Source organism: Lygodium microphyllum, chromosome 7 (genome assembly GCF_053477565.2).
Source record: "Lygodium microphyllum isolate KBCC chromosome 7, Lygodium_microphyllum_v1.1.10, whole genome shotgun sequence".
Lineage (NCBI taxonomy): Eukaryota > Viridiplantae > Streptophyta > Polypodiopsida > Schizaeales > Lygodiaceae > Lygodium > Lygodium microphyllum.
In genome coordinates, this window is record NC_141141.1 from 99,766,626 (window position 1) to 99,838,714 (window position 72,089).

A 72,089-nucleotide genomic window follows, 5' to 3' on the forward strand; every position below is an offset into this window, starting at 1 on the left:
TCCAATGCCTTTGTGAAAATGGCAGCTATCTGATCCTCTGTGTTGACATATACTAAGTTAGTCTCTCTTGAAAGTGCCTTCTCTCTCACAAAATGGTAATGCACCTCAATGTATTTTGTCTTAGCATGGAACATTGGGTTTCTAGCTAGCTGTATGATGCTTATGTTGTCATAATGAATGACAACTAGACCATCTCCCTGCACATCCAAATCACCCAATAACTTCTACAGCCATACCATCTCACATTCTGCCATAGCAGTTGTTAACCCCAGTGCAAAGAAATCAAAAGAAAATCAAAAATATGTAGGAAAAAGCAAAAAAAGGTGGCCCAATGGAAAAGCAAGCGAAAAAGGGCCAAAAGCACAAGAAGCAAACTTAAAAGTCCAAGAGAAGTGCAAAAGGAAAAATGTGCATTTTAAATATAGAAGCGCACCCTAAATCCTTGCAAAAGGGCATTAGGCTCCCTCCTATGTAATTTGTAAATGTAGATGGCCATGGGTGAAGGAACAATGTAAATAGGAAGGGAATAGGGAAAGAGGACCTAGGCTAAAATGGCCAGTTGTGTAAAAACAAGATCGGTGCCCAAGTAGAGTAAGGCATGTATAAAAAGCAAAAAGTAAATGAAAAAGCTCATTCTTGTATTGGCCAAAAATATCTCTTTTCTTCTTCTTCTTCTTCTTCTTGCTCTTGCTTGTGCTTATGCTTGTGCTTGAGAGACAGAGTGTGAGGGAGTGAGGGAGTGAGAAAGTGAGGGAGTGAGAGAGTGAGGGAGTATGTGTGTGATAGTGAGGAACCGCGGTGGAGAATTTCTCTATCTTCTCCTATCTTCTTCTTCTCTTCCCTTCTCTTCTCTTACCTCAAGCATGGAAATGGATCTTGGAGCTTGGTGCTTGATGATCAAGCTTGCTTGAGCTTGCACCTTGGATCATGGAGCTACCGGAGAGCTCATGGGAGGAGGCAACTCGATCGGACATGAAGGTAAGCTCACTACACTCATAAGTGTGAGAGTGTATGTAGCTATGTGAGAGGCAGCCATTGCACTTGGCTTAAAACGCTTGAAATAATAAGTGCTCCATGGGTCTTGGTAGTTGAGCGAGAGCTCCTACATTTTGATTCCATTTTCAAGACCAATGGATTCAAGCTTTGAGTGCTTGCATGCTCCAAATCAAGCATTGAAGTAGGGTTTTTCCCAAATCGGTGCTTGAGATAGGTAGGAAACAAGGGAGTCAAAGGGCATTCGATCTCTTTTGCAAGTAAGTTTTTTGGTTTTTAAGGTTTACGCATGTAGGTTGGATTAGCTTAAGTGTTTTGTTGTGATTTGGATGTATTTAGGTAGGGAAAACTCAGGAAAAACAAGGAAACAAAAAGTAGGATTATTGCTATTAAACAAGGTAAAACATGGAGAAAAAGGGACTTCAAGGCATTAAGAGAGGAAAAAGAGAGAAGTGGAGTGGTAGACTAAAGGACAAGGGGTTTAAGAGGTAGAGAGAGCAAGGGGGAGCTTATTTCTGCACTCAGGGTTTCGCGAGTTGTTTTGATTGCTAACCCCTTGTTGTTTGATTCTGGAGGTTGCCAAAGACTAGGAGGAAGCATCATAACTATTGCACCAAAATTCATTAAGCATGTGCCCATCTTCGCTATCACAATCGAGATTGTCCAATTCCTAGAATCAAATTTTTCAACTATCCAAAAGTTGTCCAATTTTCATCATCAAACACATCAGATTAACTGATTGGACAACACTTGGCCAATCAAAAATCAGACAGCTTTGACCATCCAATTTAGACAAATCAAACTCAGAACAAAATCAAACATATGATTCTAGGAATCAGACCAAACTTGCAAATTGGATAAGAAAACAAAACATCAGTTTTTGGTAGTTTCTAACCTTTGGAGACCCTAAAGGGACCAAAACCCTAGCTGTAGGACACCCTAGTAAATCCCCAGGTGAGTGAATAGGAAAATAGAGCTAACTGACTCAAGGGTTGAGACCTAACAGTCCAAGAGTGACTACAACCACCTACCATACCTCCGCAAAGGTCTGAACTAACAACCTGAGCCCGCTACCCTACAAGACCATGCTTCAAACATGTAGCAGGGGCCTAGAGTGGACCACTACAAGTGGCCACCACTTGTACATGTGAGCTACAACTAGCCGCAATTAATTGAAGGGAGTGTGATCTCCGTGGATAATGATTAAACTCTCACACTTCATCACATAAACACTTTAAGTGCACAAGGAAAGATAGAAAGACCTATTTGGCACAAGTCGACTCCGCCACTTGTATGTCGAGTTCATGTAACATTGCAAATTGATTTGTATAATAAGGAACACACTAACAGGGTCTAAGCAAGGAACAAACCCACTAATAGGAGCAAACCCTAAGAAGTAGAATACAACTCAAGAACTAGAAATTGAAGCAAAAAACTGAGGATCAACATTATTAGGGATGCATCTTTGTCCAATGTGATCAATCTAATCAACACCCTAGTTGCTCAGGAGACCATTGACATGTCAGGAGCTAGCACCACCCTTGTAGTAGAGGATGAGCTTGACTTGGGAAATTTTCTAGTCAAAATTTAGCAAATGGTAAACTAGTACAACCTACAAACCAAAATGGTGCATCATGGTAGACCAATCAAGGAGATTGTAGCCGATCTCTAGGGAGAGAAGGTTGGCATGAAAAGCACTACAAAGCATCACCGCCTACAACCAAGAGCAATGAGCTCAGAAATTGAGACAAGACATAGAAATGTGCAAGGTCTAATGCGTCTTAGATCTCGCTAACAAAACTAGGGCAAGAACAAATGCTAAGAGGAAGAGAGCGCTAGAGGCCAAGCAAGCTTCTCACGAATCGACTCCTAGACAATACAACTGCAAAACAAATCAGAGCTGCCATGGTGACTACATTGCTAGCAAGACTAGGAATAATACCAAACTCCAAGAGCTAGACCAACATACCTGCAGTTATAAGTAACTTGACAAGTATCAATTGGCAATGACCCATACAACTTTGTTGAGCAAGTATGCAAGGTGTGAAAGGTGAGAAGGATTGAAGCTTGCACGCGAGCTATGGCGGGAGAGCAAGAGCAAGAAAGAGAGAGACAAGAAATGGGAACTCCAACAGTCACAATGTGTGACCGAGCCTTCCTTTATTTACTAGTCATCACTAAAAAAATGAATGTAAAGAATAAAGTGACGTGACGGGCACCCGCCACCTACAGTGTGCAGTGGCGGGTACTGTCAGTGTAGTAATACACAGGGCGGCACGGCGGAGGCGCCTTTACCCCAACAACCTCCCACTTAAAGGAGAATCTGCCCCAGTGAGAGAGAAAAGAAAAGAAAAAGACAGTACAACTGTACATAGGTACAAGGGATGAGGAAAGGCAGCATCTCATCCAACGCCCATCAATCTCCTGAGGAAGGCAAAGCACTCAGTAGTGAGGCTTTTCATGAGCAGATCTGCAGGATTCTCATCAGTGGAGATCTTAACAAGGTCAACAGACTTTTCCTCCACAACACCACGTATGAAGTGATACCTCACCTCAATGTGTTTCGCCTTCGCATGGAAGACCGGATTCTTAGCCAACTGAATGGCACTCATAGAATCCGAATGCAGTGTAGGTATAGCATCAATCCCAAGGTCAGCAACTAGACGGCCTAGCCATATGGCCTCCTTGCAAGCCTCAGTGGCTGCAACATACTCGGCCTCAGTGGTAGATAAAGCCGTACACTTTTGAACCCTGGACATCCAAGAGACAGCACCTCCAGCATAGGTGAATACATAGCCAGAAGTGGACTTCCTACTATCTGCATATCCTGCATAATCGGAGTCAGTGTACCCCACGACCCCTGTATCCTGGCTGCCATAGCAAATACACATATATGTTGTGCCCTTCAGGTACCTCATGATACCCTTCACGGCATCCCAATGTTTCCTACCAGATGTAGCCATATAGCGTGCCACAACACCAACTGCAAAGGCAATATCTGGATGAGTGGCTATCATGGCATACATCAAACTGCCCACGGCTGAAGCATAAGGGATCTGGGCCATCTCGGCCCTCTGCTCATCTGTCTGCGGACAATTGGCCTGTGATACCTTCACATAAGAAGGCAATGGACAGCCAATAGGCTTTACGTCCTGCATGCGGAAGCGCTCAAGGACTTTATGAATATACTCCCTCTGTGACAAGTAGAGGAGTCCATGATGCCTGTCGCGTCTAATGCGCATACCAAGTATGTGAGAGGCCTGTCCCAAATCCTTCATCTCAAAGCTCTTCTTCAGCTGAGATTTAAGAGCATCTAGCTCATCATGAGCTTTCCCTGCTATCAGCATATCATCCACATAAAGTACCAAAATAAGCAATGAACCATCACAGGCTTTCTTCGTGTAAAGACATGGATCCATAGCACTCCCGCTGTAGCCTTGTGACTGCATAAATGCATCAAACTTATGATACCATTCCCTAGGTGCCTGCTTCAAGCCATAAAGACTTTTCTTCAACTTGCACACTAGGTGCTCCCTGCCAGGTTCTGCAAAGCCCTTAGGCTGCTCCATATAGATCTCATCATGCAAGTCCCCATGTAAGAAAGTCGTCTTGACATCCATCTGATATAGATCTAAGTCAAGCTGAGCAACCAAAGCCAAGACCAAGCGCAGGGTGGTCATCTTAACCACAGGAGAAAAGACCTCATCAAATTCTACACCATGCTCCTGCTTAAGACCCTTTGCTACCAATCTAGCCTTGTATGCCGGCTTGGGTGTCCAGGGGTACTTTTTAGCTTGTACACCCACTTGCATGGCAAAGCCTTCTTGCCCTTAGGCAAGGCAACCAAATCCCAAGTCTCATTCTTATGCAAGGAGTCGATCTCAGACTGCATAGCCCTCTCCCAAGAGTGACTGCCACCCCTGCGCATAGCCTCATCATAAGTGAAAGGCTCTCCTGCATCTGTAACCAAAATATAATGCATAGAGGGCTGAAATCTATCAGGTGGACGTCTGTCTCTAGCAGACCGTCTCACTGTAGGCTTTGCTGCCTGCCCAACTGCCTGTCCAACACCCTGACCATGAGCATCTGCTGCAGCTGTAGGCTGTCCAACTGGCTGTGCAGGAGCTCTAGGCTCCTCCTGAAAGATCACTCTGCGGATCTCAACCACTTTCTCAAGCTGCATGTGCATCTTGTCTTCATGGAAGACTACATCATGGCTGCGTACTATTTTCTGTGCCTGCGGATCCCATAGGCGATAGCCCATCTCTCCTAAATCACCATAACCAAGAAAGATGCATTTAATGCTCTTTGGATCCAACTTACTCCTCTTGTCCTTGGGCACATGGCAGAATGCCTCACATCCAAAGACACGGAGATGCGCATAAGAGGGTGGCTTACCAACCCAAACTTCCTCTGCAACCTGGAAATCCAATCCACTAGAAGGCGATCGGTTTATGACATGCACTGCCGTACTAACTGCCTCATCCCAAAAGCTCTGTGGTAGGCCTGCATGGCTAAGCATAGAGTAGACACGGTCCTGAATAGTCCTGTTCATGCGCTCAGCCAAACCATTCTGGGCGGGGGTGTAAGGGGCGGTCAACTGACACTTAATACCCCTGTCATCACAAAACTGCTCAAAAGCACGTGAGACGTATTCTCCCCCATTGTCAGTCCTAAGGCATTTCAGCCTGTACCCAGTCTGGTTCTCAACAAGAGCAAGCCAACACTGAAAGACTGCCAAGACATCGGACTTTTGCTTTATGGGATAAGCCCACACTTTCCTAGAAAAATCATCAATGAAGGTAACAAAGTACTTCGCGCCACCCATAGACATACACGGCATGGGCCCACAAACATCTAAATGCACCAAAGCCAAGGGCTCACTCATGCATGGCCTACCCAATTTCTTATGCGTAGACCTATTCTGCTTACCATAAAGACAATGATCACACGAGTCAAAACGTGTATAGTCCAAAGGCGGAAGATATTGCAAACCAGATAACATTTTCATTCCCTTCAAAGACAGCCCCAAACAGGCATGCCAAAGTGATACATGTGGGATAGAACCCACTGCCAAAACATGGTCTACAGAAGACCCAGATACAATAAGAGGATAGAGGCTGCCAGCCTTGGTGCCTCTAGCAAGCACAAGTCTGCCTGTGGTAATCTTCCAGGCAGAATCTCCAAAACAGACATGAAACCCTGCATCATCCAACTGTCCTACAGACATATGAATGCGCGTAAGCACAGGTACATGACGTAAATCCCTGAGCAAAAAGGAACTGCCAGTGGAAAACTACAACTAAATATCTCCATAGCCCACAATATCAAGAGACCTGTCATCTCCAAGTCTGACTAATCCAGATACAGTACGGTAAGAGTGAAACCACTCACGGTAAGGCGTCACATGGAAGGACGCACCTGAATCCAATAACCAGCACTGTGCATACATACTAGGTGTCTCAGTCAAGTGTGAGGCATCAAAAGAACTAGCTGCAAGTATGAACTCATCACTACCATCGAAATCCTCGGTCTGCGTGACATTAATTTCTTCAATCTTGACGCTGGACTTCGCAGGTACTATGCTGCGATCAGAGGACTTCTCCTGTACTTTCTCTTTATCCTTACGCTTCTCATTGCGCAACTCATGACACTGTGGTCTGATATGGCCCTTTTTTCCACAATGATGACAAGTGACATTAGCGTTGCGCCCACGCGACTTTCCACGAGATTTAGACCGACCCTTCTGAGAGTCACGGCCACTGTCATTCCCACGTTCATTCCTGTCATTCCTGCCTCTAACTGTCAAAGCATGTGAAACACGAGAGGCATCCAAGTTTTTGCGATTAATCTCTTCCTGCAGAAGAGCACTCTCAACATCATTCAGTTTCAGAGTAGCACTGGAGGCACATAGGGCAGTGCGGAATACATCCCATGACTCATTCAGAGTCCCAAGCAAGAAAAGAGGAGTTACTTCCTCTCCAAAGGTGATATCCTGCGAAGTCAGGTTCTTCAGTATAGCATGAAACTGGCTCAAGTGAGTAGACATAGTCGCATTATCCTTCATGCGCAGATCCATAAGCTGCTTCAACCAGTACATCTGACTCGCCGGACTTTTCTTATCATAAAGATTCTTGATCTTATTCCATAGATCCCATGCACTCTGTGCTTCCTCAAATACATTATAATGTACATGTTCAGTTAGAGACAATACAATCGTGGACTTGCATAGCTCATCAAGTTCAAGCCAGTCATCATTGTCCATAGTTTCAAGCTGCTCCCCACTCAATCGAAGTGGCTTAATCTGAAATTTCTGCACCAAGACCTGCCAAATTTGACTCTTCCAATAAGAGTAGTTGGTACCATCCAACTTTGTGATGTTAAATATGGCATTATCAGTCGAAGAGGATGCCATAATGCAGGCTGGAAATGCACAGAAAATGTAAAACTGTTGGCTGTTTTATTGCAGAAAATGCCCAAAATCCACTGAAATGAGCTCCAAATGGTGAGAAAAGTGTGCCAAAAGATGCTGCCCACTTAGTACTAGGTGCGGCACACCAAATCAGGATATTTTAGCATTAAAAATACTGGTCAATCCACCAATAAATGCTTGCTGTAATAAATTTCAAATTTGCAATAATGAGAGCAAACTGTCCCAAAACTGGTTCTAATGTTAACTAAATAATGCTAGGTCCAAAGCCAGTATAAAGAGGACAAAGCAAAGCCAAATGACAGTGAAAATACATGAGCATAACACCGAGAGATGTCAAATAGCATCTGCCAGTAAGAGGCACACCCCAGACAATCTAGGCAAAATGTAGAACCAACTGCCAAAACCTGACACAAATAGGTGTCTGCTCAAAAGAAAGCGGATCCAAAATTGAGACTCAGCTCATAAGCATCCTGTGAACCAAGACATATACTCAATGCAACATCCAATTGTCGGAGTATAATCCCAAAGTCTCAATACATCTATAACTGCTCAATGACATAGACTGCTCCAATAGCAGGTAATCCGTGCTCAAGGTCAAGTAAGCATGCAAGATGCTCCCACTGGCACAAAAGGCGTACAATCGAGTTAAGGGCTCAAGCAACCCAAGACAAAGTACCTTGTGACAAGTGACCAAGTCAATGCGTTATACGCTTCCCAAGAGCATGACATACATGAAGCAACTAATGTAGCAACCACTAAGCAAGACATAATCCCAATGGCAAGATCTCTGTCAAGTCAATACATCCAGTAGCAAGCCAAAGTCAATATCCCTGTGAGTCGGAAGTGCTCAAAACATCCAAATCGGAGCTCCTAAATATCTATCAAGCATGGACGAACTAAGAGGCATCAACCACGGACCAAAGCATGTAATGCATAGAGCTTATCCGTCAAGTACAAACAACAGGCATAAGCGGCCCAAATGCCAGTCAAGTCGACCAAACTGCCAATGACAAACCAATAACAACGGAGCAAATGTGATGCTCAAAAGCATTCCGGAATCACGACCATGAGTTCGAAGTCGATCCCCAAAGTGTAATACATCATGACATAACCCATAGCATACATCCGGTATCGATAGAGAAGCAATATATGTGACAAATGAGCTTCAACCCGCTCATGTACAGCAGCTCTAAACAGTCCAAAACTATCAATTTCCAGCCCAAAAACAATGTCAAATCATGGGCAAATCGAATGCATACATTCCCAAGACATTAGGCATCATGTAGACCGCATACGGGCATCAAACAAGGTAACCGAAGTAGAGTATAAGCATCAAATGCCAATGCCAAGTGTGGCTGCCTTGTTTCTAGCACTGTGTAACAGTAAATGACAATCCCAAATCAATCAATATTTCAGGCCAAAATCATGGCATAATCATGTGCATACATTCCCAAGACATTCGGGCATCAAGTAGACCGCATACAGGCATCAAATAGCACAACCGGAATGGAATGTAAGCAACAAATGCTAATGCCAATGTTGCTGCCCTGTTTTCAGCCTGTTATGATAGTTTATGGCAGTCCCAAATCTGAAGAAAGCACCCCCGAATGATCAAGACCAATTCCCAAAGGTTGAATGACATCAAACATGAAGTCTAATAGCCCTCTTGATCAAGGTAGAGAGCAAGAAGTAATGGCCAAGTGTGGAGCTGAAGTAGACGAGTGCTAACAGCCTGAAAAAAAATGGTGCAATCTGCCCTGTTGGTGTTGAACTTGTTGCTACTCCACATGGGCTGAAAGGGGGGTAATGGGGGGCTCAAGAAGGGCTTATCAAAGGCCTATGACAAGCCTCTTTGAGCCTTGATAGGTGTAAGGCACAATATGAGGGGAATAAGCTTCAAGGGTTTGAAGCCATGGTTGCCCTTGCTATTTGCAACCTATACACTGAAATAAAACCTTGAAAGAATGATCAAATACCTCAGTACCAATGCCTTGAAGGTGCCTCAATAGGCCGGGAAGGTGCTCGGGAAGCCGAGGAGTGACGGGAACTCGGGGAGATCGGTTATGGCTGCCGGGATGGAGATCCAATGCGTGAAGGGAGTCGATGCGAAGGTAGAGAAGCACCGAGTCGAGCTCGAGCAAGAGAAAGCCAAGCTTTGATACCAGTTGAAAGGTGAGAAGGATCAAAGCTTGCACACGAGCTATGGCGGGAGAGCAAGAGCAAGAAAGAGAGAGACAAGAAATGGGAACTCCAACAGTCACAATGTGTGACCAGGCCTTCCTTTATTTACTAGTCACTAAAAAATGAATGTAAAGAATAAAGTGACGTGATGGGCGTCCGCCACCTGCAGTGTGCAGTGGCGGGTACTGTCAGTGTAGTAATACACGGGGCAGCATGGCGGAGGCGCCTTTACCCCAACAAGGTGAACAGCCTCATGGACCTTGGTCAATGAGCACAAGCTTTTAGACTTTGTTTAGGAGACAAAGGATAGACATGGTTTACTAGCCTAGACAATACCGAATGGAATAACTTTAATAACCTCAAGAGTCTCTTCATCAAGAGGTTTTCCGAAGTAGGATACTCTGACAACCTCATCATCAAGTTGATGAATGTCATCCAAAAGGATAAGGAGGATATCTAAGACTATGTTACCCATGTGCAGAGTCTCTTTAAGAGAATCCCAGCAGTGGAATAACCTAACGAATGAGCAGTTTCCACTATATTTATGAACGAAATTTGAAGTAAGGAGTTGTACAAGGCCTTGGTTTGAGCAACTCAAACGTGCAAAGGGACATGCTAGCTAGGGTCTTTGAAGAAGCCATATGTGTGGATAACCTGCTCAAGGAGAGAAGCTCTAGAACCATGATGCGAGATGGCACTGCTGGTAGATTCTCAGAGAAAGCTACAACCATTGGTGAGAGGTCCAACCCAGAGCACACAAGACAAGGGAAAGGGCATCGACCAAAGGTAAAGGAGTTGGTGTACATGAAGCTAGAGTTGGCCAAGCTTCAAGAGATAATGAGGAGGCCCACACAACCTCACGTGTAGTGTGTGCATTGTGGAGAAAATTGTGAGAAAACATGGATCTAGAGCATGGCAGGAGCTATGGAGGATGGAAGATGAAGACAAGACTCATGAGAACATAGACACAGACAAGACCAACTATCACACAAGTGAATTAGGTTTCAATATTGAGACTTGAACTCATAAACACATTCTTGTGTATAAGGACAATGACACTGACACTTGATTGAAAGGACAATAGCATTACATTGAAAAATGAACCAAGTACATGTCTTTATAGCTTTCTAGCTTGTCCCACTCTCCTCACTGTGCTTATGGGATACGAGGCACCTCATCCTGCAGCATACATCATTTGTCTATTTCTCAACACCCCCCCTCAAATGATGAATCTCTACCCTTGCTGGCTTTTGCCCCCTCTACATACAAAGATGGACCAGGAGACTAGCTCTGTGGCAGCCTAGTCAAGTTGCTTCATCTTCATCAATATTCTTTTTAAGAGTTGCAAGCTGGGTTTTTAAGAAAACATGACTTGACCTTTAGAAATTCAAACCGAACTTCAAAAGCAAAAAAGAACACATAAAGTGAACTTATGCTTGAGGAAAATTTTTATGGAATTCGCACTTGGAATGTGTGGATTGCTTGTTCTTAATCTTTTTCTTTCCATGAAAAAGGTACTCTCAAATGAGCTAATTGTGAGCTGTTGTGCCATAATAGGAACTCCAGATGGCAGGACAACTTCAGTTCTCAGACGAAGAGCACAATAGGTACTAATTGGCCCTAAGACACAAGTCTATAGCTAGCTAAAATACTACAACATCAGCAATTTGGAAGAGCTGGTGAACAAGGCATGGTGAAGAAAATAGTCAATCAATGCAATCTCTATAGATACATAGAGAAGTTTGGCTAGAAATTTGACCATGGTAAATGAGTTCTTGAGAACTTTCGACACAAGAAAGAACAGTGGTACAGTGACTGTCAGGCAAGGAGGCTCACCCTAAAGGATAGAAGTTGTACTTAGCCCTAAAATAGTGAAGAAGGCATTAGGATTAACAAACACATAGGGAAAGAGACCAAAGAGGGATGTTTACGACATGTTGAAGATGTTGAAGACAAAGGTGCATACCAATAATGGGATTAGTTTAGCAAACATCCATAACCCCACCATCCAGTTACAGGAAAAGATTGTGCACGCTCTTTTCTCTAGTCATCACCGATAGAGCACCCTCATGGCCTGAATCCCAGTGGGGTGATTCTTGAAAGCATCGTAGCAAGGGCCCTAGAAATGAATCTGAATGCCAGCATCGAAATCATCCATGATAGGGTTTGGAGGGGTGCTGACGGCCATCATCCAAGAAGCCATGGGGGAGATGGAAAGGGAAGAAGAAGTAGAGAAGACTCCGGAGAGATCTCTATTCAAGAGCGGCATCTCTCCCCGATCACAAAAAGCCCATCAACTTCTCAAAAGTGAGAAATGTGGAAGACAAAGAAGCTAGCAAGCCACAAAAATAAAAGAAGAGCGAGCTGCAAGGAAGGAAGGAGCTCAACCCCAAGCACAACAACAATAGAAGGATTCTAGTGAAAGTTCCATTGGTTAGCAAGGTAGGGAGGGTTTGATCCCATCGAGCCAGGGGAAGAAAGGAAAATGTGTGCTGAAAATATTGGGAAAAAAGAAGAAAACTAAACAAGAGAGGACAAAGCCCTAGCTTTCGTGCTATAGAGAGGAAATCAAGGAAGTTAGAGGAGGAACGAAAGAAGAAGCAGGAAGAAGAGGAGGAACTCCTATGAAAGGCAAAAGAAGAGCCCAAAAGGACGGAGAAAGAATGAAGGAAGAAGCAATAAGAGAAGAAGGAAAGACTAAGGAGAGAAGAGGTTGAGATGGCTCTCGCCATTAGGCTATCGATTGAGCAACCCCTGCGTAGAAGAATTGGCTAGGAGGAGCCTAGAAGGCGTGCCTAGAACCAACTCCACAATAGTAGAAGCGGCTCAAGGACCTACAGTGGAAGGCAAAGGGAATGCCCCATTAGACCTACCCAAGCCTGCTTGTCATGGTTGCCACGACTACCACCACCCAAGAAACCACAGATGCAACAGTGAAGCAAAGCAACATGATGGCTTGGGTACAGTACCTAGTCAACATGGTGCAAGAACTTGGTCCAACACCACCCAATGGAGGAGCCCTAGTGCTAGCTATAAAGAGTCCTACAATTGTGGACACAGAATCAAGAAGATACCCAAAGAAGGCCAAGGTAGAAGCCTCAACTATGTCTATACCATGGACCATGCCAGGGTTGATATAGTACGATGAATATGTCCAAAACTCCTGGGTCAACTAGAAAGTCTGAAAGAAGAGAGGATGGTACTAGTGGCAGATTTGGAAATAGAAAGGGAAATGTCCTCAGCTTACCAACTTGAAAAAACACACCAAATAGCCACCTAGCAAAGGTACATAAGCGACCCCGTGAGGAAGGAGTTGGAAGCCAAGAAGAGACTAGAAGGGATGATGAAGGAGAAGGATGTAAAAGAGCCCCATGGTGAGGAAAGAGGAGAATAGATGATGCTAGAGGAGGACTTTTTGGTCCTCTTGCAACAAAAGAAGGAGATGCAATAATACCTCAACCAGTTGAAGAAGATCAGAGATGAGCTCGCTATGGACATGGAAAGAGTAAGGACCCAAGCCTATGCAAAGTACCAAAAGGAGAAATGACAAAAGGAACAATTGCTTAAGGAGATACATGAGGATAAGGAATAGAGAGATGAAGTGTTGTCCAAAAAGCTGATAAAGGTGGAAAACCAACTCTAGGTGGCCCTCCCAGAGCGAGAATGACTAGCAAAGTAGATGAACCTCCTCAAATAATAGAAAGAGGAGATGCTTAGAATCTAGAAAGAGCAAGAACAAATGGTCATGATGTTGTCTCAATGCTAGAATTAGGGTGTCATAAGGATGGAGGAAAAGGCCATGGTTTGGGAGAAAAAGATTGCTTGAAGACTCAGAGACCTTGTTGAACACCTTGCATTGGTAGAAAGAAAATGAATCATGGTACTGGCAAGGGTGGAAAAACTAGAGGCAGATCTTGAAGTCCAACAACAAGCCTTCCTAAAAACGGTTATGCATGTGACCCAAGTCAAGGGTGAGGATACAATAGAAGGGTTAAGGAGGAAGGTGAAACTTACAGGACAAGCCTTGAGATATGGTCTCCATGAAAAGGCACCAAAAGAGAGCACTAGCCTAAGCATGCAATAGCAACGACAATACCTAAAGTAGGCTAGGATCTAGCTGAAGGATTTGGAAGAATTAGGATTTGGAGAGCTAGAACAATAAGCCTAATCATCCACTATAGCCCCAATGGAACCACCAAGAGAAGAAGGGCTAGACTTCGAGTGGGGCCAAGACAAAGAAGAGCAACCATGAGAGCCTAGCCCAGCACAAATAGAAGAGCAAGGTGAGGAAGCCACCCCTGAGAAGATTGTGGAAAGGAAGCACAGATGGAGCTCGCATGAAGGAGACTCCAAGCAAAGCCACAGCAAGTTTCTAAGGTCGAGATTATCCCGCATACAGAGGAATGGTATCTAGTACACGAACTGGGTCCTCAAGTGTACACACACCATGTATTGCACTCTGAGGTAGACACACCCCCAAGTAGCACACTTCATTTTCCTTTTCAAGCACATTCGATACCTCGCAATCAACCACTAACATTGGAGGCCCCATCAACCACTCAATCTCTCCTCGGCTTTTGCAACCTTTCATCCATCTTTTTATGTTTCTTATCCACGGTCAATCTCTCCAAATCCCCATCATCAACCCACATGGAAAATCTTCAACCACATGAGCCCTCACCAATAAGTGCCATGGGACTAGCACTTAGTTAGGAGGGGGTAATATTAACCCCGTTGCAAAGAAAGTGAAAAGAAAAAAAAAGAAAATCAAAAAGATGCAGGACAAAGAGGAAAAGGGCGGCCCAATGGAAAAGCAAGAGAAAAAGGGCCAAAAGCGCAAGAAGCAAACTTAAAAGATCAAGGGAAGTGCAAAAGAGGAAAGGCACATTTTAAATATAAAAGTGCACCCCTAAATCCTTGTAAAAGAGTGCCAGGCTCCCTCCTGTGCAATTTTTAAATGTAGATAGGCATGGATAAAAGAACAATGTAAATTGGAAGGGAATAGGGAAAGATGACCCAGGCTAAAATGGTCGATTGTGTAAAAAAGGGATGGGCACCCAAGAGGAGTAGGGCATGTATAAAAAGAAAAAGGTGAATGAAGAAGCTTATTCTTGTGTGTAGCCAAAACTAGCTCTCTTCTTCTTCCTCTTGCTTGTGCTTGTGCTTGTGCTTGAGAGAGGAAGTATGAGGGAGTACGTGAGTGAGTGTATGAAGGTGAGAAACTGTGGTGGAGAAGCTCTCCATCTTCTTGATGCCAGGAGGCATATTTCACGGTGGATTCCGTGCCACGGTGGATTCCGTGAGGTTTTACGGTGGATTCCGTAAACTTTGATGACCGGGGCTCATACACAAAGTGGATTCTTTGTGCGAGAAGTTGATGGGGATGCCTGTCCTTTTCGAGCATTTCATTAATTTAGTGTGTACATGGGTGATTCCATAGCGGGTGATTCCGTAAAATGCATATTAAATTAATAAAATTTTATGAGTTTAGAGTGGGCACTCGTAATAAATTAAGGTTAGGATTTATTTCTAACTAGTTGATTTATTTATGTAGCTGAAGACTGCTAGGTATTCACTTTTGTCGGTTTAATTGTACTATTTTACTAACGATTATGAATGCTTCAGTTGATGTGTAGAGATAGCAACAGTGGCGGAGGAAAGCATTGGAGTCTAGCGAGTATTCGACCTATGGATTATATTTTGATAGGCACCACACCTATATTTTGTTATGTCTATTGAGGCATCGATTATTTATCATTATTTTGTATGCGCCTATGCGCACGGATATGTTATTTCTATTTGGACATTGTATTGGGGGTGCTAGACTCTTTGGGCACCATCCATTAGCTTTATTCTTATTTTTTTAAAAGCAAACTCAAAAGCTAAAAGCTTGATATATTTTTGTGAATTGGGCTATTATTGAGCATGAAGATGGAATATACATAAAATACATGCTTTGTGAAGCGCTCACACAAGGCATGGAGGGAGATTGAACCCAATTGGTCTCTTGCTCTTGTCGTTCATGCTTTTTACATTGTAATTTGTGCAAAAAGTAGAGTTCATTGTTCTTAGGGACCTTCCAGGATTCACTACGTGAGCATACAACGACCGATCTGCGCACCAGTGGTATCAGAGCTGAGCTGAGATCAAGAGCTTCCAATCGCTACCCATCTCGTGCAAAGGCGGAGCTCCTGGAACAATCGGGCTCTACGGTCAATCTCATCGCGAACCGTCGATACAGGCAAACTTCTGGAGATCAAGAACCCCTGTTTCTGTCATTAGATCGCGAAGGACTGGGCTGTACAGGCGGAGGACCACTCATTTATCTCCATCATCAAGTCGTCAAACAGAGAGAGATAAGCTCATAACCTCCATATCTAATTCTTTTCAAAAGCTTAGTATTAAAGTTTAAAAGCTTTAGGAAGATTGAGAAGCTTCAAAATTCGTCAACGAGCTCTCGAAGTATGTCCGATTTTTCCGCGTGGCGGAAAAAACGCCCCCCCCCCCCCCCCCCCCCGCCTCACGGATTTGATGTTTTTTTTAATCATAAGCTTCCCTCTCCAAAGCTTAATCAATTAAGCTTAATCACGCTAAGCTTAACTCTGCAAGTCAACAACTCCAGGTCCCGCACCTCAGAAATCAAGTTCCGCAAGTAATCTATGATCAAGTTCTGCAAGTTCACTAAGTCGGCTAAGTTCTGCAAGTCTGCAACTCTGCAAGTCACCTAAGTCTGCAACTCTGCAAGTCACACTAGTCAACTGGAGTCAGAACTGACTTGTGCTTAAAACTCCTAGAGGGGTTGTTCCTGTGCAGAAACTCCGAACTGCAAAGTTGTTCGTTGGAAGGTATTCTACCCATACGCAGGTTTGCTGAAGCATTTTCAGCATACAAAGAAGGAAAAATCACAGATTTTCTGAAGATTGAAAAAGAAATACCCAAAAACACATAAGCCTTGTAACCCCGAATTTGAGCTACGCTCATCCCACTAACCTGATTTTGAGTGAGAAAGGTCTTTTGAGTTTTACAGGATGACGGAACCACATATGGATGATCTTATGGCTGAAGACGACCTACCTGAGCCTACGATGGAGCAAAAGCTGGACTTAATCATGATGCAATTGGAAGAAGAACGAAGGGCTAGGCAAGCATTGCAAGCGCAATTGGCAAAATTACAAAGAGCGTCTACCGACAAAGAAGACCCTCAAGCTGAAGATTTGATTCAACGTACCATCGACGCCACCCTTGAAGCTCAAACCATTCGCAAGGAATCAAAGATAAGTAAACAAAGTTTCAAATTTCATACTTTCAATGGAATATGAGAAGGAAAGACTGTTCTAGCATTCATTAGTCAGTTTGATGACTATTTCCATGAGGAAACCTATGCAGAAAAAGATAAAATCAAGTGTGTTACTAATCATTTGGTAGACAGAGCATCACTTTGGTGGACTGTAGTACGCAAGAGCATAGAATGTCCTGCTACTTGGGAAGATTTCAAGAAGAAGTTCATGCAGAATTTCCTTCCACCGCAATTTCATGAGAAAGCTATCAAGCAATGGAATCTACTTCAACAACGGGATCGTGAGACTATACCTCAGTATACAGAGTGTTTTTGGAATGCACTCCTCCAGCTACGCATGCTTGAAGACGTACCAGAGACGACACATAAGCGGAAGTATATGTCTAGACTCCTTGGGCATTACTACGCTGAAGTTAACATGTTCAAGCCTGCTACTCTTGAAGACGCCATTTCACTAGCTCACGACACTGAAGATAAGCTACGTGGTAGAGACAGACGACCACAGCAATTCCAAGCCAATGGTAGTAATGGATTTAAACAATTCAATTCCAATTTTAGAAGATTTAATCCAGGTCGTTTCTCTTCATCATCTTTCCGCAAGAACTGGGCTAAACCCCCAATGTCAATCCAAATCCTAAGCCTATTCCACAGCCAAATCCAAATGTACCTAGACTTCCTGCCATTGCAAATAATGTAACCAAAGCCAAGCCAATAGTATGCTATAAATGCCACCAGCCTGGACATCTAGCAGCAAATTGTCATTCAAAGAAGCCACCAGCTCATATCAACTATCTTGGAGCCATGGACGAAGACGAACATGAGGATATGCCTAATTTCACTGAAGATGAGGACGTCACTACTACTACTTCCGATACTTTACCAGGTATGCCTACTCCACATTCTTTATTAACTATGAAATGTTTGGTGCATGGAAAGGAAAAGACTATTTTGCATGATGACGGTAGTACTCATGATTTTATTTCAGCAAAATTGGTAAAGGAATTGAAATTACAGACTGTACCTACGCATTATCGCATAAAAGCTGCATTTTTAGGCACTAGGTATAATGGTACAAGAAGTGCAAGACTTAGAAATTCAAATTGGTTCATACATTGAAAGAAGAAATTTCTTAGTTGTTCCATTACAGTCGAATGACATTATTTTAGGTATGCCTTGGCGTCACCAGCATAACCCAGATATAGATTATTCCACACACACAATGAATATTAATTTTCAAGGAAAATCTATTATCTTATATGGTATGCATGCATCTCATTTCTTTCCACTGCTTTCGCATACTCAAGCTAAACGTGCATTACGCAAGAGTAGTAAATCCTATCTCATTTGGGTGAATGAATTGCAAGTAAAGGAAAGTCATATGCACCCTAGGCATAAGGAATTTCTTGCATATTTTAAGGACTGTTTTGCAGAAGACAGAAGACCTACCACCAGGTTTACCTCCTTCACGTCCAGAAGACCATAAGATAGATTTGATCCCTGGCACACAACCACCTTGTAAAGCACCATATACGCATAACCAGATAGAGCAAAAAGGAATCCAGAGTCAAGTTGAGGAATTACTAAATAGAGGTTTGATTAGACCTAGCAGTTCTCCATTCGGTGCACCTGTATTATTAGTCAAGAAAAAGAATAATACCTATCGTATGTGCATTGACTATCGAGCTTTAAATAAGATCACTGTAAAGAATAGGTATCCCATTCCTAGAGTTGATGACCTTATGGACAAACCGCAAGGATCTTCTATATTTAGTAAAATTGACCTTAAGTCTGGTTATCATCAGGTGAGGCTAGATAAGTCTGACATATTCAAGACTGCATTCAGAACACAGTTTGGTCATTATGAATTTTTGGTCATGCCATTCGGATTGACTAATGCACCTGCTACCTTTAGTAGAATGATGAACCGTATCTTTTTGAAATATCAATATTGTGTAATTGTTTTCTTTGATGATATTTTGGTATTTAGTCAAAATGAGAAAGAACATTATGAGCATTTGTCATTAGTTTTTCAATTATTGAAAGAAAATCAACTGTATGCAAATCCTGAAAAGAGTGAATTCTTTAAGACAGAAATTGAGTATTTAGGTCATATTGTATCATCTGATGGAATTAAAGTTGATCCTAAGAAAATTGATGCAATATTGAATTGGCATGTTCCTAAAAACGTGCATGAGTTACGCTCATTCCTTGGTCTTGCTAGTTTCTATAGGAAGTTTGTACGTAATTTTTCATTACTTGCTTTACCATTAACCAAACTTCTAAAGAAAGGAATTGTCTATCAATGGACCAAAAATCAACAGAAATCCTTTGACTTACTGAAACATGCATTAACCAATGCCCCTGTTTTACAGTTGCCTAACTTTAATAGACCATTCTTTCTAGTAGTGACTGATGCTAGTGGATCAAGAATAGGAGCTGTACTTATGCAAGACAATCATCCTATAGCATATTCTAGTTGTAAGCTGAAACCCTCTGAGCTGAAATATTCCACATATGACAAAGAGCTATTAGCAGTTGTACAAGCATTAAGACAATGGAAACACTACTTAATGGGTTCAGAATTTATGATAAAGACCGATCAGCAAAGTATTAGACATTTACTTAGCCAACCTCAAATTTATGACTGCCATATCAAATGGGCTTCCTTTATTCAAAGTTTTCATCCTATCATTCAATACCAACCTGGAAAAGAAAATGTAGTGGCTGATGCATTGAGTAGAAGACCTGCCATTCATAATATTTCTGTCATATCTCTTGATTCTTTGATTGCTATGAAAGATACATATCACCAGGATATTACATTAGTTCAAAATAATTTCATTCCTATTGATTCATTGTCATATAATGATGGATCTATGTTTTATGAAAAGAGACTATGTGTTACCATTCCATTCCGATCTTTTGTTTTGAATGAAATTCATTGTCCCCCATATCAAGGTCATAGAGGTATTATATCTACATTACGTATGTTAACTGAAGATTTTTATTGGCCGCATATGGATGCTGATGTATCTAACTTTGTTTCTAAATGTTTGATTTGTCAAAGAGTTAAGAGATATCATGGTAAACAGTATGGATTACTTATGCCTTTGTCTATTCCATCTAAACCTTGGGAACAAATTTCTATGGATTTTATTACTGGTTTACCAAATACTAAATCTAACCATGATATGATTTGGACAGTTGTAGATAGATTTAGTAAACAAGCATATTTCATTCCATGTAAGAAAACTTTAACAGCATCACAAGCAGCACAGTTGTTTTTGAAAATTGTTTTTACTAACCATGGATTGCCAAAAGTTATCATTTCAGATCGTGATTCTAGATTTTGTAACAATTTTTGGATTACCCTGTTTGCTAACCTAGGCACAAAGATTGATTTCTCATCTGCATTTCATCCAGAAACTAATGGACAAACAGAAGCCACAAACAACACCATTCTAGATCTTTTACGTGCATATACTATCTCTAAACCTCAGACATGGGACACTCATTTGCATTTATTACAGTTTGCATATAACAATACACCGCACACATCTACAAAGAAAGCACCGTTTGAAGTCATTTATGGATATAGATTATCTACACCTGTTGCATCTTTGTCTAATAGAATTCACAGTGCTGATGATATTGCTAGTATGCATAACAATATATTTGATGAAGTTAAAGATATGATTGCTAAAGCCCAACAATCATATACCAAACAAGCCAATAAGAAAAGACAAGCCATGAATTTCAAAGTTGATGATTATGTTTGGCTGAGAATAGAAAAACGTAGACTGCAAAGTGTAGATAGACATCCAGTTGTCAAATTAGCTCCCAGATTCTATGGACCATTTAGAATCATTCATAAAATTAATGATAATGCATTCAAGTTAGAATTACCATCTCATTGGAAAATTCACAATACATTTCACATTAGTTTATTGAGACCATTTAGAGGCCAATTACCGGTACACCCTATTTCTGAAAACCCACCTTTATTAGAGGAAGAGACTGAAATACTTGAACCAGAAGCTATTATAGACACTGACTTTATGACCACTAGAACTGGCCGAAGGTATTCTAGATATCTAGTTAAATTTAAGAACCATCCTGTAGAGGAAGCACAATGGATGCACGCTAGAGACTTAAATGCTTTCCCCACTCTGTTAGCTCCACATTGAGCTAATAGCAATTGAGGTCAATTGCTATCCCACCCCGGGGGTATGATGCCAGGAGGCATATTTCACGGTGGATTCCGTGCCACGGTGGATTCCGTGAGGTTTTATGGTGGATTCTGTAAACTTTGATGACCGGGGCTCATACACAAAGTGGATTCTTTGTGCGAGAAGTTGATGGGGACGCCTGTCCTTTTCGGGCGTTTCATTAATTTAGTGTGTACATGGGTGATTCCATAGCGGGTGATTCCGTAAAATGCATATTAAATTAATAAACGTTTATGAGTTTAGAGTGCGTACTCGTAATAAATTAAGGTTAGGATTTATTTCTAACCAGTTGATTTATTTATGTAGCTGAAGACTGCTAGGTATTCACTTTTGTCGATTTAATTGTATTATTTTACTAACGATTGTGAATGCTTCAGTTGATGTGTAGAGATAGCAACAGTGGCGGAGGAAAGCATTGGAGTCTAGCGAGTATTCGACCTATGGATTATATTTTGATAGGCGCCACGCCTATATTTTATTATGTCTATTGAGGCATCGATTATTTATCATTATTTTGTATGCACCTATGCGCATGGATATGTTATTTCTATTTGGACATTGTATTGGGCGTGCTAGACTCTTTGGGCACCGTCCATTAGCTTTATTCTTATTTTTGTAAAAGCAAACTCAAAAGCTAAAAGCTTGATATATTTTTGTAAATTGGGCTATTATTGAGCATGAAGATGGAATATACATAAAATACATGCTTTGTGAAGCACTCACACAAGGCATGGGGGGAGATTGAACCCAATTGGTCTCTTGCTCTTGTCGTTCATGCTTTTTACATTGTAATTTGTGCAAAAAGTAGAGTTCATTGTTCTTGGGGACCTTCCAGGATTCACTACGTGAGCATACAGCGACCGATCTGCGCACCACTTCTCCTCTCTTCTTCTTCTCTTCCCTTCTCTTCTCTTGTCTCTCACACCTGGCAATGGAGCTTGGAGTTTGAGGAGATCAATCTTGCTTGAGCTTGCACCTTGGATTGTAGAGCTACCGGAGAGCTTGTGGGAGGAGGCAACTTGATTAAGCATAAAGGTAAGCTCACTACACTCATAAGTGTGAGGGTGTGCACGGCTATGTGAGAGGTAGCCATTGCACTTCGCTTGAAATGCTTGAAACAATAACCAGTCCATGGGTCTTGGTAGTTGAGAGAGAGCTCCCACATTAGCACCTCTATACTCAACCTCCTTTATGCTTGATAAAGCAACTGTAGGTTGTTTTTTGCTACTCCATGTAACTAGTACACTACCAAGGGAAAATATGAAGTGATTGATGGCACATAAAGACTCTTTGTCTGGCCATCATGTAAGGAAAAGGAAACCTTTCCAATGCATGAAATTGGGTCACATGAATCATCACCCATCTGTGCATAACCTAGATTTTGTAAATCTTGTATCTCTCCAAACCATTCAGTATGATTGGTCATATTATTAGATGCTCCTAAATCGACATACCATATATCATCATGTGTCCCCTTTCCTATAAACAGTAATCTTTCACAACAAGTATACAATAATACACTAAGTAGCCTTTTTCACTAAATTGCTCAATAATATATGTAATCTACAACCTCTTGTTGCAGATAAAACTTGTGTTTTCTTCTTGGAAAACACCTCAAAACTTACAAATTTAAAATATATAACTAGTGCATCGACTTTCGATCAATACGGCCACCAAAATCACAGTAAATCCTAAAACTGATGTCTATAACCTTATGAGTCTAAAATGGGGCCCAAAATGGCCTCAAATGGCCAAAAAAACAACAACAGAGCCCCATATAGTCTTCTTGCAAAAGACACAGTGCTCTATTTGCACACCAAATCTCACAACAATCTGAGATTTTCACTCTGCCCTACTTTTGGTACCTCCACAAGCACTATCCAAGAGAAAGAATGGAAGAATGGGAGAGCTTCTCACTTGTTGCTTTCTTTCTCAAATATTTGCTTCTTCTCCTTCACTTTAGCCTTCTAAACTTGCCTCTTTCAATTATGCCACTCTAATATCATGTCATAAATCACGTGGTGGGGGGATCTGCTTGAGTTGCTACATTGAACACACATTGTACACATAAGAGGAAACTCGCTCAAGAACACAAGAAGAAAGATGGATGCTAAAACATTTTCTTGTTATTTTTCCTTCTTCTTCTTTTTCCACATGTAATACAATGTACACAAAGTATAAATAAGATCCAACATAAAGGATAGTGGGCTACTAAGTCAAACAATGCATAATTGCCTATACTAATCAACTAGCACTATAACTATGCTAGCTCTAGATAGGTGCAACAAACTAAATATAATAAGTGATAAGTCAGTGGCTATGTGAGGATCATAATGACCATCGATGTGCTAAGTGTAGACGTGTAAATCCATCTAGCCAAGGTAGTCCATCATCAATGTTTGCACGTGTTGAGCTTATCATCTCAACAAATTTGAAATGCATATAGTTAACCCTTGTATGATTTATTCATAAATCCATTTAAACTTTTATAAATTCTTGATATAGGACTCAATGAAATAATGTTAAGAAAGTATTGATCTTGCAGAGTGGATGAATAAATGGAAGGAAAAGTAGAGACATCTTTATTCTTCATAATTGTACTAAGCAAAAAATAGATATATCAAAATAGGGACTTTTTCCAATTACATGGCTTATCCATGAAATTCAGATACATCAATGGCTTTATAGATTGGAGCCTCACCAAAGATATCTAAAGTTTTGTGCTTAGAGGCAAGACCAAGAAGACCATATTTACAATTGTTATTGTTGTGTGAGCAGTGTAAAGTTATGACATACTCAATCAAAATAATTTAGATCACTTGATCATAGATGTAGCAATTTTGTTGAGTCAGCTATGCACTCATGTGGAGGATAGGATTTAATTGGCATTCTTTGAAAATGAGTAGCTTAACGATCTTGTGATATTCCATCCATTTTATTCTTTTGATATTGTCTTGATTATCGACAGGGAGGTCAACATTTAAGAAGCAATATATGCTACTCCACATCCAACATCACTCCTAATACAAAGGAGAAGGATTGTGCAATCCAAGTTCCACATAAAATGATCCCACCAATCAAGTCAAAGGAGTGCATATCAAAAGTGAACATAGCCAAATTTGTGCTGCCCCTTAATATTTTTCTTACTTTTGAAAACCATTTGAAATTTATTCATCCCTTAACATTTTGGAATTTTCTTTATTCTTCACATAATAATGTAGTACTCTATTTTTCCAATATTACATACACAATCCAATCTTACAATTAATTTATAAATACCAATCAATCTTGCTTTTATAATTCACTGAGGTAGGTGAAATACCACATGAGAGAGAGAGAGAGAGAGAGAATAATCGAGTTTTGATTGCAACTAGAAGTACCTCAAGAAATCTTACCAATCACAAAACTTAATCAACCCAAATTTTTTTAGGCATTTGCAAGTGGGAAATCAATGTCATGATGCATCCATGATTGGTAATGAGTGCATGTATCGTTATGTGCATACAATATCTAGGTTGTAGCCAAACCTTTTAGAAGATTTTATTGGTCTAAACTATGATACTAGCATGAGATACCAATGAAAGGCTACTTGAACTTAAATTTTTTTTCTCAAAACACAACACTTATCCCATCCATACTTGTATAATAGTCTCAAATTGTAAGTTGGAACTTTCTAATACATGTTTTTATTTGCATGCGTGTGTGCGTGTGAGCGTGCGCATGGGCATACATGTGTGTGTGTGTGCGTGCGTGCATGCGTGCGTGCGTGAACTATGTTGAGAGCATTCCAATTGATAGAGGAGGTTAATTAGCTAACATGTAGGGGTTGTGCACCTACTTATCATTTATAGATAAAAACATCACATTAATCCTATGTATGATAGTGTGCATCTACCACCTATTTTTAAATAAAAACATCACATTGTTGTATAAAGTGAGCAACAAGCTTACTGAAAGTAGCTATATAGGAGGAGCAATAGCTTCTTAATATAAGGACCTTAGATTTTAAACTTGATTCAAATAGTAATGTGAATTAGGTTTAGCTCTCAAACGGTTTTTGTTAGGCTAAATGAGAGAGTAATAATTGAACTAAGAATGGAGTACATCGGGAGACTATTATTCTTTCAAGAGCTTCACTCACCTATGGCTTGACTAACTCTCACCTAGTTGGTTTATACTCTAACTCCAAACCATTTAAGCTTTATCTCCCATTTCTAAGAAAACAACAGTAAAGTAAAGAGATCCAAAGGATTTAATAGACTCATCCACTTGCCTTCTCCATGTTGTAGTCATTAGATATGCACAAGGCCCTACTCTTGTATTTTAAGATTAACACTTACACTTAGAACTATTTGGATAATAAAGATATAGTGGTTTTTTGTTAGGCTAAATGAGATAGCAACAATAGAACTAAGAATGGAATATATAGGGAGCCTCTTATTCTCTTAGGAGCTTCAACTAACTCTCACCTAGTTGATTCATACTCTAGTTCCCAACCATCAAAGCTTCCTCTCTCATTTCTAAGAAAACAAGGTAAAGAGATCCAAAGGGTATAGTAGACTCACCTACTTGCCTTCTACATATTATAGTTATTAGGTACTAGTGTTCTGTGTGCTAGGCTGCTTCCCTGCCTTGAAGCGGTAAGCGAAGTTGCCGTGCGCTCAACAATCCATTTCTCATATTTCTCTCTCCTCTTTTTCATCTCTCTCTCTCTCCCCCAAATTCCCTATGTCTAATTTTTTCTCTCTCTCTCTCTTTCTTTGCCTTCTATTTTAGTTTATTTTTTCTTTTTCTCTCTCTCTCTCTCTCTCTCTCTCTCTCTCTCTCTCTCTCTCTCTCTCTCTCTCCTTTTCTTCTCTTTGCGCTTTTCTTCTCTCTCTCTCTCTCTTTTCTCTCCCCGCTTTTCTTCTCTCTCTCTCTCTCCTTTTATTCTCCCCCTCTCTCCTCTCATTTCCTTCTCTCTCCCTCTCCTCTTTTTTCCTTTTTTTTCTTCTTCTTATCTCCCTCTCTTTATTCTCTTTTTAAATTTTTTCTTTTCTCTCTCTCTCTCTCTCCTTTTCTTCTCTTTGTGCTTTTCTTCTCTCTCTCTCTCCTCTCTTTTCCTTCTCTCTTTCTCCTCTATTTTTTATTCTCTCTCTTTTTAAATTTTATATTTTCTCTCTATAATTCTCTCTACACGTTCTCTCTCTCTTCTTCTTCTTTTTCTTCTTTCACTTTCTTCCCCCCTCCCTCTTAAAGTATGTAAATTTTAACTTTTCCCTATATATAATTCTCTCTTTATGTTTATATTCTCTCTCTTCTCTCTTTCTCTCTCTTCTTCTTCTTCCCCCCTTTCTCCTAATTTTCCTTTTTTTCTTCTCTCCCTCTCTCCCTTTTAAATTTTATCTTTTTATTCTCTCCTCTCTCTTTTAAATTCTCTCTCTCTCTCTCTCTCTCTCTCTCTCTCTCTCTCCCTTTTAAATTTTAAAAAAAACTCTTTTCTCGTTTTCCGCATCTCTCTTCCTCTTTTCCTCTTTCTTCTTCTTACTCTCTCTCTCTCTCTCTCTCTCTCCTTTCCTTCTCTCTCCTCTTTTTTCCTTTTTTCTTCTCTCTTTAAATTTTTTCTTTTTTTTTCTTTTAAATTTTATCTTTCCTCTCTATAAGTCTCTCTGTTTTCAAATTCTCTATCTTCTTCTTATTTTCTCTCTTATTTTCTTCTCTCTGTCTCTATCCCCCTCTCTCCTCTCTTTTCCTTTTTTCTTTTTTTCTCTCTTTCTCTCTCTCTTAAATTTTATGTTTCCTCTCTCTATAATTCTCTTTCTCTCTGTTCCCCCTCCCTCTCCTCTTCTTTCTTTTTTGCTCTCTCTCTCTCTCTCTCTCTCTCTCTCTCTCTCTCTCTCTCTCTCTCTCTCTCTCTCTCTCTCTCTCTCTCTCTCTCTCTCCCTCCTTGTTTTAATACAAAAGAAAGTTTCTCTTTTTTTCTTTTCTCTTTCTTTTAAATTTTACCTTTCCTTTCTCTATAATTCTTCTTATTTTCTCTCTCATTTTCTTCTCTATGTCTCTCTCCCCCTTCTCTCCTCTCTTTTCCTTTTTTCTTTTCTTATCTCTCTCTCTCCTAAATTTTATATTTCTTCTCTCTATAATTATCTTTTTTTCTTTTAAATTTTATATTTCCTCTCTCTATAATTCTCTCACTATGCTCAAATTCTTTCTCTTCTTCTTCTTATTTTCTCTCTCTCATTTTTTCTCTCTCTCTCTCCCCTTCTCTCCTCTCTTTTCCTTTTTTTCCTCTCGCTCTCTCTCTTAAATTTTATATTTCCTCTCTCTATAATTCTCTTTCTCTCTGTTCCCCTCTCTCTCCCTCCCTCCCTCTCCTCTTCTTCTTTTTTTATCTTTCTCTCTCTCCACCCTCGTAAGATGCTACCAATGATTCATGGTGCTCAAAGTTGTAAGCCCTCCATTGTGAGGAGAAGTATTAGGCTAAATAAAAGATAGTTGGAACATTGGATGGTAGACTTTTGTTGTTTCAAATTTTCAACTTACTTTGGCAACATTCTCTCACCTTGTCTTGTAACACTCTGCTCTAACTAACCATACATCCTCCTCTCTAACCTTAAAAAGCAATAATATAAGACTAGCTTTTAGGGGTGTAGTAAACTCAATTAGCTTCTCACATTGTAGTCCAAAATCATGAAGGCTTGAAGATGGTCTCATGACCCAAGCAACACAATATGATGCAATTGCTCCTTCACACCCACCACCACATAGGCCCACATCAAGAGAAGAACAAAAGAAAAATAAAGTCATAGAGATTCACCAATCCACCAAACACCTCTCTCTCTCTCTCTCTCTCTCTCTCTCTCTCTCTCTCTCTCTCTCTCTCTCTCTCTCTCTCTCTCTCTCTCTCTCTCTCTCTCTCTCTCTCTCTCTCTCTCTCTCTCTCTCTCTCTCTCTCTCTCTCTCAAGAATGAAGACAAGATGATAGAATAGAAAAAATGAATGGTTGCTCAATAGTTACACTAATAAAGCTTCTAGAGCATGGATGCATTAAATGGATACTTAAAATTGATACCTTCCATCCTTATATAGACCAAAATTAGGGCTATGGTTAGACCCTTTCTCTAGGGTGGCACCATGTTTTCATTTTAGGATTTGCACCCCTCTTGCATTTTAGGTTTTTTACAATAGTGAATTAGGGTTTGCACCCTCGCTTGGGCATCCTACCCACTTTTTGGGATCTCGCTTGGTCCTTCATTCAAGCATGCTTCTATCTTAACCTAATTAGACCTAGCTTATGCTATTGCAGTTATAGTTTTGTGTGTATAATCCATGCAACTTATGTGTTCCAAATACAACTGATTTGATAATATAATCAACATTATCACTCTGCAAGGCAAGTAGAAGTGCCATGGCACTCACATCAAAGGAAAGCATGGAATTTTTGGATGGTCAATGAAGAGTCTGGACATCACTAGTAGTACCATTGAAGAAGAAGAGTAGAATATGGAATAACAATGATGTAGGGGTGACTAATCGATGTTGTTGGATCTTCATACAATCTTTCTCAAAGATTGTATAAGCCAACTTGTGCTCTTCCTAATATATTTGTCTAAGTTACTTGTGCAATGACTTGTACACGTGAAAATATAACTAGGAGATGGGTCAAAAAATTTCAAGCAAGCCTAAAGTATTGTTTAACACTTGAGGACCCAATTTGTGTTATGTTATTGCACAATGCAAAGCTCAAGATGATAGGTTGTCCAAGGAAGCCCAATATGTTTTGTGCCCTTGATATACCTTGAGACTATGTAATGTGGAAAGGGCAAGTGGATGAAAGACAAATCCAGTTGATCAAAGCTAGAAGATATACCTAGCTTATGGACCCCTACCTGTGGTCGAGTGTGGGTGCACCTAGCCAACTTGGAGCTTTTGCTATGTTTTTCTTTATTTTTATTCCTCTTTTCTTCTTATTCTTTTTTTCCTTTTTTTCTGTTTGACTGTCACAAATGGTTTATTCCTCAAGGAGTGGCTAAAGATGTATGAAAGATACCCTTTACTAAGAATATAGGGCTTGAGTAATTCTCACAATTGAATGGATGACTTTAGATAGAAAGGATGAGTACATTGTGCAAATGTCCATCATATCCTCTAGCAAAGCTACACAATAAGATGGAAATATTAGAGCACATAGATGGATTCTTGCCATAGCAATGTGATTAATGCATGTATTGATGTTAAAGAATATAGGTGGTAAGGCCATTCTTATAGGGAGTTAATGGCTTTTGCAAGAGCTTGACTAATGACCGAGATAATTGCAAGTGACAATGGAGCTCCCAAGAGAACACCAAGAAAATGGAAAAATAACTGTAAGAAAATCTATATTGTCGTACCAACAAGAATCTTTGTAATCTTCTAATAGCAATACTTGTAGAAGGAAAATAGGAACAAAAAAAAATGACTTCAAGTAATGTCATAATATATTTCTTCGATGGATTTATCTTCAAAAAAGCACGTAATATTATTTATATCCATGAACCACAAAGTAAAAGAACATATCCACAAGTCAAGATTTAATGGAAAATAATCTCATCGTATTGCAATCATTGTCTTCAACAATGTCTTCATTTTTCTCTTCTCTCATAATCTCTTTGTCTCTCACAAATACAATAGATTGCTCACAAATTTGACTATATCTCTTTCACATGCTCTAACACAAACATACAATTGAATAACGATCCATAAACCTCTCTTGATCGTGGAGGTTTCCTCCAAAGGGTATATATGATTTGAAGAGGATCTAGAGAGTCACCAAAGCCACTATAGTATCCTTTCATAGTGAATTAGTATCATTGTCACTTCAAGTCTTCAACTTCGGTCTTTTTCTGGCTACTTTCTTTTCTTTAAGTTGCGAAAAAGAGCTTCTATTCCTCTCTTTCCAAAGAAGGAAAACATTTCCAACCTTCTATCCCATCACACAAAAACCATAGAGAGACACATACAAAAAGCATAAAAAGTATATAGGATCTTACAAAAGCTATTAGGAAAATAATAATGTCAAAAAAAGACTTTGTAAGGGAGTTTTACCAAAGTATTTCCTCAAAAAATAGGGGCAAAGGTAACATCTTCACAGATTAACTCTAAATTTATCAAAGATTGCATTTCTAGAATCTACTCTTTGAAAGCTTTCCATTGATATATTAGGATTTGAAATTGGGACAACGAAGTTATACCAAATATCCTTTTTTGCCCAAGGAGGTCAATTTTTGCCTAAGGAATTGTACTTTCTAGTAGGCAGATCCCTTTTTGCCTAAGGAATCGTACATTCTAGTAGGAAAAAAGGGATCTTTGGTATTACTTTGTTGTCTCAATTCCAAATTCTAACAACCCATATATCAACGAAAAGCTCTCAAAGAGTAGGTTCTAAAAATGTAATCTTAGACAAGTTTGGAGTTAATTTGTGAGAATTTTACCATGACCCCATTTTTTGAGGGAATATTTTGGTCAAACCCACAAGGCCATTTTTTTACCTCAAATTTTCCATGATGCTACAAAAGGCTAACAAAAATCCCAAAAAAAAACACACACACACACACAGATACTACAAAACCCATATCAATCAATCAAATCACAATGTCAAATCATAACCAAACACTTTATTTCATAATTACAAAGCTTTTAAAAAAAGGAAACAAAACTCAATAAAACTTCACAAAAGCAATAGAAATCCAATATGTATCAAACAAAACATATCAAAACATTCTAAACTAAATAAAAACCTCAATAAGCTACCAAACAATATTCAAGCCAATCCAAACTCATCCCAACACTCTCAAAATCAACCATACAAGAGTCAAAACCCATAAAACCACTTACCAAATATTCAATAAAGCTCCAAAAGAAAACCAAAAAATTAATCATTTCAAGCATGCAACATAGCTCCACACTTAGCTAGGGAGCATTCTCATGACCTGGAAAAGAGGCAAAATTAAAAAACCCTTCTAGCTAGTGATCCAATATCTTAACTTTATCAACACCGAAGCGAACATGACCAAAGACATATCTCTAACCATATCTTCAAGAATACTTGGGTCTAAGAAAAGAATGAAAGGAGAAAAAAGTGGTCCATTAACCAACCAATCATTAAGAAGAGAATAACACAATTTCCACCGCACTTCCACCTTCAAAAATATCATATAGACCTCTTCTTTGTCTCTGGAACTACCATAATCATACCTATCTTCAACCAAACCTTTGTCATACCAAATTCCTCTAAAATATCCACAAGTTTGAAGAGGATAACACACACACACAATACAAATACATAGAATACAACCACACATACACATAGACAACTACAACAATCTAAATGGCATCCCAAAGGAGGGGGGAAAGAATGTTTGTATTATATCTCAAAAAGAAGATACAAGAAAGAAATATCAATGTAAGTGTTGTCTTTTAAAAGCTTGATAATTTCTTAACTACTCCAAATAATGAGTCTTGTCTCTATACAGACTCCATGATCAATGATGAGGAAGTCTATAATCGAATCCATCATATCCAAGTACCAACGAAGGAGAATCACGGAGAAGGAAAGTGGAAGGAAGAATACTAAGGCTAAGAGATGAAAAAGGGTATAGGAATTATCTTAAAAGGAAGACAATGATAAGAAAATGTATTCAAGAAGAGAAATGGATTTGGAAACAGATAGGGGTTAAGGAATAAGTAGGGTCGATGGATAGAAATGGGATAAAAGGTGGGGGACTAGGAGGAGTAGGAGAATAGGCACAATTAGCAATATTAGAACAAGGGGTGAAAATAGGTATGTGGGGTTTGGGGGAAGGTTGAAAATAATAACAACAAAATAATCTGAGGGTACGATTGTTGAAGTAAGAAAATATGAGATTTACAATGGTGAGAAAATTGTTGATAGATCATCAAAAAAGATACAACATGACCTAGAGAATAGATCCATACTTAATTGTGTTTGATTCTCTTATTAGGGAAGGTATTTTGATTGACATTGATTCTATACTCAAGGAAGGTATTTTGATTGACATTGATTAAGTACCACAAAATCCACAAGAGATTGCCATGCCCATTGACAACAACTCTTCACATTAGATGAAAAGTTTTGAAAAGCTTTGATAATCTAGAACTCAAGGTGACGAACATATAAAGTTGCCTAAAGGATGACATCACCCATATACCATGGAAAATCTTCATCATCCAAATAATTAAATCCCCAAATGTACATAAAGGACAACATATTGTATTAAGAGTGATAAAATCTTCAAAGACCATCCTAACACCTTACTAAGCAAGAAAGATGACCAAGCACCAATCCATCCTTCCTCTCCGAGGCAATAAGATCCATAGTAGATAGCTTAATATAAAATGTGAGCCTTTCTTTATAATAATGGACCCAAAAAGAGTGATCAAGGGGAATAAAATCCACAAAATGCTCAAAATTACTAAGAACAATATCCATGCAAGCTTGCAACCATTCAAAATTTTCTTGAAAAAGGGGACATAAAGAAGCATTGTGCTAAGAAGCTACAAAGTCCATCGAAGAAAGTGAAGAAATCACTTATAACTCTAAGAGTTTGTTTAGGACCTGAATAATGGGACTAATTTAGCTATTGTTAGAAATCATAAATCTACCTAGCTTTATCACCAATAGTTTCTTTAGAAAACTGCAACTCAATATCTTGAGCAGTTGTATAAGACTTCAAATACTAAACCTCTTGAATAATGGTATCATATTTAGCAATTATAGAGGCTAGATACATCTATCCTCTAGCAACTTGGGCCTATAAAGAAGCTAACTCAACCTTCTAAGCTTCCAACAATTTGCTTAACTATTGCATTTGACTAGTTACATGAGTCAAAGTCTCATGAGTGGAACTCATAGCATTATTCAAATCAACATGAAGATCGATAATGGTATGTCAAATTTGATCTTAAATGGAAGAATATGACTACTAAAGGTAGGTTGTCATTAATCAACTAAATAGAAAATTGGATATCATTGCATAGAAATGGAATAGAATCTTCAAGGTAAGTTGATAGAGAGAGAGGGAGGTGTCACCTCAATTTATCCTCATGCTATGCTAAAAACAAATTTGGTCAACTAAGAAAGGTAAGAAGAGAACTGTCTAATGTGGTAGGCATGAAAACAAAGGGGTACTATAGCATGTGCTAAATTAGAGAGCCATTTTCCACTATGTAAAATCACCAAAAATGGTGGAGAATCAATATCAACGTCCATTAGAATAGGATTAGATGACTTAAGAGGTGTTATAGAAGGATTGGGAATTGGGATAGGTGGACCATCTAAAGGAGCCGAAAAACTAAGAACCATATGTGGCATTAATAACATTGCCTTGAGTCACTTTCATGGAGTGGTGGTCCATTTTCAAGAAAAGATATGCAGTCCAATTAGTCACATGGCAAGACTCAAAGGTTTGCAACATATTCATGATAACATCAAAAGGCAACATGTGACAAGTTGTCAAAATAGCCTCACCACTATAGGGTAGAGACAAGGCCTTCCCCAAACCTTTAGGAGTCAACATCACAATGGTGTCGTGAAGTGGGTCACTATGCTTTTATAGATAGACAAAAAGGCATCATAGAGAGGAAGATCCTGAGGTAGGAGTGGAAGCAGCTTCACCACAAAATCATGCAAAATAACATTGTAGATAGTTGAAGCAAGGAATAATCTCACAAAACCAAAGGAACATACTGGACAAGAATGGGTGCCATTCAAATTGCACATGAATAAAACTACACACATAAGTAAGAAGAACAAATGGTATTTCCTACAAAACCCATAAAACCACAACTAAGAAGTAACAATTGAAAAGACTCTAACATCTGCAACAAAACATCCTCAAACAAACCACAATCCTATAGAAGAAATTGGACATGGTATGTGCACACATGAAACTAAAACCTTCATGTAATGTAGACAAACAAGCATATGAAACTGTGTCATCATGCATAAAAAAGAAAAGAAAAGCTATACACGCCACATCTTCATAGCAAATAGGGATAATAGACCATAGACCATTGACCATAGACAACGAAGATAGTAGAGAACATCAATTAATAGATAGCATAGGGATACCACAATCAAAAACCCTCAAGATCAAGGTCTAGACCACCAAAAAGATACCATACCAAAACCTTGAATCATGTTGACTAATTAAATGAGTGCAGTGCATGGTGCGTGGATTTAGATTTAATGATGCAAATGGATTTAAACAAAAAGTATCAAAAATGGGTGATAATTTTATCATGTGATACAATTTAATAAGTAAAGTATGGTTCATTCATTTTAAAATGTATTACACCTTTATTAAGTACGAAATGGTGAATTAGTACACCCTAAATGTGTTCTTTAATTATCATATTACAAGTATGTCTAGTGGTATTATGCCTGCATTTGCAACGACAGGTTGATTTTAGCAATTAAGTTATCTATATAGCATAAATGCATATGTAAAATGAATGACCATTCAATTTAAAACTATTTAAAAGTTATATGGAGCATGGATGCATGTGCAAAAGTGTCCACATTTCATTTTACAAAATTATTGTGTTATGCGTTATGGGAAAAAGGAACAGAGAAAACCTAGATGTGTGCATGGATGCACATGGAATTTGATGGCAACCAATGTAAATATGGATTATAAGAGTGACCACAACTTGTGAAATCCAAGAAAATCAATTTGCAAATGGGTGCAACATTAATGATAATGGAAAGATCCAATAAAATAATAAAGGTCATGTGTAGCCATGGGTGTGTCCTTGTGGAGATGTTTTTTTTGTTTTCTTTTTTTGTCATTTGTTGTCTTAAAAAATGTGGAAAGGGGTATGGTTTGGGTTTTCTTTTTCAACTATCCAAAGATATTTATTTGGGTTTGACAAAAACTAATCAATGTCTCTAGATAGTGGTTTTTTTCAATTTATTCGCAAGGCTTTTCTTTGTTTGATAAATAGGGTTGTGTTGGGAATATTATGGATGTGTATTTATTTTGTGGATTTTTTTTAGCAATGAATGTGGAGCATGAGTGATATTTATTCATTTTTTCTTCTGATGGTTTGTGTTTTTTTTAAATGTGTTTTTATGAAGTTGTTTGGTTAGTGTTTACATTAGAGATTGAATGGTGTGCTACATTGCATGTGCATGGATTTCTATTTTTTGATGTTTAGTTTGTTTTGATTTATGCCTTATTATTATTATTATTTTAATTGTATTTGCTTGGGAGTATATAAATGAATTTGGAAATATGAATACGTGTTCATATTGTGATGTGTGTTTGGGGGGGGAGGGGGGGTTGTGGGAGGAATGGATTTAATGATTAATGTGAATAGTGGAATGGAGGGCAAGGGGATACCAGAAGATCAGGACAAAAATAGGTGAATTGATGCACAAAGAGTAGCTAGGAACACCACATGAACATTTGAGAAGCAAGTCTGAAAATCAAAATGAGCATGGGATGCACTACTAGGCGTGAAGAGCAGTAAATAAAACCCACAAAAATTGAATATGAATACCTCTCATGTGTGAATAGTAGTAGACCAACATGCACAAAGATCCATGAACGTTCCTTTGAAATGGGGGCTTGGGGAGGGGTGCAAGAAAAGGAGAGGTATGAATGGGGGCATGTTTCGATGGGGGGGAGTCGGGGTTGGTGGGTACTTTGTTGTTTTTGGTGGGTGAGCCAAAAAGGAGGCTAAGGAGGAGGGTGGGGGGAATGAGGGGTGTGGATGGGGTGGTGTAGTTGGGGGGAAAGGGGGCTAAGAATACGAGGTAAGGTGGGAGGGTGAGTTGGGCAAGGGATGGAGGGGGTGGAGGGATAGGAAATGTCAAGGAGTGGACTGGAAAGGAAGAAAGAGAAGAGAGAGAATATAAAAGAGAGAGAAGCTGGTATTTTATCCCCATTATTTTATTTTCCCCTCTCTTACATTCTATCCCCACCCAAAAGTTTTTGCCCTCAAAAACATGTTCAGCACTTATTACAAAAGACAAGGTGGGGCAGTCAAAGTACTTCTCTGCTACTGTTGCAGATATTACAAGGGTTATCTGATGGGATAAGGGGTAATTGTCGATGTATGAAGAGTCATTGATCATGTATGATATATGGGTATGATTGCGGAATGATAAAATTTAAATCTTGACCCATATTCTCTAAGAAAATGAAGGCTGTAGGCAGTGGACAGCATGTTGTCTACTACAGGACCTTATTATAGTAAATCTGAGATAACTTTTTGTAGGGAACTCCAATCAGGGTGTCTGTACATAAAAATGGAGTTCTTAACAAGTACTTTTAGCCCATGTATGGCACTCAATTATGTCTATAATTTAGAATAAAATCTGGTTCAAAACAGTGATTTGTCTACAATCTTCCTTGCACTAAAAAATAGCCATAGATAACCAATCTTTAGCCAAAAGAGCCTACCAAAAGGAAGAAATTGCCCGCAAGATGGATGCTGGTCTAAATGAGATCCCCAAACAATCTATTAACCTCTTGGATCAACAGGTATTCTGTCATAATGATTGTCCAAGAGAAGAGAATGGCCATCAACCACATACTCCAATCCACCCGAATCAAATGGATACAAGGAAGTATCCCTATCAAGTCCTTTTATCACATCCATAATCTCCTAGATCATAGGGAAGCACAATGCCATCTTCATCTTCATGTATACTCAAATCATGTGTTACATCATCATCAAACATATACCAATCATCGTAACCATGATTAAGGTACTCATTATCAAATGTGTTCAATGGTTGTTGTAAACCTTGATTAAGTGTAAACTAATGCTCAAGAAGATCATCGTGAGGTTTCTTCGAGAGTCTAAAACCTTCAGCATAACCATCTACATCTGTGAGTGCCTCATGTGATTCTTCAACTAATATATCATTAGCTTGTAAATATTGCTCTTCATTCTTCCCTTCTGGTACATCTTCTTGGTTATTGTCTTCTCCTTGTTCATCTTCTTGTTGATCATGTTGATCATTATCCCCTTCTTGTTGTTCAGCTTGCTCATTGTTGCTATCTTCTTCATCATCAGTACCTTGAAAAGAACTCATCATTACATTTGGGTGATCATGAGGTATAAACTGATTGGGATACATGATACCATGATAGTTATGAACTTGCTAATGATCAAAGCTAAAAGAGTACGGATAAGCATGACCATTATCATTACGTCCATAAGAACTAGGCTATTGAATCAAGGAAGGTTCACATGTATAATCATGACTATGTTGCTAAAAAGATGGATGCATAAATGCATAAGCATGTTGCCCATAATAGCCATGGGTTGTTGATAATACTCAGGGTGATGGAAATCTATAATTGATTCAAGTCTTGCTCTATATTCTTTGTCAACCTTCATAAGAGAAATATACTGATCAATTAAAGCTCCAAGTTTATCAATATTAGCCTTTTTGTGAAGCCAACCTTGTTCAATAGAGCTCAAAATATTGATTTCATTTTTCATTGTAATCAAGTTTTGCTACTACTATCTCTACTTATGTTGTGTTGGGATGATCTAACAACTCTTTGTTCAATGCTTTATACAACAAAAGCTGGATGTATCTACACTTTTCCTGATTGTTGACATTGCACCAAATGCAATTGCAGCTCAATATCCTTGTAGCATGGAGGAGAATCTAGAGGGGTCAACACTATTATACAAATTTAGCATCCAACGCTTCTCCATAATCATAGATGTAACATCATTGCTTTCACAAATTCATCAAGGTCCAAATGTTATCACAAAAGATAGATTTCAATTGGTGATTCCCTGAAATATTATGAATAATAATCCTCTCTCTTTTGATTAGCTATGTTGCAATTTATCAGAGCTTTAGTAGCTCAATCTAAACCAATGTGCCACACCTCCTTTCTATTTCAATTATGCCCAAAGCTCTGAAGTACATCATTATAGTCTGACCAACTATGCCTAGGCTATACAGTAAATTGAAGTTTCCTACTATGAACTTGTTGAATACTAAGGCTTAATCATATGGACATTCTTGTGATCTGTGCCTTGGCCTTATGAAGTGTTTGGAAATGTGCATCACCGCCAAATGCCAAAACTGCTGTTAACCCCAAGCCGAGAAGGCGAAAGAATGAATGAAAAAGCAAAAAGAAATGGATAAGGGGCAAAGACATGCAAGCGGCCTCTAAAGCTAAAGCCGGGGCCAAAAGCATAGTTTTAAATAAAAGGCACCTCAAAAACTCCAAAAACTCTTGTAAAAGAGCGCCAGGCTCCCTCCTGTGCCGCTTGTAAAAGAATAGTCGAATATAGGCCTAGGGCATGAAGCAAAAAGAGGGAATTAGAAAAAGGGGCCTTGCCACAATGGCCAGTCATGTAAAAAGGGATGGGTGCCCATGGGGTTTTAGGGTTTGTATATATAAAGTTCAAAAGTGAATGGAAGCTGATTCTTTGGTGTGTGCCCAACAAGAGCTCTTCTCTTCTTCTCGTCTTCTCCTCTCCTTGCTTGTGTGTGCTCTTGAGAGAGGGAGTGTGAGAGTGTGAGTGAGTGAGTGAGTGGGAGTGAGGGATCAAGAGGGTGAAGCTCTTCACTATCTTCTCTTCTCTTCTCTTCTCTTGCGCACGCGGCTATGGTGGATGGAGCTTGGAGATGGAGGAGGCTTGAGGATGCTTGAGCTAGCATCTAGAATCGTGGAGCTACTGGTGTGTGCGAGAGAGAAGGCAACTCATATCGGCATCAAGGTAAGCTCACTACACTCGTAGGATCGATGGCGCGTCGGTTATGTGAGAGGTAGCCATTAGAGCTCACTTGGAACACTTGAAACAATAAGCGGTCCGTGGGTCTTGGCGGTTGAGCGAAGGCTCCCACATTTTGGTTCCGTTGCCGGGACAACGAATTCAAGCTTGAGCGCTTGCACAGCCCATATTGAGCATCAAAGTAAGGGATTCTCCCCTGAAAGAGAGCTTGAGGTAGGTAGGAAGGTTGGTGTTTTGATCTTTGAAACAAGTAAGTATTTTGTGTTAGTTTGTTTGTTTGATGATTGAGAAATAGGGAGAAATCATTTTAGTTTGTTGCTTTCGATTCTTGTTGCATTTAGTATAGGATAGGATTAGGAAATTGAACCGGGAAAGGGTAGGTTTACTATTGCAAACACGGCAAATAGGGCATAAATCGTGCAAAAAATGGCAAAAATATTGCTTGGGATGCTTAATGTTGGCAAGTGAGTGATTGGGAGCGTCAAGGCCTTGCCCGCGAAGGGGTTTAAGAGCCAAGAGACCAAGGGAGAGCTCATTTGCAACCATTGCAATGAAAGAGAGAGAGAGAGAGAGAGAGAGAGAGAGAGAGAGAGAGCCCCCGCAAAGATTCGATTCAATCTCATCATCAGAGAGTCTACAGCTCACCCCAGGATTACCAATCACTTCCCTTAGTGCCTTAGCCAGGATCTAGAAGTTTGTGCTTGGGATGATTGCCTGACTCGGGAGTTTCAATTGAAATCATCATCACGCGGCATTCGTCGCACCGCATTCAGCCTGTCCGAACAGCCCTTGTTAGTCCGAGTCCTAGACTTGGCCCTCGGACCTGCCCATTCGGATCTCGATCCGGAGACCCTAATCGGCCCTCGGCCCAACATTTGACTCAGCCCATCTGAGTTACACCACTCAGCCCATTGACCAAACCCACACTCGGCCCGAAGTCCACTGGGCCCAGGACCCGACTCGGTCCTCGGCCCAACCTTTGACACGTCCCATCCGAGTTACTCCACTCGGACCTCGGCCCGCAAAAAACTTTTTGCACTCGGACAAGTGCAATTCGGCCCATCCAAGTCACTTGCTCGGCCCCTACAATTCGGACCAGTTGGGCCGAGTGTGTGTCTAACTCAATTTCTCAAAAATCTGACCTGGCCCAACTGGAGCTCAGCAGCGCAACCTGTCATAAGCCTTCCTGACGTTCAGAACCTAATTCTAGCACACAAAGTAGACAAAATCGTAAGGCATAACTGCTTAGCAGTTTGAGTGGGTTGTTGCGATACCTAGAAACCCAAAGACCTAGAGGCAACCCGCTGAGCCATAAAACCCTGATTGAGCCCAAGAATGGCAAGGCAATGTAATCAAAAGGCCCTAAATCCCATCTAGACGGCCAGAGAATTGATCTACAAAGCCTATTAGGCCCGAGGGTGCATGAGACGCTTAGAGGCTGTTTGCTTGCACTCACCTGAATTTCCACACTTGAAGTTGAACACAAGTGCACCAGAAAGAACACATGCATGCAATGGAGATAACTTGAGGACTGTATTTAATAAGTCAAGGAACTCACTCAAATAAGCCACTCAAGGAACCCACGAATAGGAGAGAACCCACAGACAGAGGCAAACCATCAACACGCAAAGTAGGACCAAGCAAGCAACGCAAACGAAGGGGATTTGACAAACCCACTCAACCTGATCGATAGCTTGGTGAAGCACAAGAAGTTGACTATGGCAGAGGAAAGCGCGAACCGCAAGTCTAACGAGGAACTCGACTTGGGCGTCTTCCTAGAGGCTATTCAACACAATTGGTCAGCAGCTACGATGCGCACACTCGGTATGAGCACCGCGGTTAGACAGCAGATGCTATCATTGCAGACTTAGAAAAAGAGAGGAAGCTAGCCCATAAGGTATTGCAAGGCATAGTCGCATACAATAGAGACCAGCATGCTAGGAGTCAAAGGCAAAGCACGGAGTTGTGTGAGGTACAGCGAGTGCTGAACTTAGCCAGCAGAAATTGAATGATCACAAGAGAGTCCTACAAGGAGACTTAACGCTGAGCGAACTTCTTATGAAGCGATTGTTAGACAACACCGCACTAGAGCAAAGTGCTGCAGCATTGGTGACCTCACTGCTGGCAGGGTTAGGAACAACCCAAGGCTCTAAGAGCCAGTCTAAAATCCCAATAATTGCAAAGCAACTCGACAAGTACCAACCCCATGACGACCCATACAACTTTGTAGAGCAGTTCAAGCAAGTCTACAAAGCCAACGGCCTCAGCGACCTGACTTAGCATTCTCAAGTGTTCGGGCTCTGCTTAGGTGACAAGGGTAGGACTTGGTATACAAGCTTAGACGCCGCAAAGCGAGAAAACTTCAATAACCTCAAGAATCTCTTCATTCAGAGATTTTCCGAGCCTGGATACTCCAACAATCTGCTAGTACGACTCATGAACGTCAAGCAGAAAGAGAAGGAGGACATTCACGATTACGTAACCCACGTAAGGAGCCTCTTCAAGAGAATCCCTATAGGTGAACGACCAACTGAAAGAGCAGTTTCAACTGTGTTCATCAGTGGAATTCAAAATAAGGAATTGTATAAGGACTTGGTAGCCAACTCGAGCTTGCGGCAAGACATGCTAGCTAGGGTTTTTGAGGAAGCTATCAGAGTTAACGATCAACTGAAGGAGAGGAGCTCCAGGAGCTTCAACTCAGAAAAAACCATCTCGCAGGGTTTAGAAAGAGCATCAACCTCTGGTGAGTGACCAGCCCCATCATTCCAAGATAAGGGGAAGGCCACCAAGACGAACCACGACTTAGCTGATGTCAAGATGGAGATAGTCAAGCTGCAAGACCTATGGAGATGACCAATGTGGCCACACATCCAATGTGTGTACTGTGGCGGAAACCATATACCGGCCGAGTGTCAAGACCCTCAGTCGAGACCTTGTGCTAACTGCGGCAGGTTCGGTCATGACATTATGCACTATAGATTGCCCAAGAGACTTCCGTACTCCCAACCATACGGTCAGCCTTACCTAGCAAACAGACCGTAGCCACTTTTCGAAAGGGGAGTCCCATTGGCCCTTCCTGCGCCTAACGACATTAAGCTGGCTGTCCCTAGGATGGACATAAACCCTACATGTATACCTAGGCCGGCCGGCCCCTATGCGACCCATCCCCACCGAGTGACGCTCTATTCCACTATGTGGAAGAGCCAAATGAGGAAGAGACTTACTTATACCCTTATGTCTTTCACGACGACGAGGGCAATGCCGTCCTTATGGACTATCGACTAGTACCAATGATGGTGTTAGGGAGGGGACGAGGTAGAGGCCTAGGAGGGCAAACCCAGGATCCAATCATCTATTGGACTTGTGGTCACCCAGGCCATGTCTCATCACATTGCCCCGATAAGGTGTGTTGAGTGTGGAATCGCCCATCTCTTTGTCACTTGCCCAAAGCAGAAACCTTCTGCAAATTCAACCGAAGTACCATCTATCCCATTGGGGTTGTTTAGTGTCAAGAATCTTGATGGGGAGGCCACACCCATCCTATTGTGGGTCATGACCTGTGCCCAAACAAAGCAAGCCGGCATATCACTACCGGGACCGAGTAACCTCGATGTAACCTTGATGGGGATGAAGAGCCGTAGGCAAAGGAAGAGAAGGTCGAAGGCTAAGATCGCACCGAAAGCTAAGGGTGCTACAACTCTGCCAGTTGGAAAGAAAGTCGAGGACGTAGAGATGGAAACTTCAGCCCCCAAGATGGCCAAAAAGGGAAGTGCCAAGGTAGGGGAGTACCCCCATCCAAAGCACCAACTCGAGGCCATAGAGAAAGTGAAGGTTTGGGTAAAAGAGGCCCAAGATCACTTAAGGGATGTTGAGCCCATCCTAGAGGATGAGAGCGGGGATCTCATCAGCATGAACATGGCAGTCTCACCCCCTCGACCAAAGTCAGGAGATGTAATCGCACCGCAGACAGTACCCCTTAGGACAAGCCTTGATGCTACAGGCCCACAAATCAATCACGACCATTGGCCAGGACAATCCGGCATAGGAGAGGGACGAGCAGCCGACAGCCTTCTTACCACGCTAGTGACCACCCTAGTGACGAAGCCTAGGAGACCTGCTTAAGCAGCATCCCACCCTATGGCAAGACCTCAAGCAGTGGGTCGAGGGTTCACAAGAAAAGGCAGCAGATCTGCAGGATCAGGACGCAGAAATACAAATACCGAGTCTAACGCTACACTCTGTGCCAAAATCCTTGCACGTTAATGCTTTCTAGGAAGGCACCGAGATGCATGCAGTGTTACCAGTCCTAGCCTTAGGAGACACAACAAGAAAGGGGATCATAGACATGAGAGCCAGGGTTAGTGTGCTAAGCCATGCAGTACTACAAATGTGGGGAAACCCACATGTTGAGACCGCTCGGTTTAATGTCACATTAGCAAATGGCATGAGGGTGAGGCCATTCGGGGTACTTAAAAACTGGCCAATGAAAATCGCAGGTGTCCAGTTCTCTGTTGACTTTATAGTCATGAACGGGGTGGACTACGATGTTCTGTTAGGCCAGCCTTGGATGCGCAATGCCAGAGTTATTGAAGATTGGGGTAACGGCTTGATATTCTTAGGCAACAGGACAGAAGCTGTGAGGGTAGAGATGGACACTTGGAAGACCTCACCAGTCAACTTGGATGCCATCTCCTCGATGCTCAAGGGTAACAGTCAGGTCAAGAAGTCTTATGGGCCCTTGACCAAGTATATCCCATGCCCAGAGGATGAGCGGGATTGGATGCATGTCCTTGCTACAGTCGACCTGTCATTCTCAAATCAAGAGACACATGAACAAGCCATTAAGATGATGGGCACGACCGATGGCATGCCCTCTATACTAGTTTGCATGATGGAAGGAACCCTTCTTGGGAGACCTAAGCCCGTCACCTTCCAAGTGCCAGGCAAAAGAGAGAACTCTAGGAGGCCCTGGAATACTTAATAGACAAGCTGGTTGACAATTCAGCAGCAAACTTCAAACCACTCCAGGATCTCTTAGGTGAATCCAAGTGGCAATGGACCAGGGTGCATGACTTGAACCTTATGTACAACTGGGCCTTAGTCCCGGATCAACGACAAGAGATGTACCAAGCCCTACGAGATGATGAGTAGTCTGGCGCAGAGGACTCTGATAATGAGTACAAAGACTGCCAACCCTTCAGTGATGGGAGTGAGGGTGAGATGGATTCGGTAGAATATGACACAGAGGGACATGAAATAGAACAAATACGGGCGGATTCCAAGCCAGAAAAAAGAAGTGCCTACAGGACAGAGCAAGGACTCATGCACATAAATGGTGATCGCGCCTGGTTAGAACACGTAGGAGCCATAGACCTTGAGGAAGCAGGCCTAGCTCAACCAAGAGCGACACCAGTGCTTAGGGCAGAATCACCATCTGAACTACGACCACCAAGGGAGACCCCCTCTTCTAGTGAAGACAGCAAGTTTGACTCTGAGTCGCTAGTAAGCTCAGATAGCGACCCAAAAATACCTAGGCCACCCAAGACCCGATGCACAACCGGGGATCTACCTATCCACCTGAGGTGCAAACGATTGAAGCAGGGAAGGGAGAACCAACCCAAGGACACTCGAACAGACAAACAACAAAAATCATGGGACTTTCCTAAATGATTTACGAAATTCAAGAAAGGAGACAGGGTAGTGATCTTGATGGGTGCCAAATGGCAAGGGCAAACAAGCAAACCAATCAAGGGACCAGCCAGGGTCAAAGAGGTAAACTTAGCCTGGGAAGGGGAGGCACCTCGACTAGTCTTCATTGCCGATGACTTGATTGAGGAAGAAGAAGCGAGTCTTGTTGCTCTCTTGCGAGAGTATGTAGACCTATTCGCATGGTCCTTGGAAGAGCTTAAAGGGGTAGACCCGAGTGTAGTGACTCATAACATACCCATGACACGAGACGCAGCACCAGTGAAGCAGCGACCGTACCCAATGAATCCTAAGCATGCTCATGCTGTCAAGGAAGAGATTGATAAGCTGATGAAAGCAGGATTCATTTACGAAATTGAGCACACGAACTGGGTATCACCCATAGTCATCGTGATGAAGAAAAACGGAAAAATTAGAGTGTGCGTCAATTACAAGAAGGTGAACGCTGCTACTAAAAGGGATAATTATCCATTGCCATACACCGAGCACATGCTTGAAAGAGTGGCAAGCAAGGAGGCCTACAGTTTTTTGGATGGCTTCTCAAGATACAATCAGGTGCAAGTGTATCCTGCCGACAGGCATAAGATTGCCTTCGCCACCGAGTGAGGCGTCTTTGCGTACATAGTCATGCCTTTTGGGTTGACTAACAACCCTGCCACCTTTCAACGTCTCATGTGCACCATAGTTAAAGACATGCTTCGCAATGAGTTAGAAGTCTTTGTCGATGACCTCTACGTTCACTCGACTTGGATGGAACACTTGAACAAACTCCAAGCAGTCTTTGATCGGTGTCGCCTATATCGTCTCTCCTTGAACCCCTTGAAATGCCAGTTTTGGGTGAAGCATGGATGCATCCTCGGCCATGTGGTGTCGAAGAACGGCATTGCCACACCCACTGACTTCTCGAAAGTCAGGGCTATTGTCGACCTTCCACCCCCAACCAACTTCAAGGGAGTTCAATGCTTCTTAGGCCATATAGGATACTATCAACGGTTTGTGTTGAATTACGCATTGATAGCTAGACCTTTATACAAGCTATTGATTGTCTTTGAATGGACTAAAGCATGCCAACGAGCATATGAAGAGTTGAAGAAGGCTCTAACCACAGCACCAATTCTACGAGCCCCGAATTGGACCATAACCTTCTACGTGCATATCGATGCTTCTAAAATTGTTGTGGGGGCAGTGTTGTGCCAACCTGGCGAGCACAACCTTGATTATCCAGTGAGCTTTGCTAGCAGACAACTCACGAAGAAGAAAATTAATTACTCGACAACGAAAAGACAGGGCTTGGCCATGGTGTTTGCTGTGAAGAAGTTCTAGCATTATCTATTGGCTACACCCTTTACCTTCTTTGTAGACCATCAAGCCTTGCTATACCTAGACCTTGCGCTACAGGACGCATAGCTTGGTGGCTCCTTCTGCTTTTGGAGTTTGACTTCTCCGTGGTTGTATGGAAGGGAAAACAACACTACATGGCTGATCATATATCACGCATCCCCATAGGAGAATCTGCTGGAGAAGGCATTACCGATGAATTGCCAGACGCCCACCTCTTTAACCTCTCCAGTGGAAGGGATTTATTCAAGGCTGATCTAATGTCATATTGGGCAGATGACATAGTCCAAGTGCTTGAGCACGGATTGCATGAACGACCAATAGAGAAGGCAAGACTGAGGTGACTTACTCTCAAAATCCAACCCTACCAATTGATAGCATGCCAGCTATATCGCTTAGGGCAAGATGGATTGCTGCACAGATGCATCTGCAAACATGAGATGCATGACGTGCTCTCGGAGGCACATAGTGGGATTACTAGTGGACACTTTAGTGGAGATACAATGGCCCGCAAGGTGTTGCAGTCTCAACTATGGTGGCCAATGTTGTTTCGTGATGCCGCACGATTTGTTAAGCATTGTGACGAATGTCAGGGGGGACGAAGGTCCTGATTTGCAAGGATCAAATGGAGTTGACCCCAATCATTGCACGACAACCCTTCAAAAAATGGGGAATCAACATTAGCCCCATTGCACAATATTCTCAAGCCAAATACATCATTGTGGCCACAAACTACCTAACGAAGTGGGCAGAGGCGAGGGAAACACGAAAGAATGATGCTCGAACGACTGCCAAGTTCTTGTGGGAGCAAGTGATCTCACGATTCGGATACCCTATCAAACTAGTCAGTGACCAGGGGACACACTTCATCAATGAAGTGATAGCTCATCTCCTATCCACCTTTCTAATTATCCATCGGAAATACTCTCCATACTACCCTTAAGCAAACGGCTAGGCAGAATCCACAAATAAGATTCTTGTCAACGTCCTAACCAAGGTAATCTCGGCCTCACGTAGCGACTGGGATAACAAGCTGATGGCAGCCTTGTGGGCTTAGCGCGCAGCTTGCAAAACGGCCAGACAAACCCCCTTTAGGTTGATCTACGGAATCAAAGCAATTCTCCCCATAGAATTCTTCGTGCCTAGCCTACGAATTGCACTTCAAGAGCCATGGGAAGGAAAGGAGGCATGGACGCAATGCCTAGTAGAGCTCGAACGCCTCTTGGAGACTCGCCTTCTAGCCATTCATGCACTCATATGTGAGAAGGCACGACGCAAGAGCTGGTTTGACAAGCATGTCAAGCAATGCGACTTCGAACAAGGTGACCTAATGCTCCTATACTCAGTTAAGGGGCACAAGCAAAAAATGAAGTTTCGAGGTCTTGGACCTTTCAAAGTCCGTGTGATTAGCCGAACGGGCAACGTCGAGCTCGAGACTCTAGTCGGCGAAGGAATAGGCTTCTTCAATGGCAGCTGTCTCAAGAAATAATATCCCCCCACGCATCCTTTGCATGAACCACCAATGTTGGAACCACCAGTCAACGTCCGAGTAGCCACCATCACTGAAATTGATGACGAGGATGAGGAAATCGTGGAACCTGCATACTTGCACATCACAGTCACTGCCAAGCAAACATGCGTCTTCAATGCCTTAATTGACGAGGGAGTGGACTTCAATGTCTTGACTCACGATCATTGGACCCAACTTGGCAAACCACCACTACAACCCACTAAAACCAGATTAAATCTATATGGGGACTGCTCCTATGCACTTCTCGGTAAGTGCAGGGCCGCCATTCCTATCGAGTCTGAAACTGTACCAATGATCTTCTACATGCTGCCAAACACCAAGGACGCATGCACGGAGATGCTGCTAGGGCGAACCTTCAAGAAGTAAACTTGTTGCCACGTCGATTATGAGTTGCAGCGCATTCACCTCGCCATAGGCAACATCGGCATTGATACACCTGTCAGTAAGGGTTGCGCGATGGAACAATCCGCACGGCCACTGATAGAATTATTAGCATCCGAATCTAAGGAGAAGGGTAGTGCTCGGCCACCACCCACCACCTCTCAAGAACCGCTGCTCGTCATAACAGAAGCTAAGGCTCGACATCCTAGTTTCCAATGGAGGCCTAAACAACTGCAACCGCCACCTAGGAGTCGTCGCACACGACCTCATAAGACCCAAAGCTCTAAACCTAGGACACCAAGGCACAGTTACAAAAATCAATGCATGATCAAGCGAAGGTGGGTCCCTAAAGCCCTCCTGCACAAGCAAGGCTACTATGAGGGGAATGCCTGGTTATGGATCCCTAAAGCCCACATGGCCAAGACCACCACTCGTATGCTACCCCCAAGCTTAATCACCCCCAGCCCCATAAAACCTCAAAACCATAAACCGCAGTGCTCCCCAGGCCCACATCCATCAAGCCATCCACACATATGCCCGTGAGAGTCTAACAAGCCTACCGGCCCAAACGAAAGACATCGCCGCATGACCCATCACCCACTAGAGCCCATCCGACTACGATGATCCACTTTGAAGGCAGTTGTCCATCAGAAGTAGCTGCTGCTTCCCCAACCCTAAGCTAGGAAGCCCAACCGCAACCTAAGGCACACCCGTAACCATGACTACCCACTGTCAAAGGCTCTAGTGCTATCAAACCCCAACCACCAGCACGTCTTAAACCCTCCTACGAGTGGAAATCATTTTTGACACTGGCCTCAGATCTAGCCAGAGATACAGGGGATGACGTGGTTGATTGCATTAGATGGCTCGATGCCACCTTCAGAGAGCTAGCTCTAAGCTATGACCACTTGGACTTAGGCTTGTTGCCTGAGCCTTTTGCAACCGAAATTCATACGATGCCTTGTTCTTGGGAGACATTTGAACTTGCCTTCGCAAAGACAGCAAACTCTGCCTGCTGTATTGCTCAACAGTGAGGTCTCTAAAGAGCAAGCCCTCAAAGAGCACCTCATAACGTCATACAATCAGCGAACCACTTCTGCCATCACCGACTAAGAAATTGCAGAATTATTCAAACTTGCTGGGATTGAATCCCCATTCTTGCGGCACGGGTACACTCTTAGGTTGCAATGGGAAGTAGAGGGATGCCGAGTCATGACCAATGCGGAGCAGCACCGCACAATCAAAACAGCGGAGTATGACCCCACTTATATCGTGTCAACCTCGTATAGAGTGTTAACCACTCTTTGTGACCGCCCCCTCGAAGAGCACATCAAGGGACACCCTTACCTCGATCACCGACTAATTGAGGAGGAGCTACACATTTCTAGTCACGGTGCCTCCGGTGACTTCCTAAAGCAAATGTTCTCACTTACATAACATACATTGGTACTCGCCCTTTTGATCTCAATCGTGCAGCTCAGTTAGAGTACAACCACAATTTCTACACTTGGTTCCAATGCCGGTAACTCCTAAGACCCATTGCCGAAGGTCCTCAACCTCTAGATCCTTCAATCCTAGTAAGGATTCTTCTCAAGCTGGGAAGGGAAGGGGAGTGAGGTGAATCAAGAGATCAATTAAAACCAATGAAAATCAAGCAAAACACATAAGCATGTAGACAATGAGCGAGGTAGGAAAATGTCAAGAGAACTTTGAAATAAAGGGCATAAAGTTAAAGCTAAAAGGGAAGACTCCACATTGGATAGGATTTTAATGATTTCATTCAATAAACATATAGAGTTTTTCTTTTTTAGTCTATGACTTTTCTTGCGAATTGTTAATTTGAAAGCACTAATGGAAACTAGGGTGTGGAAACTGGGGTTTATGATAGGAACAAAAGATGTCACAGCAAGACCGTGCCCACCGGCTTCCGTTCATGGAAGAGGAAAGAGCGCAGTACATCATCACTCTTGAGAGCCGCGACTACAACCAACTAAAGTTCCGAACCATTCACAACATAGAGGGTTTGGTGGCCAAGGAGGAAGCGGCCGGGAGAGTCGTTGAAAAATGCAACTTCACGAAGTACCTTGAAAATTTTGCACAAGAACCTGACCACACAAAGTGTGTGGAGTTTCTCAGGTCTTACAACCCCGACAATGAGTGCGGCACCGTCACGATAGGAAGGGAACAAAATGCCAAACATGTGTAGGTTCGCTTAATCCCTGCCTTGGTGGAGAAGGCGTTGGGACTAGAGCCAAAAATAGAGAAGAAGTAGAAGAGGGATGTGTATGCCATGCTAAAGATGAGAAAGAAGAACGTGCTGACAAATGACGGCATTAGCATCCAAGACATCCCTGATGCGAAAACTATATTGCATGCAAAACTAGTACACGCGCTCTTCTCCAGCCAGCTTTACAATGCCTTGATGCACCGAATCAGTGTGCATGTGCTGGAGAACGTAGCGGCTCACACCCTGCATGAAGTCGACTGGAACGACTATGTGCACAAAACTATCGACCAGGTGGCTAAAGCGCTAGCTTTAGGAAGCACACCCGTAGGAGGAGAGTCTCCAGCTTCTAGGGCCACGGAAAGAAAGAAGGCCTCATCCAAGGCCTCGTTCATTGCCTATGGAAGCATTTTGACTGCGCTTATCTAGGAGGTAGTAAAAGAGATGCAGGATGCAGAAGAAGGGGAAGGAGAAATGCCCGATAGGTCACCCCCTCATCAGGACCAAGAGAGGTCCAGCGACAGGACCGAGACTGATAAGGAAGGGCAGGGGCAAGAAGAGAAATCAAGCAAAAAGCAGGCCAAGGAACCCAAGAAGAAGACAGTGCAGAAGAAAAAGAAGCCTGATGAAGGCCGCACGAAGGAGAAAGAGGATTTGGAAAAGGCAAAAAGAAAATCCCTCAAGGAGGCCGAGGAGAGGGAGAAGAAGAAGAAACAAAAGAACAAGTCAAGAGGGCTAAAAAGGTGTCAAAACAGGAGGTTGAGAAGAGAAAAAGAGAAGATCATGAAGAAAAGGAGAAACTGGAGGAAGAGTACAAGAAAGCTGAAAAAGAAAGGCAAAGAAGAGCTGCGGAGGAAGAAGAGGAACTAAGAAGGAAGGAGGAGGAGGACTTGGCCGAAGCCACATGACGGTCCATTGAGCAGTAGTGCAGGGCTGATGATCTAGGAGCCTAGAGCCAGCTAAGGGAAGAAGGGCCTAGCTCTAGCATGCAGGTACCAAAAGTTGTGCCACCCGCTATCCTTGAAGGCAAAGGCAAGGCCCTCCTCCATCCTATCCCCACCCTCATGGCACCCTCCACCGAACCAACCATCCTCACCCCTAGCATCCCCACCAGCATGGAGGTTTCCAACTTTGTGGCCTGGATGCAATAGTTTATCAGTAAAGAAATGGCCCAGGGAAAGAGCACAGAAACCACGGCCACGGGGCAAAAGAGACCAACCGCAGATGCTGAGTCGAGACAGGACCAAAAGTGTCTGAGAGTGGAAGCCTCGACCACCCCAACCCACACAACAATGACACCACCAGCCAATTACGACGAGTACGTTGCCGAGTTGCTCTCCCAATTGGAGAGGGCGAAGGAGGAAAAGAGGATGGCTGGCTGAATTTGTGGCAAAAAAGGAGCCAGTAGCCACCTTCTAGCTTGAGAAAACCCACACAATAGCCATGCAACAATGATAGATCTTTGATCTCAAGCAGGAATTAAAGGCCAAGGAAGACATGGAAGAAAGCTACAAACAGCGGCTCGAGGATGAGAATCAAGAATTGGTGTAGATGTAGCAAGAATACAAGCTCCTCTTGATGCAACATGGGGAATTGGAGGTGAAAACCACCAACATCGAGCAAATGATGGAGGAACTAAATGCCAAAGAGGAGGAGAGAAAGCAAGAGAGGGAGCAGCAGCAAAAGGAGATCGAGTCTATGACCAATCAACTGCACCTGGGAAGGAAAGAGCATGAGAATATGAGCAGAGAACTCAAAGCCTAGGAGCAAAAGCTCATAACCCTAGCACAGAAGCAGGGGGAGAGCATGGAAGGAATGAACAAAAGAGGAGAGGAATGGGCCCCGCAGAATGAGAAACGGGTGAAAACACTGGCACAGCGCCTTGCTTTGGTGGAGAAAGAAAGAATCCTTTGCAGAAAGTAAAGCAGACGCCGCCCATATAGCCTTCAGTGCCTAGCAACAGGCCTTCCTCAACACATTACTGGACACGACCCGACCAGAGGGAAAGGAGTCATTGGAGGTGGTGCAGAAAAAACTGAGCATCGCACGCAGGGCCTTCCATGCGGGGCTATAGATGCCACCCCAGCTTGCGGAGGTTAGGCTGAACTTAGAAGAGCTACGGAAGTACCTACTACTAGCCTGCCTAACCCCCCAAGAATTGGATGCACTAGGCTTTGAGGAAGGAGTGCAACTAGAAGACCAGTAGGGGGAGGAGGCTGACCTTAAATTCGTTATGGGGAGAACCAGTGAAGAGATAATCCCACAACCCCCCTCACTGCATGTTCAAGAACAACAATAGATTGATCCACCCTCGGAAAGACAAACCGCGCTAAGGGAGAGATGGAGAAAATTAGTTGAAGAAACCAGGAAGCACTTAAGAGCCAAACTAGTCGTGCGGCCGTCTGCATCCCTCCCAATGTGCCCCGATGACCTCCCTGCTGGATTCCACACAGAGCTGGTGATTTGGGAATGGCAAGAAAACAAAAAATACCCTTTCACCTTCATCTTCCTCGTGCCTAATAGCCTGCGGAGGGTCCTACCGATCAAGGTGATGGAGAAGGTGATTGCGACTGGTGGCCGACTGGGACAAAAATGGCTAGAAGAAAGGGAGTAGGCCCCCACTCTATGGGGAACGGAAGAAGCAGAGTTTTGGCAAGACAACGAGTTTGAAATACCACATATTGTACAGGGCTATAACTGCCAATCCCTATGGAGGAGGCGAGTGTGCGATATTAGCATGCTCGCCTGGATGGCGTTTTGTAACACCCTACCCTATGAGAGGAACGACCCCACATTCATGGCCTATCCTCGTAGGGTAGGTGTGGATTTTGTTGCCACCCTCCATGGGCGTCATGATTTTCCCTTCATGTACAACTTCAACCCTGCCTCCTTTGAGCATGCCCTCCTTTTTGACTCGGGAAGCCTAAATGATTCCATGGCGTGCTTTCTCGCGGACTTCTCTTCATGCCCCGATCCAGCCTTTATAACTACATGTAATTATCTTAGGCTACTTAAGCTACTACTCAAGCAAGACCCAACCCCACAAGAGCGTGGCTTGCCTCCCCTCTTTTTCGACCCTAACGCCATTGACAGCTGCGCCATGGTGCGTTTAATGATGAGAGCTAGCCTTCTCCCCTCCTTTTGCCTAGCTCTCCTAGAGGATATGAACGAGAGCTAGCTCACTAGGTGCAACCATCCCTTCCTCTCCACCACCTCCCTCCATGTCCGCATGAACCTCAAAGGGTATATGCAAAGCCATCAATTTTTTAGCAAATCCATCTGACTCCCTTCTCTGCCTGAATCAAACAAGGAAGATTAGGTATAGACTGTTGTTCTACTACTGTAATACCACCAACAAAAATCCAATGAAGAACAAGCGGAACATTACACATGGAATAACCAAAACAACTCACTTACACAAGCACTTAGCCCCACATAAAGCACAATCACTGCACCTAGGGGTCCTCAAGTTAGGCCTGCCCAGTGGCTTTGGTCGGCCGGCTCTGCCCCTAACCCCCTAGCCCCTTTTGCTCCCCCACTTCATGCTTAGGGCCTATCAAGGGCAAGACATACCTAGGGAGGTTCACTCGCCTATGGTTAGACCTGTCACCCTAAGCTACTCGCACTGCACCTCTTGCACGAATGGGGCTCCCATGCTTGCGATATCACCCAAGCTACCCTATGGTTAGCACCAACTCCCCATTCCCCCCGCATGGGCACAATGCACTACACAATAGGATAGGCATGCCCCTCCTTAGGTAGAGCACCGCACCCTATCCTTTCAAGAATCACCAAGGCAACCAACCACCGACTTCGGCGGCCCCATCAACCACTTGCCATCCGTTCGACTTCTCCAACCAACCTTACTACCATGCTTCCACAAGCACCCGAGTTCACATGTCGCCCTGCCCTTATACGACTGCTTCACCAACTGCCTCTTAAACACCAACAGTCGACAAGAGTGCCATGGGACTAGCACCTATCTCGGAGGGGGGTAATGTTAACCCCAAGCCGAGAAGGCGAAAGAATGAATGAAAAAGCGGAAAGAAGATGGAGAAGGGGCAAAGACATGCAGGCGGCCTCTAAAGCTAAAACTGAGGACAAAAGCGCAGTTTTAAATAAAAAGCACCTCAAAAACTCCAAAAACTCTTGTAAAAGAGCACCGGGCTCCCTCCTATGCCACTTGTAAAAGAATAGTTAAATATAGGCCTAGGGCATGAAGCAAAAAGAGGGAATTAGAAAAAGGGACCTTGCCACAATGGCCACTCATGTGAAAAGGGATGGGTGCCCATGGGGTTTTAGGGTTTGTATATATAAAGTTCAAAAGTGAATGGAAGCTGATTCTTTGGTGTGTGCCCAACAAGAGCTCTTCTCTTCTTCTCTTCTTCTCCTCTTCTTGCTTGTGTGTGCTCTTGAGAGAGGGAGTGTGAGAGTGTGAGGGAGTGAGTGAGTGGGAGTGAGGGATCAAGAGGGTGAAGCTCTTCACCATCTCCTCTTCTCTTCTCTTCTCTTCTCTTCTCTTCTCTTCTCTTCTCTTCTCTTCTCTTCTCTTCTCTTGTGCATGTGGTTATGGTGGATGGAGCTTGGAGATGGAGGAGGCTTGAGGATGCTTGAGCTAGCATCTAGGATCGTGGAGCTACCGGTGTGTGCAACAGAGAAGGCAACTCATATCAACATCAAGGTAAGCTCACTACACTCATAGGATCAATGGCGCATCGGCTATGTGAGAGGTAGCTATTAGAGCTCACTTGGAACACTTGAAACAATAAGCGGTCCGTGGGTCTTGGCGGTTGAGCGAAGGCTCTCACAACTGCAAGCTTCTTCCTAATGAATCCACTTTTGTTCAAGCATCATTGGAAGAACCGTTATCTCCCTTAGTGATCTCCTTAATGCTTTGCAAATTTGGGAAACTATCCAGCCATGCCCTTAGCTAATGTAAGAGTCGAAGATGACTCAAATCTTCCTATTTGAAGCCCCCAAACCTACTTTGCTGAGCCAAAGGTTACTTTGGGCCTTGGATTAGATAGGTCAAGTATGCACTTTGCAAGTCATTTCAACAAAACATGTAGCATGGGAAGCAATGATAACCATTCTTTCCACATCTTGAATGCAAGTGTTTTCATGTCTGCAAATAAGGATAACCAACAAGAAGAGAAGTTGCATACAATTAGCCAGTGTTTGAATGGTTGGCATCCTTTTCTCTAGCAAAGTGACCAGAATTTTACACGTCGCAGTAGCCAAACTACAAAGGCCATTCCAAATCTTACCAACCTTCAGACAACATGCAGATCAAGAGTGGTTCAGGAGCGGAATGCAATGCTTCCCACAATTTCATCCAAGGACTGGCTTGACATCGATTTTGGTATATCTGAAAGAGTGGATTTTATTTCCATCTCATTTGTGAAATCTGCTGCAATCATTAAGCAACTCAAAAGTTACCTTGCAACAAGATCATTAGAAGGGACTATTCAAGTAATTTCAAAAATTGAAAGCAGTGATTTGCTCAAGCATCTAGAAGACATCATATGAGTATTAGATGGTGCGATGGTAGCCAAAGGTGATCTTGGTGCACAAATCTTGCTTAAGCAAGTTCCACCTGTGCAACAATAGATAGTGAATCTTTGTCGTCACTTGAACAAGCCAGTCATTGTGGCTTCACAAATTTTAGAATCTATGATTGAGTATCCAACACCAACAAGAGCTTAGGTACCAAATGTCTCAGAAGCTGTGAAGCAACATGCTAATGCACTGATGCTATCATGAGAATCTGCCATGGGTCTTTACCTTGAAAAAGCATTGAGTGTGCTGCTTACTGTGAGTTTGCGGATTGAGAAATGGTGGCGATAGACAAAGCAACATCAAGTTATTCATTTGAGAGAAATTTTTGAGTCCCTTTCATATCACATTTCTGAAGAAATTTGCATTTTAGCTACTCATATGGCAAGTAATCTTGAAGCTGATGCAATATTTGTGTACACAAGGCATGGTGAGATGGCCTCGCTTCTTTCGTATTACCAACCAAACTCTTTGCCTTCACTTTCAAGAGCTTTTTCTAGTTCACCAGGTTCCTCAGTTGCATCAACGGGATCTTCTTAAAGTTTCTCGGAAGAACCCCCTTATAGATGTCCTCAATGTACTTGGCTATGGCATAATGGCTCGACCACATGCGCTCCTTCAATGCCACAATGGCTTCAAAGCTCATCTGCAAGTACGAAGATGAGTAGGCTCTGGCTTGGAGGCCTTTGAGGCTTTGGGTTCTTGGCAATGATGAACTTGATCTTCTCCGTGATCTTGCTACAAGATGAGCTTCCCACAAAATGGCAAGGTCTTCTGCCTACTCCAAGCCTACTGTTCTTTTGGTCTTTGGACCTCTGGTCCAACAAAATATATTAAATCCACAATTTAGTGACATGAATATTTTAGGCCATGGTAATTCTAGAGGCAAGGGGAGCTCTAGAGGAAGAGGTTGATAGCAAAATAGAGGATCTAGTGATTCTAGCATTGATTGTCATTATTACAAAAGAACAAGTCATACTACAATGCATTTTAATGATAAGAAGGATTAAACTCATAGTGGTAATTGTAGCAAGGAATCTATGCATAATCTTTCAAATAGAATGATGATAAAAATTAGTGTTTTTTTGTGAATGCTATTATAGGAAAGGGAACAAATTATAATGTATTGATGCATTGATTTAGGTGCATCTAATCATATGATCAATGTGTTGAATGGTTTGGAGAGATGTAGGTTACAAAATCTAGGTTACGTAGAGACATGTGATTATTTATGCCATTTGGTTTTACACATTAGAAAAGTTCATTTTTCCTTGCACAATGGTTAGATAAAGTTCCTATCAAATGTATTACATGTGCCACCCATCAAAAAAATTTCAATTTTTGTTGATTAGATGGTAGAGCAAGAGCTCCAAGTTAGATTCAATACAAAGGGTTGTTTGGTTGAAGACTTTAATAATAAGTGCAAGTTGATTACAAAAGGAAGTAGAGTTGGCCGCATGCTTGGTTTGGGTATGTTGAAAATCTAGCTAAAAATGTTGCTATGTATGGCAAAGATAAAGGTGTGGTTGCCAATATATTAAAACATGACACAAATACATTGGGCATGAAAATATGCAAAGACTAAAATTAATGTAATCCAAAGGGGTTGATTATAGGCTTACTTGCATTTAACACACTACTAGTGAATTTGGGAATTTTTCACAAGTTTAGGACTCATGGTCAAAACTTTCTCTTTGTTATAACTCTCACACTATTGCTCCAAATTTATTATTCAATAGCTCAATAGATTCTATTTTTCATAAGTTTTCTAATGATGTGTCACATGATTAGGAAACTTAAATATATCTTTTTAGATTCCCAATATTCTAAATAATGATGAATGGGACTTGAAAGATTCCCAAATTCAATAAAATTATGTTATTTAGAGTTGTAGAATTATATAAGGTATTTGAAGCATGTTAGTTTGGGAAGTAGGCAAAGACAACCTTCTTCACATGAGAGAGACATAGGTAGAAATATACTTGATGTTTTGCATACAAATATTTGGGTTCCTATGCAGAATGTATCTCTTGGTGGAAACCAAGGATTTTGTTATGTTTATTTACAATACTCTAAAAAGTTGTGGATATATTCTATGATGAAAAAAAGTGAAGTATTTGAGCACTTCAAAACTTTCAAGGTTGCTATCAAGACAAAAACATGCTTAGAAGTTAAGATTTAGATCATATGGAAGGGGAGAATATCTCTTTAATAATTTTAGTTACTTTTTGAGGTCTCATGGTATAAAGCAATAGTTTATACATGTAGGGATATCCCATGACAAAATGGGGTTGTTGAAAGGAAAAATAGTCATATTTTAGAAGTTGCATGGGCATTAATGGTTGAAAAGAAGATGCCAAGTATTTTTTATTTGAGGCTGTTGATGTTGTTGCCTATGTTATGAATTGAACTGCCACAACTACAATCCATGGTACAATTCTTCATGAATATTTTACACTGTAAGAAACTTGATATTCACACTTGAAACTATTTGGTTATATTGTGTATATTCAAGTGCCGAATCAGGTGAAAATTGAACCCAAAGTTTGAAATATGTATCTTCATTGGATACTGTACTAAGAAAAGGGATATTGCTATTATAACTCTATCAATAGTGAGGTTAGAGTGAGTAGGGTGTTAAGACTTCAAGCTCAGCTTTACTATCTTTAAGTTGTGTGTACCCAACACTTAGCTTGTCCAACTGTACTACATGTGGGCATTAAATAAGTCAGTGACTTTAGACTTAGTCTATACTTGGTGTGAACGGTCTTACAGACCTTAATGTGTTGTATTCACTCCAATTAGATGAGTTAGTGAAATAATGAAGAAAAGAGAAGAGAGCACACAGCTCCTCTCTATTGGCTCAAATTTCTATCTCTCTCTTTCAACATGGTATCAGAGCCATGAATGGGCTTTGTGGTGGACAGCATTTGTGAAGCAGACTTGGAACTTGAAGATTCAAGGTTCTTGACAAGAGTGGCTGACTACCATTGCTCCTATTGAAGGTATGCATTGCATCATTTGGTTTGCCATTGCTCAAGAGGTTGTCTATGACTTGTCTGGAGCATTGTGGAGGATTTAATAAGAACTCAAGAGCAAGCATTGGTCATCATTTCATTGTGGAGCTATTGTTGTGATCATCATACTATTCTACGTGTTTACGCTTGATGCTGAGGGAGTCTCCTTGGCTACTAACAAACTCAACAAACACTTGCTAGGTTATATATTGCTTGGAAATGCTTCTTGGAAGGTCCTTTGATGCCTTGATATGTTATTGCTTGGTTTGGAGATGATATATAAGCTGGAACAACTGGTTACAAGTTTGAAATTGAAGACTGTATACAACATGTATGTATCTCTAACATGAGCTTGGAGCTCTCTAACATACCCAGAAGCATCATTGGAGCATAGATATATGCAAGGAGGATACATTGATTTGATTTTGTGCCTTGGAGCTAGAATTTTTTGCTAAAATACTTAGATCTAGAAATTTTTCATAGGCTAAAAACTGTCATTTACTGTAGACAACAAGCATTGTCTTTTACTGAAGCAATACATGACATTACAAGGCTTCTATCATTTGTATAACCTGGCATATGTCTTCTGAATGTTTGGTGGATTAAGAATAGTATTGGAGGCTAATAAATGCTAAAGGTTGAAGTTGGAAACAAATTCATTGACATCTACTTGGTTGGTTACAAATAGTAAATGCATTATATGATGTTGCTTCTTGAAGATAGAGTTTATGGATGTCGGTATGGTCATGTGATCCCTACACACACTAGCAAATGTATGAAGTGGTTTGAAGATATTCTTGAGCTAAAGTACACCTTGGTTGTCAATGTCTTGGTTGTCTGCAACTAGTGAGTAGATTTATAACACTTGTACTTGATGTATATGCACTAGTTTGTGCCTGTATGATCATGTATGGACTTCTACATGTACTAGCAAATGCTTGGGAATTTTTAGAGCATGTATGACATATATAAACTTTTGTTTTGGCTATGAATTAGGTATTGGGTATTGAGATTCTTCAAATTTCACACTGCATGTTTGCTTGACTACAGTAAGGCTGCATGAGATAATGTTAAAGCACTTACATGGCCTATGTGTTGACTGATGTACCTACGGGTTATGGCACATGTTTGTGGATGGAATTGAGATGTTAAGGGGCTGAAATATTATGGTTTTAGCACTGAATTTGTTGCAGAAAACTGTCATAATGAGTCAAAGACTGCAGTTAGTCAGTTAGACTTGTTGGCTTGTAGGAAGTCAAGCAGTGACTAGATATTGTCTGGTACAATATGGCTAATGCAAATATGACTGACAACATAACCCAAATAGTGGAGGAAAAGCTTGATAGTAATAATTATGCCATATGGAAGTTCCACATGGAGAACTTCTTGATAGGTAGAGGATACTCGGAGTTGGTGTGACTGAAGCAGAAGCTGAACCCAAGCTCCCAGAGAGGCCTACAGCTTATCAAAGAGGAGCACATTGATCTTGGACCAAAAGAGCTCACAGGGTTTTACATTGGCTTTCTCTATGTATCTCGGATGCTATGGTGATGCAGATCATGAACTACAAGTCACCAGAAGATGCATGGAACATTCTGATCAAATGTTATGGCACAACTACAAGTGCCAGGAAGATACAGTTAAAGCAAAAATTTAACAACATGGACAAAAAAGGTAGATCTATATAGGATTATGTCACAAAGATTAAGACCATTACAGATCAGCTAGCATCCATTGGCATAAAAGTTGCGGATGAAGACATGGTTGCAGTGACATTAAATGGTTTGGGGCCTAAATATAAGTCATTTGATACCTCCATATCTATGTGGGATGAAATGCCAGATTTCAATGAGCTTGTTGCATTGCTCATTCATGAAGATGTTAAACTGGGATTGGCCACATGCTCTAGCAATTCCAAGAGCAAGGATGCTATCTTTTATTCGCATCAATGCGACTGTGTAGCCGTGGTAGAGGTTATGGTTCTAGCAGAGGAGGCCAGCAAAATGTATCTTATGGCAATAATAACCAGCAGGGGTCAAATGCAAAAGAAGGTGGAAATTTTAGAGGTAGGGGGAGATCTAGCCCTAGAGATGGAGGCTCTTGGCAACAGCAGCGCCCATCTGACAATCCTAATAAGGATAAGGATTGTCACTACTATGGAAAGTACGGTCATATTTCCAAGGACTGCTAGAAGAAGCAAGGCAATCAAAGAGGCAAATAGCATGGACATTTTGCATCGTCCAATCAGGTAGAAGATGTTGAGATATCGAGCTCCACTCGTGATACGCCAGGGTGACCGTTGTGTATTTATGTCACCGACTTGTCAGTTGCAGACGCGGTTGGTACACCGCCCATGAATAATAGCTACATGATAGCTATCCTTATCTACTCTAGTTCGTGGCTCAGTTAGTATGCCACCTTAGTTAGTTGAGTTTGGTTTGAGACCCATATCTAGGGTTCTTCTATTTCTTTGTACTTGAGTTCTTTTGGCTTACACAACTAAAAAGAGGAAAACTGTTTTCAGCCTCCACCCTTGTGTGTCTTCCCCCATTGTGCAAGCAAGAAAGCTTCAAGTGAGACTCCTTCCTTCTCTCCCACAATCTTGACATGGTATCAGAGCCTTGTTCGTGGTAAGGAGCTCAAGAAAGCAAGCCAAGCTCGCGGTGTTCTGGTAAGAGGAGCAGTGTTGCTTTCATCTTCTGTTTTGGGAGCAGATCTCTGCAGGTAGCACAGCCGAAAAGTGCAGGAGTGCATTGTCTCAGGTTGAGATGCCCTTCGCGGTGAAGTAAGAGGGCAGTATATGCTGCGGGCGAGGGCTTTAGCCCTCGGCGACCTTGTTTTTTTTATTTGAGGTCATTTCGGGGCCTGTTTTGGAGGCGGAAGTTTTCTACACGCACTCAGGAAAAGGCCCAGTTTTATGCTGTGCAGCCACTGTTCTACAGGTCGGTGAATAGTTACTGTAAAAATTGCATTGTATGCTTGTGCACAGAGACACTGGGAGTTACAGAATCATCCCTATTGCCTGTTGATGCAAAATCGTCACTAGGAAGTGACTGTGTGGTCAAATACCACTTTCGCCAGTTTTGCAGATTTTCCCTTGTGGGGGTGAAGCTGTGGTTTTTGCAGTGACAGAATTTTTTGCAGTCTTCTGTAATGGCATCTGATTCTCTTTCACAGATTGTCACTGAAAAGCTTGACAAGAACAACTTCCAAGCATGGAAGTTTAGAATGACGAATTTCCTTATGGGAAAAGGATATTGGAAATTTGTTGCAGGAAATGAAGAAGAACCAGTTCTTCCTGATGTTCCCAATCAACAGCAAATGCAGGCATTTAAAGCATGGCATGAGAGAGCCAGGAAAGTTATGTATTGGCTGTCTATCAGCATTTCAGACTCTATGATTGTGCATATTCAGGATGCAAGTACGCCAAAGGAGGCATGGGATACTTTGTCAAAAATGTATAGCACAAATACGCAAGCCAAGAAAATGCAGCTCAAGCAAGAGTTGCACAATGTGCAAAGAGAAAATATGAGCATCAACGACTACCACATGAAGGTGAAGAAGATTGCAGATGCACTTGCTTCCATTGGGTCACCAGTGGAAGATGATGATTTAGTTTCTGTGACCTTGAATGGTCTAGGAAAGGATTATGCACAGTTTCGGACATCCATTTCAGTTCGTGAAAGATTTCCTGATTTTGAGGAGCTGATTGCTCTTCTAATTTCTGAGGAGCAAAGAAATGGTGGTGCATCTTCTTCAGGAGGAACTTCAAAAGAAGCTGTCTTCTACTCAAATGCTGGAAGAGGTAGAGGCAGAGGTAGAGGAGGCCGATATGGAGGCCGTGGTAGAAATCAGAATATGCAGCAAACTCAAGAAAACCAGTCCTATGGAGGAGGACGTGGTAACTCTAGAGGCAGGGGGAGCCAAAGAGGTCGTGGTGGATGGCAAAGAGGCCAAAATGCAAACAGTAATGTTGAATGCTACTATTGTGGTAAAATGGGTCATATGGCTAAAGACTGCTATAAAAAGCAGAATGACATCATGAATGGAAAACTGCAACAAGGAAATTATGCATCCTCTAGTAGACAGGGTGATGACAGAAATGAGCATCTGTTTATGGTGCAGCACATGAAGAATTCTGTGACAAATGCAGAAGAAAGCAATGATGTATGGTATGTTGACTCAGGTGCATCAAACCACATGACAGGTCATGCAGAATGGATGGAGGATGCAAGGAAAATGGAAAAACCAGGATTTGTGGAGACTGGTGATGATACTGCACATCCTATTGTGCAGATTGGAAAAATTCCCTTGTCTATGCAGGATGGGAAAAAGAAATACCTGTCCGATGTATTTCATGTCCCGAATATCACCAAGAATCTGGTTTCTTTTGGTCAAATGGTTGAACAGGGCTTGCAGGTCAGATTTAATCCTCATGGATGCTTTGTTGAGGATATGAAAAATAAAGGTCGCTTGATAGCAAAAGGAAAGAAGAAGGGCAGAATGTTTACATTGGATGCAGACATGTCTGAATTGAGTGCAGCAATGTTTGCACATGGGACCGGTGTAGTTGCAGATATTGATATCTGGAATAAACGCATTGGTCATGTTAATGTACAGCGACTTAAATCAATGCAGGCCCAAAATATTGTTGCAAGATTGCTGAAATTCAAGGTTGCAGAAATGCATAAGGTATGTGAAGCCTGTCAGTTTGGAAAACAGGCAAGGAAACCATTTCCTAGACATGTTCAAGAGAGTAAGAAGCCATTGGAATTAATCCACTCTGATGTATGGACAACTAAAGCTGCATCTCTTGGAGGCTGTCATTATTTTGTCACTTTTATTTATGACTATAGCAGAAAAGTTTGGGTGTATTTTATGAAAAAGAAAAGTGAAGTTTTTGGGCATTTCAAAACCCTTAAAGCTATGGCTGAAAAAGAAACAGGTCTGCAAATAAAATGTCTACGGTCAGATGGAGGGGGAGAGTACCTCTCAAATGAGTTTGCAAAGTTCTTGCAGGAGCATGGCATAAAGCAGCAATATTCATGCAGTTATACCCCACAACAAAATGGAATTGCAGAAAGGAAAAACATGCATATTGGAGAGGTATCTCGTGCCATGCGCAATGAAAAAGACTTGCCATATTTTTATTGGGCTGAAGCAGTTGCTACAGTAGTCTATATAATGAACAGGACTCCCACTACAGCAATACATGGAATGACTCCAGAGGAGAGGTATACTGGTAGGAAACCAGATATTTCTCATTTGAAAATTTTTGGTTGCATTGCCTATGTACATGTGCCAGATGAGTTGAGATCCAAGTTGGATCCAAAAGCTGAGAAGTGCATCTTTATTGGTTACTCTCTGCAGCAAAAAGGGTATAGATGCTATAACCCTTCTACTCGTAAGTTTACAGTGAGCAGAGATGTTGTTTTTTATGAGATGAGTAGCTGGTATAAACCAGTAAATGTGATTGATGATGTAGATGCACAAAATGGTAATGCTGCACAGAATTCACAGCAGGAGTCACAAAATATTAGTGGACCTGGAGCGTCTTCTAGCAGTGGTTCACATTCTTCGCCATGGACAAGCAAATTGAGATCAGGAGAATCTTCTCAAAGCAATGCAGATAGTGGTATGCAAGTATCACGAAAAGGAAAAGAGAAGGTTGATCAGCACATGTTTGATGTGAATGCAGGTCACTCTTATGTGGATGGTGAATCCAGTGGCTCAGAACAGAGCATTGATGATGAGTTGGGTATTCCTTCTATTGTTACACCTGGAGTAAGGAAGACCATGGATGTTTTGAGAGCACCTGGGAGTGAACCTACTTTGCGCAGGTCTATGAGAGCTAGGTATCCTATGGATAGGCTGAAATATGATGGATTTACAGCCATTCACTATGCATATATGGTCAAAGTGATACAAGAACCAGAACCCACATCTTTTGAGCAAGCCATGGGAAAAGAAAAATGGGAGAAAGCCATGGATGAAGAAATGGATGCCTTGGAAGCAAATGCTACATGGGAGTTAGTACCTTTGCCTAAAGGTAAGAATGCAATTGGCTGTAAGTGGATTTATAAGGTGAAGCACAATGCAGATGGTTCTATGAACAGATACAAGGCAAGATTAGTAGTCAAGGGGTATGCACAAACATATGGCATTGACTATGAAGAAACATTCAGTCCAGTTGCAAGGATGGCAACTGTAAGAGCAGTCATTGCTATGGCTGCATCAAAGGGATGGTCTTTACATTACATGGATGTAAAGAATGCCTTCTTGCATGGTGATTTGCAAGAAGAGGTCTATATGGAGTAGCCACCAGGTTATGTACATGCTGTTCATCCTGAGTTTGTTTGCAGGTTGAAGAAAGCCTTATATGGCTTGAAGCAAGCACCTAGAGCATGGTTTGACAAGATAGGACAGTATCTTGTCACTATTGGCTTTCAGATTTCCAAGGCATATTTCTCACTTTATGTGAGAAAAACAGAGAAAGGTATTATGCTACTTGTCATTTATGTTGATGATTTGATTATGACAGGTGATAGTGATGAAGATATCCTTCATGTGAAAATGCTATTGAAGCAGAAGTTTGAGATGAAGGATTTGGGAGAGCTGCGTTATTTCTTGGGCATTGAGGTGATTAGATCACCAAGTGGGATACAGCTCTTGCAGAGGCAGTATGGATTGGACATGCTGTCCAAATATGGGATGACAGGCTGTAAGCCTATTTCAGTTCCTTTGGAGCAGAATGTGAAGCTGAGCACAGATGCAGGTGAGCTTCTAGAAGACCCTACTATGTACAGACGCATAGTAGGAAGTTTGATTTATATGACTATTACCAGGCCAGATTTGAGCTATGCTGTTGGATTGGTAAGTCAGTTTATGCAGGCTCCAAGGAAACCACATTTGGTTGCGGCTAGACGCATACTCAGGTATGTGAAGTCCACATTGCAGTATGGACTATTTTATGAGACTGGGGTTCAGATACAGTTGCATGGATATACTGATGCTGATTGGGCTGGTAGTATTTGTGATAGACGATCTACCAGTGGATATGTGTTCTCTTTTGGGAGTGCTGCAGTCACTTGGAGCAGCAAGAAACAGCCTATAGTTGCCTTGTCGAGCACAGAGGCTGAGTACAGGGGTGCAGCAATGGCTGCATGTGAGGTAGCTTGGTTGCATAAGCTACTTTATGATATGCATCAGTCTACAGATGGGCCAGTTGTCATTTATTGTGACAACATGAGGAGTATACACTTGGCAAATAACCCAGTCTATCATGCTAGAACAAAGCACATTGAGGTGCATTATCACTATGTGCGAGAGAGGGTTTTAGTAGGTCTTATTGATCTAGTTTATGTCAGCACTGAGGATCAAGTAGCTGACATATTCACGAAGGCATTGGGCGCAGAGAAGCTGCGCAAGTTCAGAGACCTGCTTGGGGTGCAGGAATTGGGATTGAGCTTGAGGGGGAGTGTTGAGATATCGAGCTCCACTCGTGATACGCCAGGGTGACCGTTGTGTATTTATGTCACCGACTTGTCAGTTGCAGACGCGGTTGGTACACCGCCCATGAATAATAGCTACATGATAGCTATCCTTATCTACTCTAGTTCGTGGCTCAGTTAGTATGCCACCTTAGTTAGTTGAGTTTGGTTTGAGACCCATATCTAGGGTTCTTCTATTTCTTCGTACTTGAGTTCTTTTGGCTTACACAACTAAAAAGAGGAAAATTGTTTTCAGCCTCCACCCTTGTGTGTCTTCCCCCATTGTGCAAGCAAGAAAGCTTCAAGTGAGACTCCTTCCTTCTCTCCCACAATCTTGACAGAAGTTGCATTTGGGGATAGATTGTTTGCCATGGCATATGTGAAAGACAGGGTTGTTGAGAAGTCTCATGAGGATGTAGTTTGGTACATTGACTCGGGGGCATCGAATCATATAACACCTCATGGTGACTAGTTTACAAATATGGTGCCTGAGAAGAATGGTTATGTTATGCACAGGGGATGACACGTAGCATAGCATAGAACATAAAGGCAAAGTACCTTTGGTAATCCATGATGTTAGGAAGAAGAACTTACATGATGTACTACATGTCTCGTCAATTACTAAAAAGCTATTGTCTGTGGGTCAGATGATTGAGCAAAATTTGTAGGTTTGATTTAACAACCATGGATGCTTCATTGAGGAATTTGATAATGGCTCCAATTTGATTGCTTGTGGTCATAGGAATAGCAGGATGTTTACTCTCGATGCCACTTTGCCACAACTGAAATCAACAATGTTTACCCATGGTTGGCATAGTTAGAGACTTGGAAATATGGCATAAGAGAGTGGGACATGTTAATCTTCAGCATCTGCAAATGATGCAAAAGAAACAACTTGTGACAGGTTTACCCAAGTTTCAGTATACAGATATTGGTCATGTCTGCGATGTTTGCCAGTTTGGTAAATAGTCGAGGTTCAAGCATGTAAGAAATAGTACACAACCATTGTATTTAGTTCACTCTGATGTGTGGGGGCCATCCCATAATGCATCCATGGGAGGCTCCAGATACTATGTGACATTTATTGATTATTACAGTCACTATACTTGGGTTTATATCTTGAGAACAAAGGATGAGGTGTTTTTCAGCAATTTAAAAAGCAAGTTGAAAAGGAATTTGATTGTTACATCTCTTGCTTGAGATCTAACAACGGTGGGGAGTATGTGTCGAATGAGTTTGACAATTTTTTGGCTGAAAATGGCATACATAGGTAGCTTAGCTGTAGCTACACTCCTCAACAGAAAAATGGGGTAGCTGAATGGAAGAACAAGGTATTGATGGAAGCTGCTCGAGCAATGATGAATGAGAAGAGTATGCCGCTCTATTATTGGGCTAAGGCTATTATGACAGCCATATATATCTTGAACACGAGTCCCACTACATGTATTCATGAGATGACACCATTAGAGAAACTATATGGCTACAAGCATGATGTCAGTCACATAAAAGCATTCGGATGTCTTGCTTATGTGCACATACTTGATGAGAATAGAAAAAAGTTAGATCCAAAAGCACAGAATTGTGTCTTTATTGGATATTCGCAGGAGAAGAAGGATACAAATGCTATGATCCCTCTACTCAAGATACATTAGTGAGAGCAGAGATGTCAACTTTGATGAGATGGACTCTTGGTATGCATCACCAGTTGCAATGCCGTCAGATATGCCTTCTACACATGTATCTATAGTTGATTCACAGGAGAGTACTACTTTGAAAGGTCCTAGTAGCTCCACGATATCTCCATGGACAAGGAGATTACGAAGCTCTAGCTCACCATCCACCGATACCGATATGTCAGTGAGGGGGAGATATGATGTGATGGATAGCAAAGGGAAAGAAAAAGCTTCTGATGATGCATCTAGTGTGATGACACCTGGTAGGATGACTTCAAGTTATGACTCAACTAACAGTCTAGATAGTGAGCTTGGTATTTTGATAGTGTATATGCCTAGCCCTAGCACTAGGTAAAGCAGGTACATTCTGCCTCATGAGAGAGGGGAATCGAGTAGTGCACCATAGCTTAGACGATCATAGAGAGTCAGATACCCTGTGGATAGGTTGACTTACAGTGGTTTTTGTGCAAAGCATTTTTCTTATATGACAAAGGTGACAAAGGTCAAAGAGCCTGCTACATTTGCTGAAGCAATGATGGATAAAAATTGTTGCACAGCTATGGATGAGGAGATAGATGCTTTGGCTGAAAATATTACTTGGGATATTGTGCCACTACTAGAAGGAAAGAAGACCATGGGCTACAAATGGGTCTACAAGATTAAATACAAGTTTGATGGTAGTGTAGAGAGGTATAAAGCCAGGCTAGTTGCAAAGGGATATGCCTAGCAGTATGGGTTAAACTATGAGGAAACATTCAACCATGTTGCCAAGATGGCAACCATAAGAACAATGACCGCATTGGCTACTGCTAAAGGCTAGAGATTGCAGTAGATGGATGTGAAGAATGCTTTCCTCAATTATGACTTGGAAGAGGAGGTTTATATGGATGAACCCGAAGGGTATGTACACCTTGATTTTCAACATTATGTATGTAACCTGAAAAAAGTGTTGTATGGGCTGAAGTAGGCTCTGAGAGCCTAGAATGTAAAGATTAATAATTACTTGTAGAGTTTGGGATTTACTGTTGGTAGGGCTAATCACAGTCTATTTACGAAAAAGACAGACAAAGGATTGGTAGTCCTAGTCATCTATGTTGATGACTTGATAATCACAAGTGATGATGACTTGGGAATATAGCATGTTATGCAGATGCTGAAATCTAAATTTGACATAAAAGACTTAGGTGAACTGAAGTATTTCTTGGGTATTGAGGTGATCAAAGCTGAAAATGGTTTATGGCTGATGCAGAAACACTATGCCATGGAAATGCTGAAGAAATATGGCATGGTTGAATGTAAACCACTAGATACACCTCTTGATCAGAATGTGAAGTTGGACATTAGCACTAAGGCTAAAATTGATTATGTGACTATGTACAAGCAAATGGTTGGTAGTCCGATCTACTTGACTATCACTAGATCGGACTTGAGTTATGTAGTTGGGCTCATAAGTCAGTTCATGCAGAAGCCCAGAAAGCCACATTTGGATGCTATTAGGCAGATTATGAGATATGTTAAGTCCACTGTAGATTATGGGATGTTCTATGTGAAAGATAAGCCCTTGGATACATAGATGTAGATTGGACAGGATGCTCATATGATTGCAGATCTATGAGTGGTTATGCCTTTGGATTTGGAAGTGGAATGATTAGCTGGAGCAGCAAGAAGCAACCAACAATTGCATTGTCTAGTACTACTAAGGCAGAGTACAGGGATGTTGCATTGGTAGCATGTGAGATTGCATGGCTGCTTAAGCTTATGACTGATTTGGACATACAGGTGGATGCTCTAGTGACCTTGTTATGTGACAATATTAGTAATGTACTACTAGCAACAAATCCAATATGCCATGCCATGACTAAACACATTGAGATACACTACCACTTTATTAGAGAGATGGTTCTTGCAGGAAGAATAGATCTCATGCATGCGAAGACTAATGAATAGGTTGCAAATATATTTACCAAGTCTTTGGGTAAAGATAAGTTCAGTAGTTTTAGACAGCTACTTGGTGTACAGAGTCTTGAGCTTGAGGGGGAGTGTTAAGACTTCAAAGTCAGCTCTACTATCTTTAGGCTATGTGTACCCAACACTTAGCTTGTCCAGATGTACTACATGCAGACATCAAGACTTAGTCTGTACTTGGTGTGAATGGTCTTACAGACCTTAGTGTGTTATATTCACTCCAGTTAGATGTGTTAGTGAAATAATGAAGAAAGGAGAAGAGAGCACACAGCTCCTCTCTATTGGCTCAAATCTCAGTCTCTATCTTTCAACATAGGGATGTTATGTTTGATGAGATGAGCAATTGGTATGCATCTAGTGGAGATATATTAGATGATGTTGATGATCATGACAGTCATGTTTAGATAGAAAAGTAGAAGAAAGTGTCAAATGGTAATGAAGCATCTACTCATCATTCAGTCTTCTTGATGGAGACTCTAGTGGGTCTATCAATTTGGATGATGAGCTTGGTATTCCTTTAGTCAAGACACCAAGTTGATAGAGAGCACATGGTAATGTAAAGGCTCCATTGAGTGATCAAGTGGTATAAAGGTCTAGTAGGTGATATACCCTATTAGAAGATTTGGTTTTGAGGGTTATATAGCTCACTATTATGCTTATATAATGAATGTAGTTGAGGATATTGAGCCTACTTTCTTTGAGAAGGTTATTAGTCATGCTCATTGAGATGTAGTATTGGATGAGGAGATGGCTACATTAGAGACCAATGAGACTTTAGATCTAGTACCATTTCCCAATGGGAAAAAAGATATCGAATATAATCGGGTCTATAAAATAAAGCATAATGCACATGGTTCTATTAGTAGCTAGTTGTGAAAGGCTATACATGATGAACATATGGCATAGACTATGAAGAGACATTCAGTCTAGTTGCTAGAATGGCAATTGTCCGATGTGTGATTACGTTGTTAGCAGCCAAAAGTTGCAATTTATAATGGATGGATGTGAAGCATGCCTTCTTGCATAGTGATTTTCAAGAAGAGGTGTATATGGAGTAGCTATTAGGTTATGAGGATTTAGAGTATCCCACCTATGTGTATACATTAAAAAGGATGCTCTATAGTGACTAAAGCAAGCACCTAAAGCATGGTTTGACAAGATCACAAAGTATCTTACTACCATTGGTTTTTATGTTTCTAATGAAGATCACTCACTTGTGCAAGGAAGGGTATGCAAGTTTGGTTGTCATTGTCATCTATGTGGATGACTTGATTATTACAAGTGATGGTGATAATGAGATTGCTAATGTTAAGGGTCTTTTGAGATAATGTCTCAACCCCCTTCCCATGTGTGAAGGAGATTTAAGGGAGGGAAGGGGATTAACAAAGGCTATAAAATTCTTAGTTTTCTTTTTAAGGAGAAAATAAAAGGAAATAAACAATTGGATTTAATGCTATCATTGTCTTGCTCTAGTCCATCATGCATCATCATTAAGCCTTCCTTGAGATTGTCATTGTGTGAACTAACATCACGAACTGATTGTCATCAAGATCAACCACTTCAAAATGATTGCAACCTCATTTTCATCCTTTCTATAGCTCATAAGGCTACCATGCATCTAAGAGACATCAAGCTCATGAAGGCAACAAAAGAGATAGACATTTGATAATCATGAGATGGAAGAGGGAAGGCTATTGCTCTAAAGGCTATCAAAGCCTTATATATTAAGGCTATTGGACATTGGCTTTTGGGGGCAGTAATGTTGCTACATAGGAGATGGAGGGAGAGAGAGGGGTGGAAGAGAGAAGAAGGAGATAGTAAAGAGAAGGAGGGCAGGAAGGAATAGGTAGGAAAGAACAAGATGGAAGAGGAGAGAAGGGGAGAATAGAGGGAAGAAGAGAAGAAGATAGAGGGGAAGAAAGGAAGAGGAGAGTTAAAAAGAAGGTAGAAGAAGAGGAGAGAAGAAGATAGAGGGAGAAGAAGATAAAGGAGGAGGAGAGAAGAAGTGAAAAGTGAGAAGAAGAGGAGGAAGAGGAGAGAGGAGAGAGAGAGAGAGAGGTAGGGCTAGAGGAAGACATAGGTATAAAGGAAAAGAGAAGGAGAGAGCAATAAAGATATCCTCTCTTAAGCTAGGCATCACTCAACACCCTAATGTTGATTCATTTCATCTCTATTTTCTATCTAACTACCAAGATTTACTATCAAGTCATAACTAGGGTATCTAGAGCTCATAAGGTCAACATCACTAGTAGAAAAAGGAAGGAATATTGTTCAAGAGAAGCTCATTGATGTGCTCAAAAGCTTTTTAAGGATTGGAAGAA

General features: G+C 41.6%; 1 pseudogene; it reads left to right on the plus strand.

The window, feature by feature from the left end:
• The first annotated feature begins 10,288 nt into the window (after positions 1-10,288).
• LOC148033758 (pyruvate kinase isozyme A, chloroplastic pseudogene) lies at positions 10,289-56,163 on the plus strand (annotated as a pseudogene).
• Positions 56,164-72,089: the final 15,926 nt, after the last annotated feature.